This window comes from Malus domestica, chromosome 07 (genome assembly GCF_042453785.1).
Source record: "Malus domestica chromosome 07, GDT2T_hap1".
NCBI classification, from domain to species: domain Eukaryota; kingdom Viridiplantae; phylum Streptophyta; class Magnoliopsida; order Rosales; family Rosaceae; genus Malus; species Malus domestica.
The window spans coordinates 17,416,562-17,488,650 of record NC_091667.1 but is presented as its reverse complement, the minus strand read 5'-3'; the positions used below and the strand labels follow the sequence as shown (position 1 = coordinate 17,488,650).

General features: G+C 38.2%; 3 protein-coding genes and 1 pseudogene across 5 annotated transcripts; 3 read left to right on the top strand and 1 right to left on the bottom strand.

Annotated features, from left to right (window-relative positions):
* The first annotated feature begins 15,859 nt into the window (after nt 1-15,859).
* Nucleotides 15,860-17,079, top strand: LOC139197733 (uncharacterized). The gene is made up of 3 exons (XM_070825685.1): nt 15,860-16,028; nt 16,508-16,562; nt 16,857-17,079. The coding sequence occupies exons 1-3, from the start codon at nt 15,860-15,862 to the stop codon at nt 17,077-17,079; spliced, it is 447 nt and encodes a 148-aa protein (XP_070681786.1).
* Nucleotides 17,080-17,497: 418 nt separating this feature from the next.
* LOC139197390 (ribosomal lysine N-methyltransferase set10) lies at nt 17,498-24,585 on the bottom strand. 2 transcript variants are annotated; one of them, XM_070824711.1, is made up of 16 exons: nt 24,424-24,585; nt 24,247-24,337; nt 23,262-23,436; nt 23,064-23,169; nt 22,472-22,554; nt 21,859-21,885; nt 21,584-21,741; nt 21,328-21,441; nt 21,174-21,254; nt 20,749-20,810; nt 20,287-20,343; nt 20,081-20,152; nt 19,681-19,929; nt 19,357-19,472; nt 19,120-19,227; nt 17,498-17,892 (listed from the first exon to the last, which is right to left on the bottom strand). In XM_070824711.1, the coding sequence occupies exons 1-16, from the start codon at nt 24,478-24,480 to the stop codon at nt 17,742-17,744; spliced, it is 1,707 nt and encodes a 568-aa protein (XP_070680812.1). In that variant the 5' UTR covers nt 24,481-24,585; the 3' UTR covers nt 17,498-17,741. The 2 variants fall into 2 exon arrangements, with proteins under 2 accessions (XP_070680812.1, XP_070680813.1); XM_070824712.1 differs by having other exon boundaries at nt 23,064-23,179; nt 24,424-24,495.
* A 1,230-nt stretch (nt 24,586-25,815) lies between these two features.
* LOC139197732 (zinc finger CCCH domain-containing protein 63-like) lies at nt 25,816-39,724 on the top strand (annotated as a pseudogene).
* A 25,073-nt stretch (nt 39,725-64,797) lies between these two features.
* LOC103439119 (ATPase GET3A) lies at nt 64,798-68,898 on the top strand. 2 transcript variants are annotated; one of them, XM_008377671.4, is made up of 7 exons: nt 64,798-65,262; nt 65,633-65,757; nt 65,911-66,061; nt 66,244-66,354; nt 67,383-67,521; nt 67,610-67,725; nt 68,362-68,898. In XM_008377671.4, exons 1-7 carry the CDS (start codon nt 65,002-65,004, stop codon nt 68,536-68,538), a joined length of 1,080 nt encoding a protein of 359 aa, XP_008375893.1. In that variant the 5' UTR covers nt 64,798-65,001; the 3' UTR covers nt 68,539-68,898. The 2 variants fall into 2 exon arrangements, with proteins under 2 accessions (XP_008375893.1, XP_017188952.1); XM_017333463.3 differs by having other exon boundaries at nt 64,909-65,262; nt 65,587-65,757.
* Nucleotides 68,899-72,089: the final 3,191 nt, after the last annotated feature.

Sequence of the window (72,089 nt, the reverse complement as noted above, 5' to 3'; positions counted from 1 at the left end):
TACTTGTTACTGATGCGAAATAGATAAGCACACAAATTAAACCCTCTTTTTGTCAAATTGTAGCAAAGATGTAAGTAGGGATCGTTCTAAACCGGGGATTAGGAGGGATTGCTAAACACTTGGAAACTGACTTAAAACTCAAAAACAAAGTTTAAAACACTAAACTAGACTCAAAGAATGCAAAAGTAAAGGTTAAAACACTTAAACAAACCTAAAACTCAAAACAGCAACTAGAAGGCTCAAAACTGCCTAAAAACCACTTTCTGGGCAGTTTTGAGCACCTACACTAATTTGGACGAAAATTGATGAAAACTTGAATCAAAATACTTAGAAACACAAATCAAAACACTTTCTAACTAATCTAAGACTTCAAATTAAAGGGGGATTTGTTTTGGACGAAAATTTAACACAAAACAGAAACTTTAACTAACACAGATTGTAAAAACGATTTTGGTGAACTAGATGGATAAAAGGCTAGTTAGGAGGTTCTTCTCCACACATGTCACACTTGCAAACAAAACGATTTTTAGTTGTTCTTCCAATCAATTATAAAGACTCAATGCCCCGAATTAACCGTGAATTGCACTAATTAACCCTCAGCTTTTCCAGAATTTATCAAGTTGGATGATTGCATACGACAACCCAAAACATTCCCTACAAGTTCCCTACATGAATTGCATAATAGAGATACAAGCACGAATCATTAAGTTCTATGAAAAACATAAGCATTGACGAAGCATTCGTTACTATGAATTGCATGAAACTTATGCTAAGAATTCATTCAACGCAATCGTTTTCAAGCGATCTTCACTACTTGTGATTATAAGATTGTAACTATTAGGTGAAACTCCCTCATAATCTAGCATCATATTCATGCATGAAAACTAAGCGTGCACTCTCAATCAACATACACAAATAAGTTATCAATCAAATAGATGAACGAATTGAATCCACAACTTATGAAATAACAACTGAATGTAATCGAATCAAATTGCAAGCATGTACATGGTTTCGAATTACCCCCCAACCATGGGGGTTTAGTTCCTCATACTCACAACATAAAGTTTATTGAATTGAAACATCGAAGACATAAGAAAGATTACACCTAAAACGCCCAAGAATTCCACTTTGAATTTCTGCACGTCAAGCTCCTCTTCTCTTCTCCTTGCTGCGGCAGAGATGGTTTTGGGGGTTATTGGATGTGGTTTTGGTTTAAGAATGGAGTTAGGATGATATGGTGGTGCGGCAAGGTGTGTGGGTGGTGTAGGGAAGTGTAGAATGGTGTATGGAGGTGGATGGTGGCTGCGGCAAGGTTGGGAAGTGGCTGGAGTGGATGAAGGCTGCGGCAAGGAGGTGTATGGGTGATGGTGGCTGCGGCAAGGTGGGGGAATAGGGTTTAGATGATTTCTGATTTGTGGAGAGGGATGTGCTTTTCGGCAAAGGGGGTAAAACACCTATATATAGGCACCTAAAACCCTAATTAAATCAGATTGAAACAATGGGCTAGGGTTTAGGTGGGGCACTTAAGTGGACTAGGGTTAAGGTTTGTGAAATAGGGCTTCTAGGATGGACATGTGCGGCATGGGCTTAGGAGAAATGGATTAGGGTTTAACATGGCAGAAATTGAATGATTAGGCCCTAGGATGCGGCATGGACTTAGGGTTCACAAGGAATTAGGGTTTAAGTCATCTAAAAGCCCAAAGCCGAGAATAGAAACTCACGAAAATGGAAACCTCCAAGAATAGAAACTTCCAACTTTAGAAACTTTGGTTGCCAATTCCGATTTAGGAAAGATCAACCCAAAATGGAAACTTTTAGGCTTAGCTTTCCTACTTCAAGTAGGAAACCTCAAATCTCGAACTCTTCAATTTCATCCCAACCTTGTGTTCCAAGCATGTCCTTTTCATTCCAAGCTCACTTTTTGCTCCAAAAGCTCCAACTTGCATCAATTCATGTAATATGTCCTTTAAACCTGAAAACACATGAAAGTAGCTTAAAAGACTACTTTAACGAAGAAAACATAACAAAGATGCATAAGAACTAGCTAACTAAGGCGCATAAATATGCTCCTATCAAATTCCCCCACACTTAGCTTTTGCTAGTCCTCGAGCAAAACAAACAAAAGAAAGAAAACGAAACGAAACAAACTAACCAAAACAAACCTAAACCTTCCAACGTTTGCCTCAGGGATTTCCAATACACATGACGTATTAAAGATTGTTATCCCTACAGATTTGAGTCATCTTTACACAAGCACATACTTAATTAAAGCCACTACTTCCTAATTCACAAGTAATCAATTAAAACAATGCTTTGAATGTAGTAACATGCCTTAGAGAATTCCCTCAATTCCTTACAAGATATACACTCTATTTTCACTCAGATTTTCTAACTCCACACCCTACACTAGTCATATGTGAGAAGATTGATGTAGATATGAAAACGAATGCTCACATATATGTATCACAAAGAACGCAATTTCTAGAGTTAAGAAGCATGTTTAGATATGATCTCATGAATGGAATGCTACTACTTAGATGCGAGAACCAGTGACACCATATGCTCATACCAAATTCAAACTCCACAAATTGAAACACATAACACTCAAGATAGAAGTTAAGGGTTGTAACGGGGCTTGGGGTATTGGTTAACAAAGAAAGGATAGGGAAAACAAACGTTCTTCAAGCATTAGTAAGCAAAGTAGTGAAATTGAGGCTTAGAATTCACTTAGATTGCAGAAATTAACTTTAAAACACAAGGGAAAGATTTAGACAACTCTTTAGGGCCGAATTCATTGTTTTGGACCCTTACTTCAACAAACAATACTTTGAAACTCTTTTTCACATCTTTTCAACTCTTTTTTTCATACTTTTCACACTTTTTTCTTCATTTTTTCTTTTTCCACGAATTTTTTTTTCTTTTCTTTTCTTTCCACACGTGCCTATGGCACACAAAATCACCAAAAGAAATACTTCCCCCACACTTGTTTTCTGCCAACATAAATCAAAAGGAATTCAATTCGAATCATGCATTACTAGGCTTTAAGAACAAGGGTATGGATGGTCCTAAACTAGGCTAGGTGAGGTTAATGTGGGTTAACAAAGAAAAGGCTAAACAAGGCTCAATGGGGTTGAAACCTACAAAACATAATGACATAGGGGATTCATGGCTTTTTGGCTAAGGTGGTGGTCACTACACAACTTCATCTTGAATATGTGTTATGCAAATCAATAACATGCTTTGAATGAAATGGGCATGAGTTCTAGCATTTGGAACTAAATGATGAAACGCCTTCTAAATAGTAACCAAGCAAGGAATAATGAGATCATGCAACGACTTAGAAAACAAAGAATGCACAGATTTTAACTCTCCAAATAAACGTTTAGGCTCAAGTCTCACAAGGTTGTAGCGTTAGTTTGAGTTCCTTCCTTCAAGCATGTTACAAAAACTGATTTTTTTTCTTTTATGATTGCATGTGAATTCATAAGTTATAACCACAACCAAGCATAAACAAAGAGTAAATCAAACTTTCATCCATGTTAATCACTCTCTTTAACAGTCATGCAATTAAAAACCAAATCCTCATCATTGTGTTGGAAGGTACCCTAAGACACAACAAACACACAAAAACAACTCTTTTTGGGTTTTTAAAACAAATTTTTCAAATTTTTATGTGATTTTCGGATTTTTACTTCAAAACACACTAAAACACACCAAAACTGCTCAAAAACACTTAAAAACAGCAAGGAACAAGTCTCCAAGTTAAGGGTGATAAAATCCCACGAATTTGCATTTAAAACACTTAGTTACCCCCCCACACTTAAATCAAACATTGTCCTCAATGTTTCAAGCATAAAATCACACTAAACAAAAAGAAACACACAAACAGCAACTAAAACAACTAAATAGGCAGATTCGAAAGAAATAACAAAGTGAAGAGTTTAGGAACGCAAATCTGGAATTGAAGTAATTCCTTGGTCTTCCTTTGTTGAATTGCATGGGTTGCCTCCCAAGTAGCGCTTTCTTTTACGTCGTACAGCTGGACGAAAAGCCCATTCATTCTCCATTTGTGCCCACGGCACCCAAAGAAATATCATCCACGGTTTGTTCAACAAAGTTCTCATAATATGGCTTCAAACGGTGTCCGTTCACTTGGAATTCATGACCTGTTTTGAGACTTTGAATCTGGATGGCACCATAAGAAGATATGTTAGTAATAACAAACGGTCCAATCCACTTAGAACGTAACTTACCGGGAAACAAACGTAAACGGGAATTGAACAATAGCACTTTCTGCCCAATTGAGAATGATTTCCCACGGATCATGTTGTCATGGAAAGCTTTGGTCTTTTGCTTGTAAATGCTTGCATTATCGTACGCCTCGTGCCGTATCTCAAAAGCTCATTCAATTGCAATCTCCTTTGACTTTCTGCTTCCTCGAGGTTCATGTTAAACTTCTTGATGGCCCAAAGTGCTTTGTGCTCCAATTCAACAGGAAGATGGCACGCCTTGCCATAGACAAGTCGGAAGGGGGACATCCCAATGGGTGTTTTGTACGCCGTACGATACGCCCAAAGTGCGTCATCAAGTCGTAGACTCCAATCCTTCCTCGTTGGCCCAACGGTCTTCTCTAGGACTTGCTTGATCTCTCAGTTGGAAACCTCGGCTTGCCCATTAGTTTGAGGATGGTAAGGTGTAGAAACCTTATGGGTGACACTGTATTTCCTCAATAGCGCTTCAATGGTCCGATTGCAAAAGTGTGACCCTCCGTCACTAATGATCACTCGTGGCATTCCGAACCTTGCAAAAATGTTAGTTCTAATAAAATCTGCAACCACTTTAGAATCATTAGTTCGGGTGGCCTTTGTTTCCACCCACTTCGACACATAATCAACCGCAAGCAAAATATAAGTAAAACCATACGAAGAAGGAAAAGGACCCATAAAATCAATACCCCAAACATCAAAAATTTCAACATTTAGGATAGAAACCTGCGGCATTTGGTCCCTAGCACTAATACCACCCATTCGTTGGCATTTATCACATGTTAAGCAAAAAGTTTTAGCATCTTTGAAAATACTAGGCCAATAAAATCCACATTGTAACACCTTAAGGGCTGTGCGTTGTGTGCCAAAGTGCCCTCCACATGCATATGTGTGACAAAAACTCAAAATTGAATGACATTCAGAATCGTGCACACAACGACGTACAATCTGATCGGGGCAAAATTTCCATAAGTACGGATCATCCCACACATAAAACCGTGCATCATGCCTAAGTTTATCACGTTGGTGCCTAGTGAACTCACTTGGAATACGTTTTGACACCAAAAAATTAACAATATCGGCATACCAAGGTGCACTAACCTTAATGGACAGCAATTGTTCATCGGGGAATGTCTCCAAAATCGGCAAAGACTCCTCATTATGCACCATTCGGCTTAGGTGGTCAGCCACCACGTTCTCACTTCCCTTCTTGTCCCGAATCTCTATGTCGAACTCTTGAAGTAGCAATATCCATCGAATTAGCCGTGGCTTGGCCTCCTTTTTGGTGAGCAAGTACTTCAGAGCTGCATGATCAGTGAAAATAATTACTTTAGTTCCAATTAGATATGATCGAAATTTATCTAAAGCAAAGACAACGGCAAGAAGTTCTTTTTCCGTAGTGGAGTAGTTCAATTGTGCATCGTTCAACGTCCGTGAGGCGTAGTAAATGACATGCGGCCTCTTGTCCTTTCTTTGTCCTAAAATAGCTCCTAAAGCATAGTCGGACGCATCACACATGAGCTCGAACGGTAGACTCCAATCCGGTGGAACAATGATGGGTGCCGTGGTTAACAACTCCTTGAGTTGGTTGAATGATGCCGTGCACTCCTTGGTGAATTCAAACGCCACTTCTTTCTGTAGGAGTCGGCAAAGAGGTTGTGCTATCTTCGAGAAATCTTTGATAAACCTACGATAAAATCCTGCATGGCCAAGAAACGAACGAACCTTTCTAACCGAAGTCGGAGAGGGTAAGTGACGTACAAGATCTATTTTCGACTTATCAACCTCAATACCCTTTTCAGAGATTATATGACCTAAAACGATACCTTGTTTAACCATAAAATGACACTTTTCCCAATTAAGTACAAGGTTAGTTTCAACACAACGTTTTAGGATCAAACTTAGATTATGCAAGCAACTATCAAACGAATCACCAAATACGCTAAAATCATCCATAAACACTTCAATTATCTTTTCTACGTGATCAGAAAATATGCTCATCATACATCTTTGAAATGTAGCAGGTGCATTACATAAACCAAAAGGCATGCGACGATATGCAAAGGTACCAAACGGGCATGTAAAAGTGGTTTTTTCTTGGTCCTCGGGTGAAATGACAATTTGATTATAACCAGAATAACCATCAAGAAAACAATAAAAAGCATAACCCGCTAACCTCTCAAGCATTTGGTCAATGAACGGCAATGGGAAGTGGTCCTTCCTCGTGGTGGTGTTTAGCTTCCTATAGTCAATGCACACCCTTCAACCGGTTTGAATACGTTGAGGGACAAGCTCATTCTCGGCATTAGCTACCACCGTCACTCCGGATTTCTTTGGCACGCATTGAACGGGCGAAACCCACTTACTATCCGAGATTGGATAGATAACCCCACAATCTAGAAGCTTTATGATCTCCTTTTTCACTACTTCCATCATCGGAGGGTTAAGACGGCGTTGAGCCTCTCTAGTTGGTTTGGCCCCCTCCTCAAGAAATATGTGATGCATACAAGTTGTAGGGCTTATACCTTTAATATCGGCCAATGTCCAACCTAGGGCAGATTTGAACTCCTTCAAAACTCGAAGCAATTTCTCCTCCTCTTGTGCCGTGAGGGAGGAGGAAATAATGGCAGGTAGTGTTTCATTTTCTCCCAAGAAAATGTACTTCAAATGGCTTGGCAAAGGCTTGAGTTCAAGGATAGGTGCCTGAATTATGGATGGAAGCAATTTGTTAGTCGAAATGGGAATGGACTCACGGGTAGTATACTTACCATCAAGCTTAGGTGAGGACTCAAGGGCAGCCACAACTTCAAGTAATTCCTCACTAGGGGGCACGGCATGGGATGACTCATGTATGCCGTGGGCATGCATGCAATCAGCCCCTTTTGTTTTGAGTTCCATGCCTTGTGTAATGACTTTTTCAAGCGCATCTTCATTTAAATCGTCGAGATATCCCTGCGCCAAAGAGTCAATTATATCAATAGAAAAGCATGAATGGTCCTCACTAGGGTATTTAATGGAATCAGAAAGATTAAAATTAACAACTTCCCCATCGAATTCCATGGACAAAGTTCCACTATACACGTCAATCTTCGTCCGGGCCGTCTTCATGAGTGGCCTTCCAAGTAGAATGGGCAGCGAAGGAGCATGGTCCGATTCATCCATTTCGAGGACATAGAAATCCGCTGGGAAGACTAAATGATTAACCTGCACAAGAACATCTTCCAAAACTCCCTTTGGATAGGCGTTAGATCTATCGGCCAATTGTATTATTACCCCATCATTTTTCAATGCTCCTAAGTTCATAGATGCATAAATGGAATATGGCATAACATTTATAGAAGCACCTAAATCAAGCATGGCAGATTCAAATCTAGTGTTCCCAATGACACACGGAATGGTAAAGCTACCTGGATCTTTGCATTTGGGAGGTAGTTTGCGTTGCAAGATGGCGGACACATTCTCACCTACCTTTACCACTTCCTTGGTCGACATCCTCTTCCTAGTGGTACACAACTCCTTCAAGAACTTAGCATACCTCGGAACTTGCTTGATTGCATCTAACAAAGGTATGTTAACTTGAACTTTCCTAAAGGTTTCAAGGATATCCTTTTCTGCCTCTTCTTTCTTCGTTTGCATGAACCTACTAGGAAAAGGCACATTTGAAGGGAAAACATTAGTATGAACCGAATTTGACACATTCTTACCTTTGTGGGACAAATTGGGCAGATTTGGGATACTAGGAGCTTGCGGCAAAGGTGGAACCACCTTTGCCGTGGGCAACCTTGATTCCTCCTCTTCCATTTGCAGAATTTCATCCTCGTTATGACCTGTTTTTGATGTAGGATCTGCCCCAACTTCCTTACCACTTCTTAGGGTGATTGCTTTGGCACTTTCGAACCCTCCCTTCGGATTTGGAATAGTGGAACTAGGGAGTTGTCCGGGATCGCGAAACTTACCTACAAACTCGGCAATCTGCCCAATTTGTTTCTCAAGTTGATCCACCCTCTTATCTTGGTTTTGCATAGCCTTAGCTTGATCTTCCTGCCCATTAGACAACTTAGTTAGTATCTTAAGAAGTGCATCATTGTCAAGAGACGTACCTGAGGCACTTGGGCCGGATTGGGCTTGATTTTGGGGTGGGCCGTAGGTTTTGGGAAAGAACCCCGGGGGTTGTTGCCTAAAGCCTCCTTGGTTTTGAGGTTGTTGGGGATCCCTCCACTTGAAATTTGGGTGGTCTCGCCACCCCGGATTATACGTGTTGGAGTATGGATCGTGCCTTGACTGATTTTGGCCTTGAAACCCAATGGCATTCGCACTCTCCCATCCGCCATTCTCGATGAGTTGAGGACATTTTTCGGAGACATGTCCTTGGATAGAACATACGCCACATACCACAGGTCCTTGCATCTTCATTCCCTCGGCCATCTGTGAAACAATAGAAGTAAGATTAGCCAATTGTGAATGAAGATCGGAAGTCGCACTTACCTCATGTACTTGGTGCCGTGAGGGTCCTCTTTGGCCTACACCCTCGTACTGTTGAGCGTTCAACGCTCTATTAGCAATCAAGACCTTGGCAGCCATGGGTGTTTTGTCCACCAATGCTCCCCCCGCCGAAGCATCAAGCATTTGACGTTCTAGAGGTAGGAGGCCCTCGTAGAAATATTGCAAGAGCAATTCCTCCTTCATCTGATGCTGTGGACAAGAAGCAACAAGTGATTTAAATCGTTCATAATATGTAGGAAAAGACTCACCTTCTTCTTGCTGAATTCCGCTTATCTTTTTGCGTAGGAGGATGATGCGAGAAGTTGGAAAGAACTTCTCCAAGTACGCTCTCTTCATACTCTCCCAAGAAGTGACAGTGCCGGGAGCTAACTCGTATAACCAATCCTTGGCTTTATCCATCAAAGAGAATGGAAAAGCCTTCATCTTCAAGATATTTCCGTCAACATTGACGGGAGTCATACTAGAGCAAACTACTTCAAATTCTTTCAAATGTTTGTTAGGATCTTCCATGGACAAGCCATGGTATTTAGGAATATGATGAAGCAAACTTGACTTTAATTCAAACTCATCCGTCTTACCTTGGGCAGCCATGGGGTATTGAATGCATAAGGGTGCGGCATTATCCAAACCTGAGGCGGAAAGCTCCTTGAGTGTACGATTGTCCATGGCCATGCCTTGGACTTCTTCAAATATCCCTGCCGTGGCTTCCTCCTCCTCTTCTTGTACGTTTTCTTCAAGGTCAGATTCGGAATTGGGTGGATGGTGTTCTTGCTGGTTTCTAGCTCTTCTTAACTTCCTCTCAAAATCGTCGTCAAAATCCAAGATGTTTGTACGAATCGGTTGAGAGCTTCTAGTCATACATTAGTACCTAAGAAACAAGAAACAAAATTAGGTCAGAAACTTAAACAAAGTCAGAAACAAAGTGAAATAAAAGAAACAAAAACAATCCAAGGGATTAGCAATTTTGCTAATCCCCGGCAACGGCGCCAAAAATTTGATGCGAAATAGATAAGCACACAAATTAAACCCTCTTTTTGTCAAATTGTAGCAAAGATGTAAGTAGGGATCGTTCTAAACCGGGGATTAGGAGGGATTGCTAAACACTTGGAAACTGACTTAAAACTCAAAAACAAAGTTTAAAACACTAAACTAGACTCAAAGAATGCAAAAGTAAAGGTTAAAACATTTAAACAAACCTAAAACTCAAAACAGCAACTAGAAGGCTCAAAACTGCCTAAAAACCACTTTCTGGGCAGTTTTGAGCACCTACACTAATTTGGACGAAAATTGATGAAAACTTGAATCAAAATACTTAGAAACACAAATCAAAACACTTTCTAACTAATCTAAGACTTCAAATTAAAGGGGGATTTGTTTTGGACGAAAATTTAACACAAAACAGAAACTTTAACTAACACAGATTGTAAAAACGATTTTGGTGAACTAGATGGATAAAAGGCTAGTTAGGAGGTTCTTCTCCACACATGTCACACTTGCAAACAAAACGATTTTCAGTTGTTCTTCCAATCAATTATAAAGACTCAATGCCCCGAATTAACCGTGAATTGCACTAATTAACCCTCAGTTTTTCCAGAATTTATCAAGTTGGATGATTGCATACGACAACCCAAAACATTCCCTACAAGTTCCCTACATGAATTGCATAATAGAGATACAAGCACGAATCATTAAGTTCTATGAAAAACATAAGCATTGACGAAGCATTCGTTACTATGAATTGCATGAAACTTATGCTAAGAATTCATTCAACGCGATCGTTTTCAAGCGATCACTACTTGTGATTATAAGATTGTAACTATTAGGTGAAACTCCCTCATAATCTAGCATCATATTCATGCATGAAAACTAAGCGTGCACTCTCAATCAACATACACAAATAAGTTATCAATCAAATAGATGAACGAATTGAATCCACAACTTATGAAATAACAACTGAATGTAATCGAATCAAATTGCAAGCATGTACATGGTTTCGAATTACCCCCCAACCAAGGGGGTTTAGTTCCTCATACTCACAACATAAAGTTTATTGAATTGAAACATCGAAGACATAAGAAAGATTACACCTAAAACGCCCAAGAATTCCACTTTGAATTTCTGCACGTCAAGCTCCTCTTCTCTTCTCCTTGCTGCGGCAGAGATGGTTTTGGGGGTTATTGGATGTGGTTTTGGTTTAAGAATGGAGTTAGGATGATATGGTGGTGCGGCAAGGTGTGTGGGTGGTGTAGGGAAGTGTAGAATGGTGTATGGAGGTGGATGGTGGCTGCGGCAAGGTTGGGAAGTGGCTGGAGTGGATGAAGGCTACGACAAGGAGGTGTATGGGTGATGGTGGCTGCGGCAAGGTGGGGGAATAGGGTTTAGATGATTTCTGATTTGTGGAGAGGGATGTGCTTTTCGGCAAAGGGGGTAAAACACCTATATATAGGCACCTAAAACCCTAATTAAATCAAATTGAAACAATGGGCTAGGGTTTAGGTGCGGCACTTAAGTGGACTAGGGTTAAGGTTTGTGAAATAGGGCTTCTAGGATGGACATGTGCGGCATGGGCTTAGGAGAAATGGATTAGGGTTTAACATGGCAGAAATTGAATGATTAGGCCCTAGGATGCGGCATGGACTTAGGGTTCACAAGGAATTAGGGTTTAAGTCATCTAAAAGCCCAAAGCCGAGAATAGAAACTCACGAAAATGGAAACCTCCAAGAATAGAAACTTCCAACTTTAGAAACTTTGGTTGCCAATTCCGATTTAGGAAAGATCAACCCAAAATGGAAACTTTTAGGCTTAGCTTTCCTACTTCAAGTAGGAAACCTCAAATCTCGAACTCTTCAATTTCATCCCAACCTTGTGTTCCAAGCATGTCCTTTTCATTCCAAGCTCACTTTTTGCTCCAAAAGCTCCAACTTGCATCAATTCATGTAATATGTCTTTTAAACCTGAAAACACATGAAAGTAGCTTAAAAGACTACTTTAACGAAGAAAACATAACAAAGATGCATAAGAACTAGCTAACTAAGGCGCATAAATATGCTCCTATAAGTTACAATCCTATGATACGTCTTGTAACGCTAGTTTTTCATGTTCGCTTTAACCAACCATTGAGGAGTTCGAATGTAGAAGCACTTCAACAATTAAAATCCCACCTTCATGGCCTTGGCCGTGCTGATATGTTTCTTTACCTGCAATGACAGAGTAATTGTTTAGCAGCAACCAAAATCCATGTAATTCATTGGAACCGAATGACTGATGCGAAAATTATCTTAACACACAAATTTAAGCCTCTTTTGACAATTGTAGTACAAATATAAGTAGGGATCGTTCTGGACCAGGGATTAGGAGGGCTTGCTAATAACCTCTGAACTGACTCAAAAACATAAAACTAAACTTAAAAACACTTAACAAGACTCACAAGACTCAAAGCAAACTTAAAATACTCAAAACAGCTTAAAATAACTAAATAAACTTAAACTAGACACTAGGAATGACTCTGGACGAAAATTGACTTTTACTTGAATCAAAACACTTAAAAACACAAACTAAAAAAGATTTGAAACACTTTGAAACAAGAAACTAAATGGGGAGTTTTGATTTGGATGAAGTTGAAACAAACAAACAAGTACGAAAAACTAGACAGATTGTAAAACAAATTTGAGAAATAAGATGATGGATGGGATAGCTAGAGGCTTTTTTCCACACATGACATGTATGCAAATAATTCGATTTCCAGTTACTACTTCATTGAATTCTGAACGACAATGCTCCAAATTAACCATGACATCACTAGTTAAATCTCAGATTTTCCTTGTTTTATTGGGGATGACATCATTCAACAACCCAAAACATTCATCAAAAGTTCCCTACATGACATCATAATAGAGATACAATCAAAGATCATTACGTTTAATGAAAATCATAAGCATTGACAAAGCACTTGCAACTATGACATCACATCGCTTATGCTAGGAATTGAACTTAACGCGATTTTTTATAAGCGACCTCCACTACTTATGAATATAAGTTTGTAACGATTATGTGAAACTTCCTTATATTCTAGCATCGGATTTATGCATGCCAATTAAGTGTCGACCCTTAATCAACAAATACAAATAAGTTATCAATCAAATAGTTAAGCCAATTGCATTCACGATTCAATAGTTCATAACTGGAATTTATCAAATTATATTGCACACATAATCATGGCTTTGAAATCACCCCTAGCTAAGAGGGGTTTAGCCACTCATATTTACAACAAAACGAAAGGAAATGAATTTAAACATTAGAAACAAAAGAAAGAAAACATCTAAACGCTCCAACGATCCAAGTTGGAAAGCAAGCACGTCCAAGCACTTTCCTTCCCTTCCTTTGCTATGGCACAAGGTGTTGGTGAGTGTTTGAAGGTTTGTTTGTATAGAGGAATGGATGTGAAGATGAATGGATGTGTTTGGATGAAGTGGTATTGAAATGGGGATGAACGATCAAGCCAAAAACTTAGCTATATGGCTGCCACACACACTTCCTTTTATAGAGGAAGTGCATGGCAATGGAGGGAAATTGGTGATGTGTGCAATGATTCAAGGGTGAAAATGAAGTAATGATGCAAAGCATGGGGGGGTAAAATGGAGTGGTGTTGCAGCAATGAGTGCATTTAAGTGGTGTTTGAAATGATTCAAAGGTGAAAGTGAAGTGATGATGCAAAGCATGGGGGGTAAAATGGAGAGGTGTTGCAGCTAGGGAACATGAATGATTGTGCACATGGTAGAGAAAGGAAAAGGAGGTGGAATGGTGCAGAAATGAGTCAAAGGTGGAGCAAGACTCATGATGCACGGCATGGGATTCCAAATGTGGTGGATGGTGCATCAATGAGTGCATGTAGTGGAGGTAAAAGTTGTATGAAATCTGATGGGTGAAAGGGACAAGAATTGTGCAGCAATTGAGTGCAATGATTTAACGTTTTGATGCATGAAATCAAAAATAATGAAGGAGACAAGGGTGGTGCACGTCATGGGTGGATAATGAGTGTAATGGTGCATGAAATGAGTGCAAGAAATCTGGTGCATGAAGGGGACAAGGGTGATTATGCATGGCATGGTGGAAAGGTGAGTAAGTGGTAAATCAATGAGTGTAAGAAGGTGAAAGGATATTGTGCACATGGTAGACAAAGGAAAGGAAGTGGAATGATGCAACAAATGAGTCAATGGAGGGAACATGGATGATGATGCACGGCATAGGAATCCAAAGGGAGTGCAATGGTGGTGCACGGCAATGATGGAAAGGTGAATGGTGGAGTGACACCCCTTTGTGGCTGAGCTCTTTTTCCTTTTTACATTAATTCTTCTTTCTCTTCAACACATTCCTAGCCTCTTTAGTCTTCAATTTCGTCCATCGACCTTGCTCCATGCATGTGCTATCCATTCCAAGCCCAAAACTGCTCCAAAATGCATCTTATTGCTTTATAAGGCCTATGGACCTACAAACACACGAAAATAGCTTAAAATACATAATTAACTAAGAAATAACAACGTAAATGCATGAGAACAAGCTAACTCAGTCGCATAAATATGCTCCTATCAATGACCAAAAGCCTTGAGCATTGAAAGAAATTAGATTGAGACTATTAAGGATCGAATAGCAAAAAGCCTTGAACATCATATACTACATTCACGTCTGAATGTTATCCTTCAAACGCAATTATTTTTTTCAACACAATAGAACTCATCCAATATGCATTACACAAGACAGGGAACTTGAATACTAATATGACCATTAGAAGAGCGTCCAACCATTAAAGATACTTTTAATAAATAAGCATACTGTCTACAAACTATCAACCACATTACATTGGCCAATTCCAATTGCTCAATGGTAGTCGTGAGAAAAAAGCATAATCCCAATAACATGACCGAACATTTTTGTTGAAATAATCATAGAGATGATCTACAATCTTAATCGGATTGGAGTGACCACAATAGAATGAATTTGTAACAAGTTCTCTCATGAAGAACGATGCTATAATATTGAATGAAACCAATATAAAGTTGCTTAAAGAATTACAAGACAAAATTAGTTAAAAGAGAACAATATACCAAATTACAAATAATAGGGCTGGACTAATACCAGATTTTTTGCCTTCCACGATGGCATGCTTCTGAGAGGGAATGACTCGCTTGATGACACCTACCCTCGTCTTTGCCTCTAGTGGATACCACAAAATCTTATGTTATACTTAATAGAAGTATAAAATAAACTCCTAGTGTTTGTTTAATCTATCGTTTTGGCAGGATACACATTATATAAAACTAGTTTCAACAATCCAACCGGCAAACTTGTTTGTATATACTCTCATATAGCATATATCAAAATCGCAAACAACAAACATTTAGAGATTAGGTAACAGAACGAAATTTTCGACGGTGATTAATGAAAAATCACGATTTAACGGTTATTTTAGCTTCGATTTTGATATTTTTTACAACTACACTCCTCGGCCCTATAAGCATACAATGAACTAATTTGATCTTCAATTTAAAATATTTACATTAGTGGATACCACACAATCTAATATTTTTTCTAGTCAATGATCTTTTTCAACGACAACTATATGCCCTCATAAATAAATATCTATTTTCGAGAGCCATTGGTTGCCCTCGAAAATAGATGGTTATTTTTTACGGCCTCTACTTCCTCTTGCAAATACAAAATCACTTCCGAGAACAAATAATCATCATTGAAAATAGGGAAATTACTACCGACGACCACTTGTTGCCCTCGGAAATAAGCAATTACTTCTGACAACTAAAACATGCCCTTGGAAAAAATAATACTATTACCGACAAAAATAAGTTTCGTCGTAAATAAATGTGGCGCCAAATTTTTCCTCCAAAAAATAGCTATTTCCAACGGCGAAGGAACCCTTTTCCAAGGGCATTTTGGGTGTTGACAGTAGTAAACCTCTTATCGACATATTTCTGACGGAGCATAATTTTTGGTCGGAAATAGCTGTTTTTACGAGAGTATTTGTAGGTCCTCAGAAAATGTTAGTAGCAAATGACCATTTTTTTTGTAGCGATAATGTTATGAATGGAACTATTGGAAGTGATGATGGTAAGAAGAAGAGTAGAAGTGAGAGGCCAAAAGAGCCATGGAAAGGAGAGTATGCCAAGAGCATTTTGTATGCAGGTCTTGATGCCATCATCACCTCCTTCTCTCTCATTTCTTCCATCTGTGCTAGTCGTATCTCCTCCGGTAATTAACTATCTCGTTATCCTTCTTTCTTCTTTCATTTTAATTTCATAAACGTATGTATCCAAAGAAAATGTGTAAAACGCATGCTTGGTTTTTTTTCCTATGACCTTTAGAATTGCTTGTATAATCGACATTGTTGATTTGATGAATTGTCATTTGATTCTCTAAGCACTTGTTCATTTGTCATAGATAATCACGCGACACGACAAATAATGACATGGTTGAATACAACTGGTTGTAGCCAAGAATTATACTTAAAGAGTTAGAGGTACTGACAAATCCATTAGTACTCCTGAAGTTTTCTCAAATTTTATTTAGTGTTTTACAACTCAAGAAAGGATTACGAAATCAGAAGCCAGGTGAAATAACATCTTTCTAGTGTGGAACTGGAACATACACACACACACACACCCCCCAAGGTGACTACAGTAATTAATTAATTAGCATCTTTATTCATCTCTAACTACTGTGTTTTGTAGTGGATGTGTTGGTGCTTGGATTTGCAAACCTTGTGGCAGATGGAATATCGATGGGGTTTGGAGATTTTACATCTAGCAGCAGTGAAAAGGAAGTGGCCTCTAAAGAAAGAGCGGTAACTGAATGAGATGTCAGTAATCGGAATGGCCCCGAGCTAATGGAGTTGCTCCAAAAGTATCAAGAACTCGGGATGGACGTTGATGATGCCGCCACAGTATGCCTGCCCTTCCTGCATAATCTAAAGCAAATGCTTAATTTGTGCTAAGGACTAAATATATGAAGTTGCTCATTACTTTGTACTAGGTTGTGAGCATTTTTTCAAAATACAATAATATCTTGGTGCGCGAGAAGATGGTCGCTCATTCCGTTTACAAACAACGATTCCGTTACGTTTGTTGGTGCTTGTGTCCTGTCTGCAATTGCCCTCCCGCTTCTTGGGATTGCCAAGGCCAAGATTGCAGGCCAGAACTATGCATTCTCTGTGGCGGTTAATCTCTTCAATGGCGCCATTGCTGCGGCCGCTGAGTATGCAGTAGGGTGGACACTTACGAATGTAGCTGGCCTAGAAGCCTGAAGACAGCACACAAGAAAAGAAAGGCTGCTTCGTTTGAACAAATTTGGAGGCCCTTTGTGGGGGCTATGAATATATATATGTACGGCCTCCCTGAATATTTAGGGTGTGTGGAAACTTTTCGGCAACCTCACTTACTGCCGGCCTTATTTTGAATGACGATGTGCCAGCCTACTTGTACCGTGAGCTAGATTTTTGACTTGTCGTATAACTATGAACTACAAAGTTGCCATGAAAGTCTAGAGCTACAGTAGCGACGGTCCATGGTGGCTGTGTTGCTGCATTGTGGGTACCAAGTGCATCAACAACCAACAGCCACCCATGCGCATGGTTGGTGGCAGTCGGCTCGCACCACATTGTGGGCGGTACGCGCATCAAAACAGCCACCCACGTGCATGGACGATTGTCAGGCACCAAAACCGCCATAATTTGTTATTTTCATTTCACTGGAATAACGTGTCTCTAAGTTTTACATAGATTAGTAACCAAAAGAAGTTGGGAAGCAAAACTTTGGCAACTAATTGGATGCGGGAAACAAATAATGACTAGCATGCACCAAAAAGAATAATTACAAGCACTAGCCGGTTCAGAAAGCACTTGTAGGCTTCTAGCTGTGTACGAACATCCCAAATCGGAAACTAAGGCTTGCATGATTTAACACACAGTCAGTTCCCTTCGCTGAGGGCTAATTGCAGGGCGTGTTCTGCTTCCTTGAGGAACAGTCGAGTGAGTTGCTTCTGCTCACGTCTATAAATTATACTAGACCACACGTTTCGAGTCATCGACTTGTGTTGTGCAACGCCGTCGGTCACTCCGCTGCAGCCACCAACAGAAGAAGGAAATCCAAGATTAACACAAACATATTGAGTTTTTCAATAGGCAAAACGCACGAGAAGATGAATATGTTGCAGAAATGCGGAAGCTTGCCAGATAGGCTCCATGACACGGTAACAAGATTTCGTAGTTTGTAAGAGTAAGCATATAACTTGTTAAGAGCTCCTACTTCTAAACAACGCATGAAAAACTTCGAATTTGAAAGGCTCCTCGTGTTACAACAGGAAATCAGTTCAATGATATTAGTAGGATTTTTGCTCTATCATATCCTAGAATTTGAATGACATCAGAAGAATTTTTTCAGGAGAAATTAGGTTCCCATCCCTCTTTTTTTTATTGAAACCTTGTTCCTTTTCAAATTTTAATCAAGGTCCTTGGTTTTAATAAACATCATTAATTATTTCAATAATTAAATATTTTACATATCAAGTTAATTAAATTTTATTTCTAAATTATTCATTTAGTGTTAGAAACGTTACATTTGATATAATGGCTAAATTTTGTATCATATATTTTTATTTTTAGTTTGTACCCATTTTAATTTGCAACCCTTTTTTTAAATTGTGCCAATTTTCTATTTAGTTTTAGTTTGTACCCATATATTAATTTCTTTTTGTGTCCATATTTTTCAAACTTTTATTTGTACTCATATTTTTTGACCTTTTATTTGTACCCATTTGTCTTTAAAAATGTACCATTTTGTTATTTGTAAAATGCACCCCATTTTTTTTTTTTTTTGTAAGTACCATCTCTTTTGTGTAAAATGTACCCATTGTATAAAACGTATCACCTTTTTTTGTATAAAATGTACCAACTTTTTGTATGTAAAATGCATCATATAAAAATTACCAATGTTTTGTACGTAAAATGTCATTAATATAAGTAATGACAAATCATGGGTTTTATTTAAGTATAATTTCTTTTAATATTTTCAACAAATTATGGATTTTATTTAAAATCTCATTAATATAAATAACTACAAATATCAAATTTTAATTTAAAAATTATAATAACCTACATAGAAATGCATTATTGCATTAATTTCAGAGACTTCAATAAAAAATCGAAAACCAATAAGGTTTCAATCAAAGAACATTGATAAATAGGGTCCGCATCTAAAGTCACCCAATTTTTACCATCCTCAATCGATAAACATGGTGCAGCTTAAGTTTTCATGAACACCGAAATAAATTTTGGCGAAGATGGTACCTTAAATTGTTTTCGTTCTGCTGGTTCGCACTTTCAGTAATACTTGTCTTTTCAAGCAAAATGGTGTCGCTGTCCTCTGTACCAGAAGACTCTTGAAGATCCGTCATCCTTGCGTGTTGGAAATCCGGTTAGGCAACTAATAATACAACTCTTCTGAAAGTAGCTTGTATATAGGCATGCGGATTGAGAAGTTGATCTTAATACATTGCTAAATAACACATGGTTCCTACTAGTTACCTCATGTTAAGAAGATCAACGAGTATTTGCAAAGCTCCGGAATCACCACAAGCTTCCCATACTGCTGCTTGAACTTCTGAATCAGATGGTTGCCTCCCCTCTCTTGATTGTACAAGCTTCAAGATAAAATAAATTTAATTAGGATATTAATCAGGGAAGTAAATGATTCGAAACAGATGTGCATTGCAACTTCAGGCCGATTGAAACGATATTAAGTATATAATTAGACACTTGACAGGTAGTATACACCATGACTAAAAAGTTAAAAACTCAAAATGGCAAAGGTATTTGATGGAAGGAAATACATAGCTGCAGAACTGTTACCTCTTCCAGCAGCGATGAAACCTGAAATAGCTCATCCTCCATCATGGCTATCGTCCTCAAGGCTGTCAAAAAGCTTTCAGGAAAAACCAACCTGCGTGAGTACGATGGCATCTTTCGCTGACCACTCCAACTATAGCTGCATACATCGTCAAGTTTGCACTTCTCGCTTCCTTCAGTATTTGAGTTGCCTACTGGGAAAAAGCCATGATCCAGTAAACTTCTAGGTAACAGACACCTCATTTCAGCTTTCTGTGAACAAACAGGTTTATGAATAATGAAGCAAAATTTGCATTGGAAACAAACAAAAAGAATAAGAAATATTTCCGTGTATGCCATTAAATTTGCAATCACGTTACTTATTTTCTTTCTTAATGAAATTCAGAAACAGACAATAGCTGACCTGTGCTTCGAGAAGCTGTGCTTTCGAGTCAGCAAAGGGAACGTTTTGAATGGCTTCTACTGGATAATGAACCTGAATAAATCAAATAGAGTCGAATTTAAGTTTCTCTGGATATTTAAGACATTATTACTATTGTGAATGAGTAATTTAAGAAACCAATGAGCATTCAATACAAGTCACAAGACATTCCAACATAGAGGTATTACCATGAGATAGTCATCTGGATTACCATCAAGGACAAAACCATACAGATAAAGTAGTTCCTGCATCAAACACAAACAAGGGCTTGGACTCAGAAAGTTGATCGAGCTTTTTAAATGATAAAATGGATCAGGAAAATAAGATATGGGATAGCAAAGAAAAAGTAGTTTCTTCAATTTAAACTAGAAAAAAGAGATTTCTGAACAAATAAACAATGATGACATGCCAAAACTAAGTGAAATCAGTTGGACTCATAGGCCTAAGTAAGAATGTATGCTCAATGCATGAAAATGTTGACATTCAATGCAATACAGGCAACCATTTTGACAAGATTATGTTAAGTTACTAGGATGAAGGCTGAGTCTGGTGGCACCTGTTAGGAGGTATGCAGAGTACGAGAACTACAATGTTAAAAGTAACTTTGGTATCAGAAACAAAGGAAAAAAATTAGAGAGACCAGAGTGTACCTCGTTCCCTTTGCTACCATAACTTATGGAAATTTCTGCGTCAACCTGCAAGGGTTGTCCAGCTTTCCAATTGAAGAGAGAGAATATCATGGTAAGTAAAACAGCCTAGCTAATTAGACCAAAGAACAGAAATGAAAACAAGTATAATTATCCCTGAAACCCAAGAAATCAAGTATAGTAACAAGTCATAGAAACTGTCACATTTACATACTTTTATGTGATGAGATTAAAACTCTGCTAAATATAAAAAGATAAAAGAAGTGACAACAAGTACTGCAAAAATTCAAAAGCAACAGTCACGATGAGATAAACTTGTGTTATGAAACCAATACAAGATATTATGAGTGTGTAATTAAATACGCTGTTGCTTTTCAGCTAGAAAAGGAAAAGGGAAAAAGGAGAAACTGATGTTAAGAGAATGCTACCAGAGAGAAGATACATAGAATTAGGAACTCCAGTTATCGATCCAGTTTCATCAACTTCCCATGTTGCTGCTGCCTTTATATCTGAAGAGCCACATATTTCAGCAAGGTTTACAGAATAAAGACTCTCCAAACGCTTGATAAGCAACTGGCATACCATGGTTGCAAAAGTCAATGCCAGGAACAAGACCCTCAACCCAGACAGTCTCTTTTTGTTTAGGCGTGGATGTTGCTTTACTAACTGGAATATCAACCCCTTCAACATGACATCCTAAATAGAGAAATCACTAATGTTGGAATAAAAAGAAATATTTTGTATCAACAAATACCAAATCAAGCACCTAGTACACACTAATAAAGTATATCTGAAGGTTTGGCATGAGAAATTAGTGGCGGGAAAAAATTGACTTAACCTTTTTCATCTTTGCCATTAACCAACTCTTCTTTGCAAATATTAGTAGAAACCTCAATATTTTTGCCATCTGAAGCACTGTCTTCTTGAATTTTGGGAAATACATAAGAATATGGAAGGGGAATGTTTAAAGCACGGGTCCAAAACAGAGAATTTGCCCTAGCATGACAGCAATTGTAAAACATAAGGAACAAAGTCTAAAGCACCATGAAGACATTATTAAGGAGAGGATTCAATTTTAAAAATCATTAGATTATTTGCAAAGATGGCACCTACCAGAGGAAATCTTCAAAGCACACATCTCTGAAAAAGAAAGAACAGGTATTGTATAGGATCAGTAATTAATCATGGTAAATTCTTAGGATGCATATAACTTATTCAAATGTCTATCCTTCTGAATGTTGTTCTACATGCAATTTTACATAGCATCTTACAAGAGTATACGCCTCATTCACTTGTAACATAATGACAATGGAATGCTTAATAGCAAGAAAAAAATTGGACGGTCTGCCATAAGATACCATATTTCAAGAGTCTGACCATTAAAGAGATGATCAATTCATATGACCGTAGCATAAGCATGCAGACACCGGAATACTAAATGATGAAAAAACTATGAAACTTCATAGGTCCACCAACTGGATAGATTTCATGATAAATTGCGGTCTACATTCTAATAGTCTTATATAACCAAATAATGTTTTCCAGTTGACCAAACTTTCACAACATTTCAACAGCTGCTATATATTTGTTGATCCAATACTAGTTAGGAAATAGTCACAAGACTGGGCATGACAAGCACCACAAAAAAAGAATGGAACTAATTATTTCTAAACCAATCATTCGTATCATACGCTACATCTGTGATTTCTAAAATATATTTACACACCTTTCCAAATCCCTGTCCAGAGTTAACAGTTTCTTCACCAGAGCCTTCAGTTTATTATCATATAAAGACACCAAGCTTTTCTTCTGTAAGATAAACCCATCCTTGGTCAGATATGTTACTACTTAAACCCTATTTGACAGAACTATATATCAAAATTGACATCTAGATAATTTGTAAAACCATATAAATCAAACAAAACTTTGGCATGCTTGCTGGGAAGCCAAATGAGCTTAGAGTGAAAAAGTTGTGAAACCATATATATATAAATATATATATAATTTCCAGCATGAACATCAATACAAATTTAACCTAAAATCCCAACAAATGATATCACCAATATCACAAAATTTAAACTCCAACTTAAAAGTCCGCTGCACACCTGAATACTAGTTAAAAATTAAAAGCATTTGCTGGCATGTCATAAGCAAATTTTTCTAAAACATATTGTACATATTATCTATACCTTTCACCATCTTAGAAGAACCATAACAAGCCATCATTGAATGGAGTTTCCCACGTCAGATGGCATGTGTATATACAACCTACATTTGACTATTTAAATATGTTGGCCAGATGCCCAAAAATCTTTTACCTGCAGTTCCGTTGCTCGATACAATGTTGTCCCTTTTAGCTCCAAGAGCTCATCATCAGTAAACCAAAGTGGATTGCCAAAAGTGGTCGGAAGCATATCAAGGTACCTGATGTTATCTTCCACCCAAGAGAAGCTTAACTACCAAAGAAGTGAGAAATTTTGGTATTGATAATTCAACAAAATGAAATCTATACATACGGTTTCCAAGAAGAATTCTTGCGGAGGCGCTCCACTGTGAGATATAAGATCATCAAGAACCTATCATCTACATCTCCTTCTTCAAACATTGCTCTACATTCTGGTCCAAGAAGAGGGTCTTGCAAAACTCTCATCGGAGTTATTGCTAGATCTAGAGGAACAACTAATAGAACCCCTGATATTTATTTCCCAAAATAAATCAAAATTATGCTCCAAATATAAGATTGTTACAACTCAGAATCTCCCACATTAAAAAAGAAAAACAGAATATCCCAAACTGGTGTATGAATTTTCAGGACCAACCCCTTAAAAGGTGGTTTTATTAGGACACATGACAAATCTATTTGTACCCAAGGATTCTTATTTAGGGGTGGACTTGAACGGTTTGGCTGAATAAGGAAGTTAAAGAAATGAAGTAGCCCATGGGGGGTACGCATATGCCCAAGAGACTTTCTCAGGTTTCCAAATTATAGTACTTAAGCTGCTGAGAAGATTGCAAAAAAAAATTACAAAAAAATCTTGTATAACTAAAATGCACAAAATGTGAGTGGCTGTTTACCTCGGTACTAAATGTGAATGGCTGTTTACCTAAGTAGTTATGGTAATCAATACATTTCAATCATATTCAATCCTTTCGTTATATCTATAATTAAACTAGACAAAGAACAAGATAAATCAGGAACAATTACTGTTTGACACAAAATATAGTATGTAAATAACGCATATATTTATATCCAGTTGCTTGAGTTACCTGCCTTTTGTTCGGGTTAAGAAATCAAGTCCATGTTTGCTCAACTTATCAAATTGCCCAAAATTCGAGCATAAGTTCGAGTTGATAAGGTTTGTCCAACCCAAGAAACCCATAAAATCGAGTTGTTCGGTTTATTTTGCCCTTATGGTTTTCAAAGAATGCAGCTTCTGACACTCAAAACATAGATAAACAAAAACCCAATTAACTTATCCCTAAAAGGAAGAAGTGGGTTACCATCAGAAACATCATTAGCCGAAAAAATGCCAAACCCTTTGTTGGAATCGGAGTAGTTGATCTTGCACCCGCGTAGCTCCGCTCCATTAACCTGAATTCGAAAACCCAAATAATAAAAAACAAAACCAAGTTGCACTATTGATTAGTGAATGATTTCACATAGGAAAATGTAAGAACCTGTAACCAGTGGAGGAATCGTTCGAGCTTGGCCTCTTCCTGTGAGCTTGTCGCCATTGCTGTGTGTGTGTTAATGCGAGAGGGAGAGTGAGGTTTAGCGAAATAGCAGCTTCAAGTGTTTCTGTATCTTTTGTCTAAAGAAATGCTTATAGGTCACGTGCCGATGAATTGTTGCTAAAGACTAAATTTTTAAACAAAATTTATAAATTAAAGGATGTGTTACATAAGAAATAAGTACGTTAATCAATATTTAAATAATAATTTAAGAGTAATGCTAAGGTTTAGTGACACATCCTTTAATCTTTCTAGCATTACTCATAATCTAATTATCAACAAATAGGTCATTTAGTTTGTAAATTTTGGTTTAAAATTTTTGTCTCTCTAAGATTACGTTCCTAAAATATGAACCCAAATTTGTAATAACTCACACTATAAAAGCAGTGGCGGGTTAACCTCACATTTGAAGCCGAGAAGTTGTCTAAATTAGGACATCATGTGACAGTAAATTTGTTTTATTTAGGTTTTTTTTTTTTTCAAATGCCATAAAAGCGACAGGTTACTTAAGTGATTAAATGGAGGTCAAGCGTGTTAATCAAAATATTGAATTTTTCTATATAGTCGATAATAGTCAATAACTAAATGACAATATGATTTCTGTTGTGGTCTATTTTATCTCGTAGCAACGAGCAGGTACACTTGTTGCTAGTTTAGTCTACTTATCATTAGACTTGGCATTCATGTCGTGTTTCTCGTGTTCGTGTCATACTCAATCGCTTAACAAGCCGTGTCGTGTAATACCATAAACGGGTAATATGACCCGACCTGAAATCAACCCGTTAATATTATCAGATAATATGACCCGATCCGTTACCTGTTAAGAAAAATATATTTTAAATCAATAAAAATGAAAATGAAAAACATAATTTGACCCAAAAAAATGTAAAATATAATACTAAATTAATATATACATACTAAATTTCAGAGTTGACCCTTCATGAAAGTTGTAACCTGTTTCTCGATTTCTACAGCTTGATCGTACTGCATTGGTTCAGATTTGAAGGCTTATTGGATTACATTTATTTTTAAGGTTATTTGAAGAAAGGAGGATGCATTGGAACATAAGAATTTGGGTTCTGTTGATCTTTGATATTTAGGGTTTCTGTTAGGGTGAGTGATCTTGGAAGCTGTGCGTCGGCAATTTCTCGTTGGTTCTAAATTTTTGTTTATTGTATGGCCACTAAGGCAGTGAGGAGGCCCGCGAATAGACCAGAAAGATCAGTATATAGTCTACCAGTATGAGGACTTTCAAAAGTTGTTTGCATCTATTGGGCAGTTGGAAGATGCACTAAGGAATCCTGTAGGTTTTTGCACCCAGATTCACCACCGTCATCCATGAACCCTCAAATTTCAAAGCAGAAGGCTTTTGGCAATGCATACAATGCTCCTCAAAAAAGCAATGCTGCTCACAAAGGCAATGCATACAATGCTCCTCAGAAAAGCAATCATGCTCACAAAGGCAATGCTACTTAGAAGATGAATGCTAGTCCGACAAGTAATGCTACTCAGACAAGCAATGGTATTTAAAAATCCCAAATCTGCAAGTACTGGGTAGATGGGAATTGTGTGAAAGGTGATCGATGCCTATATATGCACAAGTGGTTTAGTGGAGAGGGGTTCTCAATGTTGGCAAAACTCTAAGGGCACAGGTACTTACATTGAACAAATGTTTTTCTTTTTAATTTTGTTCTGTTATATGTCTTCTTAGAACTAGAATCTAGGAGAATCTAGGAGAAACTGATGATTTGAGAAGACAAAATTATTTTGGGTATTACTTGTTTTACAGTTTTACTGAAGCTCGTGTATTTGTATTAATTATTTATTGGCGACTTCCAAAATTATAATATATATATTTCCAAACACAATTGTTTATGAATAATTAAACTTATATAGAGTAATTTTACATCCTAAAAATCAAATTATGCTTACATATTGTTTCCACTTCTATAGAACATAAATAGGTATATGTCCTTTATTTGTGTGTTTGGACAATCATTCTAATGGTGTAATATATGTCAACAGGTTGTCACTAGTATTGCACTTCTTGAAAGATTTAACAAGCTTTCTTCTGCCGACAGGGACGGAGCAACTTGAGTTTGGGATTGCCATACTAGTCAGTGTGACTGTATTAGTTAACCTCCGTGGTGAAGCAGGTTATTTAGTTAGTGATGGACCATGGATTTTCATTGGCGTGTTAAACCTTGTTAAGGTATTTTAGCCTGTTAATTTCCTTATTATAACAATTTTGTATTCTTTTTATAGCTTGGTTTGTTCAATATGTTTATGCTGATTATGCTTAATGTTGCAGGCATGGAACATTGAATCAAATGCAGAATGCAATCTAGATGGGCCTCATGGCTAGGTGCATGCTATTGTGGTTGGCAATGAAATGGTTTTTGCCAGGGCACCGATAAATAACTTGACAATTAGATATGTCTTCATCCACTTATTCATAGTTTATAAGTTTCAAAGGATTTATCTGTTTCCTTTTATACTTGATAGGAGCATATTTATGCGACTTAGTTAGCTTATTCTTGTGCATTTATGTTGTTATTTCTTAGTTGATTTAGTATTTCAAGCCATTTTCGTGTGGTTGTAGGTACAAAGGGTTAAAGAGGCAAAGAAGTGCATTTTGGTGCCTTTTGGAGCAGTTTTTGTTGGAAATGTGCCCTAAAACCAATCATATGATGATACTTTACGGACATTTCACATGTTAAACTAATCTAGTTTAATATCAAGGGCAAAGATTATTGTTTGAGCCGTCTCATATAAATGTTATATGCTTAAACGATAAGTCCAAGGAATATGTGATTGGGAGAATGCGATCTAAAGAAGTTAGATTCATGAGACCATTCTTTCATAGACACATCCTAAACGTTCCTGATCATAGGATTGCCAATTGGGCATTGACAGTCTGTTAAGATCAGTACGTGCTGTGTATTCTCTCAGGGAGAGTGACTAGTCTCGAGTCATTGGTGTGTGTGACATCAAGACAAGTACGTAGGTGCTCAATAGAGAATGAGTTCACTGAACACGATCAACGAAGAGTTCTCATATTCATGTCACATGAGAACTCATGGTTGGGATAAAGCAAAATAGTCATTTGACCTGAGGCATCACATTTGTCTTGTGGTTAAGTCCTTGATCTTTGATTATGTCAAAGTCACCCCATCCGCAGGTGTCCACGGCATTGTTGGGGTTAAGCCACTTAGCTATGGAGGCAAGTGAATGCGTAACAAGGGATCTCTAACCTTCAAACCGTTTGGGGGAGAATACTCTATGATATGATTTAGAATCTCTGGCCAGAGTATGAATGAGATTTAGGAAAGTCGTTCCAACTCACATTCAAGGTAATCATATAAGCACACGAATCACATTGGATAGTAGACATGAATAAACTATCAAACCAAACAATGTGGTCAAGAGTATTGTATTAGAGAAAGACCGTATTGCATTTGTAATCCTAAACTGAATAGGTTCTCTACCTCTTCTGATTAGCTTGGGTAACCATAATATGCTGCTAGGTGTCACTCATGGTTTGTGGAAGCCTTAAACGTGTGTAATCACTAAAGGGAGAATTGAAAGTAAGTTTCAATTCACAATCGATTTGAAAAAGTTCTAATCGCCCACTGCCTCGCTAAAAGGAACCTAATGGATCGTACACCGTGTAAGGTGGAGATTGAAGAAACAATGGAGATGAGTAAGAATAATTAAATGGTTTAATTGTTTATGGCAAGGATTAATTAATATGTTAATTAATCAAACAAATAAGTTCGTTAAAGACCTCGGGATAGTTTTGGACCTTAAGGCCCAATGGGCTTCGAACGTCAAGCCCATTGACTTAAGTTGTATGACAATTTAATGAATAAAGATTCACAAAGGCCCAAAAGCCCAAATCCCTTATGTGGCCGGCCATGTGTGTTGAATTAGGGTTTTTGGTTCTTTAGGTCATTTAAAGAAGTGACTATATAAAGAACTTTATAGCCTAAAATTCATTAAGGGTTCTTTTGGAGAAAATTGGAGAGAACATGTCTCTTCCTTTTCTCTCTAGGAGGCCGGCCCCCTTGGAGGGTGTATCTAGCAATCCCACTCCTCCAAGGTCACTCATTTCTACTTAAATCTAACCTTGGTGTGGAGACTTAGAGGTTCTCAATTTTGGGAACTTGGAGAACCATATTCTTCCATCCAAATCCATGGATCTAAGATGCAAGGAATGAAGGCCCTCTCTTTGGGTGATTAGCCTTTGCTTATGCAAAGAGGAATCTACAAAGGTATAAATTTCTCAACTCACTTTGATTTGAGTTGAGTCTTGGTTCACCAATCTACTAGGCTTTGAATTTCATGGGTAATGTTTTGTTTTTGAATGCATGCAAGCATGATTCCGCCTTTTAATTGTTAAATGCATGCTATAGATGTTATTCAAATGAACATGTTTTCACAAAATAATCCTTCAAGTGGTATCAGAGCCTAGGTCTAGTAGTTGGTGAATCCTTTTGGGTTTTGTGGTTCATAGTTTGTGATTTAAAAGTTGTAATATGTTACAAGCTTTATTCTTGTTTCTTTGAATGTAAATTTTGTTAGAAAATTTGCCATCTCAAATGTTGTAGGTGTAGTTCTTATGAGCATGAATATTGGAGCTAAAATTTTGTGCCATGTTTTTTGGGAATTTTCGGCCAAATCCAAATGGTGGATTTTTGGGTTCTTGTTTGACTTGTTAAAAGTGTTTTCAAGTAACTTTTGGAACCCCTATGTACCCTAGTTTGGTTATATGTTATTTCCCTAAAGTTTGAATGGTTTTGGGATGTTTTTGGAGTAAAAATGTTCATGGAAATTTTTGGGTTTTTCATGAATGTTCTTCATTGTTCTTGACATTTTTGCCAAGAACAAAAAGTTTTGTGTTTTGATTCAAAGTTTTGATTTATTTCATAAAGTTTATGTTTTATGTTTTTCAAATGATTTAATGTGTTAGATATTTGTTTAAATGGTGGTAGAAATAATGGTGGGTGTGAAAGGATTAATTCCCTTTCACACACACCACTTGCACCACTTGTTGCTTTATGTCAAAACTCACAAATCAACACACACATCACTCATTTCCTTCTCCAAAACCGGCCACCCTACATGTAGGGTACTTTTGGGGCTTTTATGCAATTACATAAAGTTTTGATACTTTTGTGTATTTGCACTTTGGCCCAAAAGTTTACGTTTTTACGTTTAGGTCCAAAAATGCTAAAGGACAAATTGTTTTGTTCCTTTGATGAAGTTTTTGCATTGTTTAAATTTTGGGTTCTACTTATATTTACATGAAGTAGTGGACTTTTGTGTTTTTACAAAGTGACCCCAAAAGTTTATGTTTTTACAATATAGCCCAAAAGTTGAGGTTAATTGCTTTATGGCCCAAATTAGGTAGAGAACAAAATTGTTTTGTCTCTTTAAATGAGAAGTGGATTTTCATTTTGTTTAGCTCCATTTAAATCAATTTTATGGATACAAAAACCAAATGAAAATGTTGCATTCAAATTAATTAGTTAAAGTGTTAATTAATTAAAGGGTGATTATGAACCTAAGCCTACGATAATTGAGCTATGTGATAGGCCGTTTCAAATTTGTTTGAACCATGGGAATGTGTAGATTAGATTTTGGTTGTAATTTGATTTGATCAAATGTTGTAAAAGAGCTTAAGCTCTTCTTTACTTTAAAGTAATTTGTATTATGCAAATGTTGTAATGAGCATAAGTTCACCTTTACTTTGAAGTACTTCTTTCTTGCTTTATTTGATATGCATGAAAATGAAGTAGTTGGGTCCAACGCCCCTAAGACAACACGCCTTAATGTGATTAAACGCGTAACTAAAATCAATCACCATCCCTAGACCGAGATTCAACACAAGGCTCGTGTTGAATCTAAACAAAGGTTCATAATCATCCTAAGGCCCTAAGGCAACTATATAGTCCATCAAATGAATGCAAAGGTTATGTTAGTAGTATCATATACTCTTGCTTTAAAAACCGTTTTATAAGCATAGTGGGAGTATTATATACAACTAAAAACAATCATATGGACCAATAGTTGTAATAGGACCAAAATTGTTTTAATAGAGATTAAAATGTATGTTTATATGTGATGAGACCTAAAACCCTCAGCCAAACCATTATTAAGTTGATAAGCGTGAGAGTGCTTTGAACACTCTTTCGTGGCCTTCCACCGTGGTAGGCTCCAATCGTTTATGACTTGTACACCGCCTTCACCCTATCATGGGGGAGTGCAAAGTGCATGCTTATACTCAGGAGGAGTCTATATACATACTTGATGAGGTGAGTGTAGGCAACGAGGATGGCCGACATCGTATCATCGTGAGGCTATTCTTGAACCCCTTCACGAACTAAGCATGGTGGGAATGACTTAACTAAGTGCAATGGAGCCAACATCATATCATTGTGAGGTGACATTCTCTAGAGGCCAAATAAGATGGGTACTTGCAAGAGATGCAAATGAGTAAGCGTACTCTCTCATTATTATTAATGCTAGCCAACATCATATCATTGTGAGGTGGGCTTGGTAGTAGTGAGTCTCCCATACCCTACTAAGAGTTTCATCCAAAACTCTCGAATTCCAATGAGGGATATGGAATTTGCAAAAAATAGTGGGTGGTGCTATTTGATTTAAAGACCCGGATCAAATGGCTTAAAATCAATCAATTTATATTCGTTATGTATTTGTTTACCAATATATTTGCAAACGCTATCCAACACTTGACAAATAAAAGCCGAAAGCTTTAGTTTCCGGACTTGGTACTACAAAACCATAGATTGTCTTTAATGGCTTGTAAATGTACCTAAGTAGTCTCTTCCTCACAATCTTCCTATTGATAATATATCATTAGAAGAATATGTTAGAAAAAGGTCTATCATAAAGAGGACAACACTTTTAAAGTCATAATTCTTCAATTACAAATCGTTGTATGAAGAAATAAGAGTTGCTTTGAACAACCCTTAGTCAATGCAAACACTGGTGCTTGTTTCTTTGTTAAATGAACAAAGAACTTGAGAAGAAAGCACAATGGCATGGACACTTTATGTGCCATGATTCTTCACTTACAAATTGTTGTATGAAGAAATGAGAGTTGCCTTGAACAACTCTTGAAAGTTTGTAATTATGTTTAGAACATAATGGTTGGTTGACAAAAATAGTCCATTAACATGGACTTATGATGATTTTGAATCATTGAGTGTTGAAGTGATAAACCACTTAACAAGACGGAAACTAGGCAAGGACTTCACCTTTATGTCCCTATCCTAATGGTTCACTAAGTTTATTGTAAACTATGTAGTGAACAACATGCTCTCCAAAATGTTTAATGTGTATAACACAATTGGAAAAGGTTTCAAGAGAGATAGTGGGAGTTTAGGGACCATGACTATTGTAGTCAAAGGAGAAGTCAAATGAAGAAGATAAAATTAACTCCAATGGAACAAACTTTCTTTATGAAAGGATGGACATTGGAAGGGGTATTTGCAAGAAATGTCTTGCAAGTGTCAAGAACACACCTTTCGAAGGTGTTGTAAATTGTTCTTGAATAGTTCAAAACAGTTGGTTCTTCTACTTGAATGCTTGATTCCGTATTAGTAACTATGTTTTACAATCGTTGTAAAAGTGTGACTAATAAGAAGTAGAAGATATATGAGAGAAGAAAAAGGTGCTTCACATTCGGAACGTGAATAAAATATAGATCTCTACGAAGGCAAATAGTATATGACATTCACCGAAGATCACTCTCGGTTGGACTATAGTTTATTTTGAATAAACACAAATCCGAATACTTTGCAAAATGTTTCAAAGAATTCAAGTAATGTAAGTTGATGAGTAAGACGTCTAAAGTATTTACCTCCTTAGATTTGATCCAAGATAAGGTAACACTTTAGAACAGTTTCCTTGAAAGATATCAAGGAAATAAGCATCATAAGATAATAAATTTCTCCATTAAGGAGAAGAAAGAACTCGAATAAGATTTGGTTCGTTAGATGTTATCTATTACCCATATATAGGATATATACTTCTAAAACAATATGATTGTCAATTAGAAGATCTTCCAAATTTTTCATGACTCCATAAGATGTAGTTGGAAAGAAAGACAAATCTTAAGCATGTTAAGATTTGGGGTTGTGTGCTAATAAGCAATATTTGTTTGATAACAATCTTGTGGGATATCCTTAAATTAACTTTTGGATATCGCTTCTATAAACCAACTAACAAATGTTGTTTTGTTGGGTAGTTCATTGTAATCCTACAATGTGATTTGCCTAAGAGCAAATGAACGAGAGATAGAACTCAAAGAATGGGTTCTTTGAGAGACAAGAAAGTGATCAACAAGTATAACAACCTAGTTCCTATACCACAAGCTCCAAGGTAGTCGAGAAGGATTTATAAACCGTCTCAGTTGAATGGTTTGAACTTTATGACTATGTCATAGAGTTACACCTCTTAATTCGAAAGAAATAAGAATGAAAATCCTTATGACTACATTGAGTGTATATATATAATATATACTCAAGGAAATGGTAAAGTACCATTTGACCCGAAATAATGAAACCCCCATAGCTAATTGGTAGCTTAAGGTAACTACAATCAAAAGGATGGTTGACTTTGAAGAAACCATATTTGACGTAGTCTTGGTTTCAATTAATTCGAAGATAGCTAGCTACAACTAAATGGTGATTCAATGTTTGGACAATATATGGGTTTCCGAAACCATTATTAAGATAGTCTTGATAATATATATGTCTAAAACTATGAATCACAAGACATGTAAGTTGTAGAGATCCATCCATCATGAATCTTAGCAAGCTAGTGGGAGCTATAAGCATCTTATGAGAAAAGGATCAAATCATTTGATTTCTCATAAAGATGTAAATGAATCTTTTGTTTACTAGGTTTACAAAAGGTTAGTGGGAGTTAATCATGTTCCTAAAATTTAAAATATATATGATATATTAATTTTGGAAATGAAAAGAATACTTCTTCATTAAAGTTACAACTTTAAAACATTATATGAAAATAGAATGTATATGGGAGTTAATCATGTTCCTAAAATTTAAATATATATGATATATTAATTTTGGAAATGAAAAGAATACTTCTTCTTTAAAGTTATGACTTTGAAACATTATATGAAGATAGAATGTATATGGGAGATATAGTCTATATACATGGGATGGAAATCTATAATGATATATTTTATGATATAATTGGATTTTATCAATCCCTAATAATAGACAATAGATGCTAGGAAGTTTCTCATATGATGATAAACTTCAATTAGAAGGACAACTCTAGTGAGACTAAGAAGTTGCTCTTCTCAAAGAGAACGTACTCTTTGACTCCCAAAGAAATAATGCGTAAATAGAATCCTTTATGCATACGCATAAAGGGGATTTATGTATTTCATATTGTATGAAAAACATTGATATGAGTTGTACCTAGAACGGTACAAGATGATATCAGTGCAAGCCCAGGATCAGAACCATGGCAACTGTCAAGTGAGTCCTTAAGTATTTAAGAAATACTAAAGGATAGATTCCTCAAAGAATGAGGAAGAATTAGAGTAACGTAATGAAAGCGTAAATGTATTAGATTATGAATCTAATCCATCATTGGATGTTTCTTCATTATGAATGAAGAGATAAACGGATATCTCTTTATTATGACTAAAGAGATATTTGGATGGAAACATTAAAGTAATGACTTTAGTGTGTTCCATTATGAATGCAAAATATATTGCCATATAGAAGCTTACAACAATGTTGTTTGGATGGGAAAGTTCATTTATGAACTCTCTATTCGGTTCCAACCAGAAAGTGTATCTAGTGTACTGACACTATGACACTAATGGGGCGATAGCTCAAGCCAGGGAATCAAGGTCTCATCAAGGTCCGAACTCAAATGAGAGACTGAACCACATGATTGAGAATCATGTATAATGGTGACGTCGTTATTCTCAAGGTTGTTTCTATGGATAACATATAGATATCCATTGTCTAGGCCTACTATTCAGCCATTTATGAAATGACTACAGAAGAGGTATCATCACTGATGACTAAGCTGATTGGCTCTAGTGCAAGTGGGAGCTTGTTGGAAATGTGCCCTAAAACCAATCATATGATGATACTTTACGGACATTTCACATGTTAAACTAATCTAGTTTAATATCAAGGGCAAAGATTATTGTTTGAGCCATTTCATATAAATGTTATATGCTTAAACGATAAGTCCAAGGAATATGTGATTGGGAGAATGCGATTTAAAGAAGTTAGATTCATGAGACCATTCTTTCGTAGACACATCCTAAACGTTCCTGATCATAGGATTGCCAATTGGGCATTGACAGTCCGTTAAGATCAGTACGTGCTCTGTATTCTCTCAGGGAGAGTGACTAGTCTCGAGTCATTGGTGTGTGTGACATCAAGACAAGTACGTAGGTGCTCAATAGAGAATGAGTTCACTGAACACGATCAATGAAGAGTTCTCATATTCATGTCACATGAGAACTCATGGTTGGGATAATGCAAAGTAGTCCTTTGACCTAAGGCATCACGTTTGTCTTGTGGTTAAGTCCTTGATCTTTGATTATGTCAAAGTCACCCCATCCGCGGGTGTCCACGGCATCGTTGGGGTTAAGCCACTTAGCTATGGAGGCAAGTGAATGCGCAACAAGGGATCTCTAACCTTCAAACCGTTTTGGGGAGAATACTCTATGATATGATTTAGAATCTCTGGCCAGAGTATGAATGAGATTTAGGAAAGTCGTTCCAAATCACATTTAAGGTAATCATATAAGCACACGAATCACATTGGATAGTAGACATGAATAAACTATCAAACCAAACAATGTGGTCAAGAGTATTGTATTAGAGAAAGACTGTATTGCATTTGTAATCCTAAACTGAATAGGTTATCTACCTTTTCTGATTAGCTTGGGTAACCATGATATGCTGCTAGGTGTCACTCATGGTTTGTGGAAGCCCTAAACGTGTATAATCACTAAAGGGAGAATTGAAAGTAAGTTTCAATTCACAATCGATTTGAAAGAGTTCTAATCGCCCATTGCCTCGCTAAAAGGAACCTAATAGATCGTACACCGTGTAAGGTGGAGATTGAAGAAACAATGGAGATGAGTAAGAATAATTAAATGGTTTAATTGTTTATGGCAAGGATTAATTAATATGTTAATTAATCAAACGAATAAGTTCGTTAAAGACCTCAAGATAGTTTTGGACCTTAAGGCCCAATGGGCTTCGAACGTCAAGCCCATTGACTTAAGTTGTATGACAATTTAATGAATAAAGATTCACAAAGGCCCAAAAGCCCAAATCCCTTATGTGGCCGGCCATGTGTGTTGAATGAGGGTTTTTGGTTCTTTAGGTCATTTAAAGAAGTGACTATATAAAGAACTTTATAGCCTAAAATTCATTAAGGGTTCTTTTGGAGAAAATTGGAGAGAACATGTCTCTTCCTTCTCTCTAGGAGGCCGGCCCCCTTGGAGGGTGTATCTAGCAATCCCACTCCTCCAAGGTCACTCATTTCTACTTAAATCTAACCTTGGTGTGGAGACTTAGAGGTTCTCAATTTTGGGAACTTGGAGAACCATATTCTTCCATCCAAATCCATGGATCTAAGATGAAAGGAATGAAGGCCCTCTCTTTGGGTGATTAGCCTTTGCTTATGCAAAGAGGAATCTACAAAGGTATAAATTTCTCAACTCACTTTGATTTGAGTTGAGTCTTGGTTCACCAATCTACTAGGCTTTGAATTTCATGGGTAATGTTTTGTTTTTGAATGCATGCAAGCATGATTCCGCCTTTTAATTGTTAAATGCATGCTATAGATGTTATTCAAATGAACATGTTTTCACAAAATAATCCTTCAGTTTTGGGCATGGAATGGATATCACATGCATGGAGAAAAGTGGTTGGACAAAATTAAAGATCTAAAGAAGCTGGGAATGTGCCAAGGAGAGGAAGAAAATAAATTGAGGACCAAGGAAGACAAGGAAACCATTAAGAATGAGGAAAGACTAGTCAAACTTGCCTTATCTTGTCATTACCTTTCCTAATCCTAAATTACCAAAGATTCAGTCACATGAAGGGTTCCTAAATACTTTGGGACATTTCATTACATGTTCTACAAGTCCTAAACCTGCCCTAAAAGTCTAAGCCATACCATCCTTCACCATTTATCTTCCTTGTCGTGCAAGGGAGCCACCCATTTCCTATTTTCTGCCATAAATCACTCCAATTTCCACCCGTGCTGTGCACATTCATCCATGTTCCCTCCTTGCACTCATTTGCTGCACCATTCCACTTCCTTTCCTTTGTCTACCATGTGCACAATATCCTTTCACCTCCTTGCACTCATTGATTCACCATTTACTCACCTTTCCACCCATGCCATGCATAATCACCATTGTCCCCTTCATGCACCAGATTTCTTGCACTCATTTCATGCACCATTACACTCATTATCCCTCATTGTCGTGCATCACCCTTGTCTCCTTCATTATTTCTGATTTCATGCACCAATACATTGAATCATTACACTCAATTGCTGCACATTCCTTGTCCCCTTCACCCATCAGATTTCATGCACTTTTACCTCAACTACATGCACTCATTGATGCACCATCCATCACCTTTGGAATCTCATGCCGTGCATTATGACTCAACCTGCACCTTTGACTCATTTCTGCACCATTCCACCTCTCTTTCCTTTCTTTACCATGTGCACAATCATTCATGTTCCCTACTTGCATTCATAGCTGCAACACCACTCCATTTTACCCCTCATGTTTTGCATCATTACTTCATTTTCACCCTTGAATCATTGCACACACCACCATTTTCCCCTCCATTGCCGTGCACTTCTTCTATAAAAGGAAGTGTGTATGGCAGCCATAGAGTTCAGTTTTTGCTTGATCATTCATCCCCATTTCAATACAACCTTCATCCATAAATATCCATTCATTCTCTCAAACACTTCCATACAAATCACCATCCAAACCTTACACCTAACCTTGTGCCATGAGTGAAGAAAGAAAGAATGACTCTTGGATATTCAAGCTTGATTGTTGAAGCATTCTAGGTGTAACTCGTTCTTTATTTACTATGTTTAAATTCATTATCTTTCGTTTTGTTGTGAACATGAGTGGCTAAACCCCTCTTAGCTAGGGGTGATTTTAAAGCCATGATTATGTGTGCAATATGATTTGATAAATTCCAGTTATAAACTCTTGAATCATGAATGCAATTAGCTTAACTATTTGATTGATAACTTATTTGTATTTGTTGATTAAGGGTCGACATTTAATTGGCATGCATAAATCCGATGCTAGAATATAAGAAAGTTTCACATAATTGTTACAAACTTATATTCATAAGTATTGGAGGTCGCTTATAAACGATCGCGTTAAGTTTAATTCTAGCATGAGTGACATGATGTCATAGTTGCAAGTGCTTTGTCAATGCTTGTGATTTTCATTAAACGTAATGATCTTTGATTGTATCTCTATTATGATGTCATGTAGGGAACTTTTGAAGAATATTTTGGGTTGTCGAATGATGTCATCCAATCCAATAAAACAAGGAAAATCTGAGGGTTAACTAGTGATGTCACAGTTAATTTGGGGCATTGTTGTTCATAATTCAATGAAGTAGTAACTGGAAATTGAGTTGTTTGCATACATGTCATGTGTGGAGAAAAAGCCTCTAGCTATCACATCCATCATCTTATTTCTCAAATTCGTTTTACAATCTGTCTAGTTTTTCATACTTGTTTGTTTGTTTCAACTTCATCCAAATCAAAACCCCCCTTTTAGTTTCTTGTTTCAAAGTGTTTCAAATCTGTTTTGTTTGTGTTTTTTATTGTTTTAGGTGAAGCCAAAACCCAATTTTCGTTCAAAGTTGTGTTTAGAGTCAGAAACTGCCCAACAAGTGTTTTTAGGCAGTTTTGAGTGTTTTTAAGTTGTTTTAAGTCTTTTGAACCTGTTTTGAGTCCCTTGAATCTTTTCAAACGTTTTTAACTTTGTTTTTATGTTTTGAGTTAGTTTAGAGGTTATTAGCAAGCCCTCCTAATCCCCGGTCCAGAACGATCCCTACTTATACATATACTACAATTGTCAAAAGAAGGTTTAATTTATGTGTTAAGTTAATTTTCGCATCAATACTTCAGGATGGTGTTATATATGCATGGAAAGGTTGTCCCAAATGAATTCGTTTCTCCCTGGTGCAACTCTGAAAGGCCACACTGGTCCAGTTGTATGTGTAATTGTTGGGGCAAACAGACTGTACTCGGGCTCTGTGGACCATACAATCAGAATAAGTTTGTGGAATTTAAGAACAAGCTTGTTGACTTCTAATATATGTTGTTGGGATATTACTTAATTCAGTGTTGCGAAAACCCTTAGTGCTTATGTTTTCAATGTTAGATAGGGTAATTTATTGTGATTTTTATTTTGTTTCAGGTTTGGGACCTTGATACTTTACAGTGTGTTATGACGCTAAAGGGGCATTCTGGTGCGGTGATGTCTCTTATTTGCTGGGATAATTTTTTGATCTCTTGTTCATTGGACTGCACAATAAAGGTGTGGGCAGCCACCGAATGAGGCAGCTTGGAAGTGACCTACACTCACAATGAGGAGCATGTATGTTATCTCTATCCTTTTCCTTTACGTTTCAGTTAGTGGTGTTCTAGAGTGTTAGTTTTCATGGTTCAGACTAATATTTTTGCATTAAGTCGTGCAGTTTGTATTACTGTTTGATAAAGTCTTGTTCTATACTGGTACTAGGTAGTGGTGGGCTCAATTTCCATATTTAGCACGGACCAAATCTTATGATGCTATTCTTCATGCAACAGGGTGTCCGTGATCTTGCTGGAATGATAAACCTAGAAATGAAGCCAATCTTGCTTTGTTCTTGCAATGATAATACTGTTCGCATACCGGAGCTTCCATAGTAAGTCCACAGTAGCTGATACTAAATGCTATGATTCTTTTCCTTCTTTTTTTTCTTTTTTTTTTTTAAATTTGAAGTTCTAAAGTTCTCACTTTATGACTTGCTTTTACAAATTATTTGAAAAACGAGAAGTAGGGAGGATTGAGGTAGGACCTGGAGGACTATTCTTCAGTGGGGATGCAACCGGTCTCGTTTTTGTTTGGAAGTGGATGGATCCTTACAACAAAGTCGAGTCTTCATGAGTTACACCCTGACTAACAATTCCATAAATATTTGGACTCAGATGCGATTCTTTTGGTTTGCAAGAGCCATTGTTGTGATGGCCGTGAAGCATATCAAATTGTAGCAATTTTTAAACTCAAGTTGAAGATCCATTCATTCAGCCATTCATTCAGATTAGTTTTGTTCATTGTTTTAGGGATCAATTTTTTATATACGAGATCCGTCTATTATGTTTGTGTTCAATCGTACACTCTGCTGAACAGTGAATTTCTTCAATATGAATAATGATTCATTTTTATATATAGAATTTACATTCTTCAGAAATACAATCATCGTTTAGAGTGGCCTCTGTTAGTAAACTAAATTTCTGTCAATTTTTTTGGAATGAAAGTGCATGGATTGGCACCTTTTTTTCTCTTATTTTCTTTTTCCTATTTGGAAGAGGGGAATTCAAACTCGAGACTCCATCCAGCAAAGTGAAGAAATTAAGGCACTTACCAAACACTGTTATGTGCACTGTTCTAAAAATTCCCGCATAGGCACTAGGCGATTGGCCACCACCCTAATTAGTTTCTAGGCGTTTGAAAATTAAGAAAACGCCTAGACCCGCTTAAGCGTTCGCCTAGTTTGCCTAGGCATATGCCGAGATCGCGACTCCCACTTGAGCATAAAATCGATCATTTGTATTTTGCATTTTATTTTTTCATTAAAATATAAGGGACTTGTTGAATTCTTGCATAAACACTCATTATATGTTTGTTCTCTATATTTTCAATATGTTCTAATACTTTATGTCATGCTCCGATCCCGACATACGTCCAGGATTGACACGTGACGTCACCAAGTATCCATATCTCCAACAGATCCCGCATCCAGGATATATACAAAGCATAATTCAATATTCGAATTGCTATGTTTTCATCATAATTCAAGCAGAAAAGCATAGCATTCCTCAATCATTTATTATAACTTGACAAACATGAAATTTCTAGGACCATAGCTACATAAGAAACCCACATGACATTCAAGATTTCCATTCCATCCACCATATAAATCATTATGTTTTCATCATGATACATCAATCCACAATATGTAACATATTACAGAACCAACGAAGCACAATATTATTCTCAAGCCACATTTATCTAACTAATCTATTCATAATAATAACAATCATATCCAACAATCACATCAATTAATCAAATCTATGAATCAAAGATGCCCGATATTAACGTCTAACTACGTTAATCAATCAATGAAATAACATATAATTTCACAAATTTAATTAAAGAACTCTACATAAATTCCCACTTGGATTATAGGTAATAACATGGTGAATTTCATTTATACTCACCATGTCTACTTTGGTTACACCTCATTCACTCGAATCTAGGATCGGACTAACCTTATGAAAATGAGCAAGTGCAAGGATTCCGAACCACTCAACGGAATCCAACTAAAATATGGCACCTACCAAAATGTTCCAAGTACAACCAATCTTCATCACCCCTAGTATGCGTATGGTCCCTCATCGCAGGTATACCAAGCATGATCACCCCTAACATTCCCCCAACGCAGATATACCAAGCATGATTGTATCCTATAGCTCTAGGTAGTGATCACCCAACGAGAATATACCAAGCATGATCACTCTTAGAATGCGTATGGTCCCCTAACGCGGATATACCAAGCATGACTGTATCCTACAACTCAAATAATATCACTCAACTAGTAGTAAAGAAGATTAGAAAGGAATCTGGAAAAGAAAATAGGTATGGTAAAAACAGTACTTTGCTTCTCTACAAAATCTGCATAAAAACAACACTATTGGATCAAGTTTAGGCTCCCTTTGGAACATTCAAAACTAAACCAAATCGTGTAATATTATATGGGTTTTGAAGCTTGTGTTCTGTACTTAAAAAGCATATAAAGTTTGTAGACAATGGAGCTCTAAATTAGAAGTTATGCCAAAAATAAAAATAGATCTTGAAACTGGAAACCCAGTTTTCTGTTGCTGTTTGGCAACTCGCTACCCAAGTTTAAATAAGGTTTTGATCAACCAAAACTCAATGGAACTGAGTGAAAACAATTGGGTTACAATCACGAACATATGTACTTTCAACACACTAAACTTTTTCTCCAAATGAGCACATAAAGACCTAGAAATTAAGAGCCAAAGAAGGCTACTCGAAACTTGAGTTTTCTTTGCAAAGAAATCAATTTTTTGCAACTTACGTAACATCCCACTTCCAATTCATATAACAAATCCCAAAATACTTCCAGGTAGTCCAAAAGTCATGTATACAACATCCAAAAACTAACATGACTCAAAATTTACAAGAAATTGACCTTTTGAACCAAACCCTTGATCAAGAAATTTGATCTACACACCGAATCCAAATTACCCAACTCTAATTCATGTTCAAATTGGTTCAATGAATGATAGAAAACCCTAAATAAAACTAAGAACTCCAAATATATCATGGCAATTTCAATTCAACTTAAGGAAATTAAATTCAAAAATCAAGATAATCAAGGAACAAGGAATGTACCCTTCAAATCTCTGAATCTTTCATTCACAATCATGCTCTCTAACTCTCAATTTCTCTGCCCCCTTTTCTATTTTTGATGTTTTGCCCCTTCTCTACAGCCCATTCAACCCCTTTTATAGTTACTCTAATCCTACTTGTTTGTACCATACTTGACCAATCCCGAAACTACTGAGCACCAATCAACGTTATACCGTCAAGGACCCAGAAGAGTTTCCCTCCAACCAGGAGGCCAATCACAGCGCGACATGTGTCGACATCAGAAGCCAATCATAGCGCGACACGTGTCAACATCAGAAGCCAATCATAACACGACACGTGTCAATGTCAGAATGAAACTAGAAACTCTCTTCTATAAATAGAGATCATTCTCTCACAATATTTCCTAATGTCATTTGTACTAAATCATTCACTAGTACTCACTAAAGGAGAGCTTGGACCTATGTACTTATGTAAACCCTTCACAATTAATGAGAACTCCTCTACTCCGTGGACATAGCCAATCTAGGTGAACCACGTACATCTTGTGTTTGCTTCCCTGACCCTATCCATTTACATACTTATCCACACTAGTGACCGGAGCAATCTAGTGAAGGTCACAAACTTAACACTTTTTGTTGTACCAAAATCCTCACTGATTTTGTGCATCAACATTTGGCGCTGTCTATGGGAACGACACTTATTCCCACTCTCTTCAGCTTTGTCAAGTTGGTTTCCACCATTCGTACACTCTCTTTTGACCAGGCATCTCTCTCCAACATGGGGAGCGAAGAAAGCCACAGAACACAGAATGACACCCCTCTTGCACCTAGTGCGAAGCAACGAAAGAATGAAGGAAAGAGGGTTGCTCTTCAAGCTAAAGTCGATGAGCTAGAATCTCAAAATAACAAGATAGCAATAAAGAATGAGGTCCTCCAGGAACAGTATGAGAAGCTCTTTGAGATGCTCCACGAAACTAGACATACTCAAACACGCGAACTCGTTACCCCTGTGGACATCAACCATCATCTGGATGCCTCCCAACAAGAAGGGTCACCTTCCTTCGACATGGGTATCCCTGATGAAGAGCGAGCTAATCATCAAAACATTGATCAATATGAGACCTCTCTCAACCCAGCTGCTTCGACTCGAAGCAGGAGAAGTGGAGGAAAACACCTCCTTGCAGAACGGTTGGAAGGATCGAAAGCCATTTATCGTGACTGCCGAGACTTCATAAAGCAACGTTGAGAGAATCCCCTCCACATATGCTCGAAGATCAATGACCCAAGGGTTTCTGAAAGACTCGGTCCCCTCCCACGACCCAGGCCAGCTGCTAATCTAGGGAAGGAACGACATGTCCTAGAGGAACATGAAGGTATAGGGGACTTTGAAGTATTCCGACAGACTCGCCCTAGAAGTCAGTACGGCGAGTCCAAGGAAAAATCACACACCCTTGCTCAAACTTTCCTACTTCCAAGAGGCGATGGAAACTTACGAAAGAAAATCCTAGTGGTACATGACTCCATTCAAGACCCCATTGTCCTACAGCTCCTTGAGGAAGTAAACAAGTTGAAGGCCGAACGTCAGGCCGAGATACTTGACTGGAACCAACCCAGGCCTGGCCCTCTCATAAGGAGGATCCTCGACACCCCCCTTCAAGCGAAGACAAAACAAAAGCTTGGTTTACAACTCTATACTGGAAAGGAGGACCCAATTAAACACTTTAACCTCTTTGAGTCCACCATGGCATATCGGATGCACACCGACGAAGAGCGATGTCTTCTCATCCCCTCCACCCTCTCTGGCGGAGCTCTAAACTGGTATTGCCGTCTTCCACCTGAGACAGTAGACTCATTTGAGGAACTAAGGAAACTGTTTGTCTCTCAACACATCTGCCAGACCGATCGCTTGAATTATGCAGATGACTTGTACACTATTCGCCAGAAGCTGGACGAGTCACTACGAGAGTATGCTAGTCGTTTCAGCCATGAGTATTCTCACTGTGCTAAGGCAGATGACAAGACCGCCTTCAAGGCCTTCACGGCAGGCCTACGTGATTGTTTCTTCAAGTACATGATCAATGCCAACACTTGGAAGACTTACTCTGAGGTGATGGCACAGGCTTACAACCATGCCTCCGCCGAGGCAAGGACATATCAAGGAAAACCCCCCACAACCACCCCTTATCAGCAAGTAGCGAGTGGAAGCCAGATCCAACCAAATGAGAAGACCTCGACCTTCCAAACGGCAGCGGTGCCTCACTCTGCCTTACTTAATACTTTGCCAAGTCAACAGACATATCAATCTCAGGGCAAAAGGAAAGATTTTTATCCTCACCAATCTCATTTTAGTAAAAGGAGTAAGGGACACTACCGCGATAACCAAGGGTATCGCCATGATAATCCCCGACCCTAGGCAGTCAACACAGTGGGTCAAGCACGTGTCAGGACAGCCCCTACCCCGAGGTATGAGGCATACACACCTTTGAACGCCATATGCGTGGCCATTTACCCCAACATAGCACACTTGATACCGAAGCCAAAGCCGAGGCAATTGGATTACAAGCCCACGAAGAACACGGGCACGTTTTGCTGCTACCACGAGCATAACGGCCATGACGGCGAGAAGTGTATCACCCTTCGTGATCATATTGAAGCTTTGACACGTGAAGGAAAAATTAATCAATTCCTCATTCACCCTTCAAGGGGTAACCGTAACCAACGCCAGGTAAATGTGATATATTACATAAGTGGTGGCACACCCATATCCAAATCTTCCAACAGGGCCATGAAAAATAGTGAACGAGCTTTAAGGTCTGGCCACCAAGTGTTTCACGTGGAAGACAACAGGGGAGGTAAGTATCAAAAGCCTAACTGGGATCCAATATGTTTCAACCCTGAGGAAGAAAGAGGTATCATCTACCCTCACAACGACCCACTGATCGTGGAAGCTCACATAGCCAACTTTAAAGTACGACGAATCCTGGTAGACACGGGGGCTTCGGTTAATATCATGTTTGCTGAAGCTTTCAGGGCACTTAATGTAGCTGAACACTTGCTCGACCGCTCGATTTCCCTTCTGATAAGCTTCTCCGGTGATATCGTGCAACCTTTAGGGAGCATACACTTACCTTTCACCATTGGTACAGGCCCTTACACAGCTACCATTACCACTAACTTCCTGGTGGTTGATTGCCCAATGGCATACAATATCATCTTGGGATGCACAGGCATCAATGATCTCAAGGCCATGGTATCCACACATATGTTGTTGATGAAATTTTCAACCCCCTATGGCAATGGTTACATCAGATGAGATCAACTTAGTGCACGATCATGTTACAACACTTCGGTCAAGCAACATCACCTGTCTGTGCCCAAGGAAACCCTTTCTATACATGACCAAGTCATAAAAACCAGCCCAGACGAAGCCAACTTGGATCTTCACGGTGGTAACAGTCAACCAGACGATCCTCAAGATGACTCTTTCACCCAACAAGCACAACCCGCTGAAGAGTTGGAGAAGGTCTCTATCTCAAAAAATTGTCTGGATCGCATGGTGAAGATTGGTACCACTTTGTCACCACCTATTCGGTTGGCATTGATCTCTTTTTTGCAAGAGAACACTGAGGTCTTCGCCTGGTCATACGAGGACATGCCAGGCATCTCTCCCAATATAATCTGTCATCGCTTAAGTATTGACCCCAAGACCAAGCCAGTAAGACAGAAGCGAAGATCTTATGACGCTGAATGGTACAAGGCAATGAAGGCAGAAGTTGAAAGACTCAAAGGCATAGGCTTTGTTCGCGAAGTCAATTATCCAACGTGGGTAGCAAATGTTGTCATTGTTAAGAAGAATTTGACCAAGGAAAGTCTTTTGCTTCAAAAGGTCTTGTGGAGAATGTGTGTCGATTACACCGACCTAAACAAAGGATGCCCGAAAGATAGCTTTCCTCTTCCTCTCATAGACAGACTTATAGACTTTACGGTAGGGTGTGAACTCCTGAGCTTCATGGATGCTTACTCAGGATACAACCAAATCTTCATGAACCCTCTGGACCAAGAACACACAGCCTTCACTACTGACAGGGGACTATATTGCTATAAAGTCATGCCATTCGGCCTAAAGGATGCATGAGCGACTTATCAGAGACTGGTCAATTCAATGTTCGTCGAACAAATTGGGAAGAGCATGGAAGTTTACGTTGATGATATGCTAGTCAAGAGCAAACATGCTGACCAACACATCACCAACCTATCTGAAACTTTCACCATTCTAAAGAGGTATCGAATGAGGTTGAACCCCAACAAATGTGCCTTCGGCGTAGGCTCTGGCAAATTCTTAAGCTTCATGATAAGCTAACGAGGCATTGAGGCTAATCCCGAGAAGATCAAAGCAATCCTCGACATGAAGGAACCAGTAACTTCAAAAGACATCCAGAGCCTTATTGGCAAGGTGGCAGCCTTAACTAGGTTCATCTCTAAGGCCACCGACAGATGTGCTCCTTTCTTCAAAGCACTTAAGGGAAGTAAGAAGTACATTACATGGATTGATGAATGTGCTGAGGCATTTAAGAACCTCAAAGACTACATGAGTAAAGCCCATTTGCTCTCCAAACCTAAGGTTGGTAACACTCTCATTATCTATCTGTTGGTATCGGCTTCAGCAGTAAGTTCTGTTCTCATTCGAAATGATGGTAATGTTGAACGGCCTGTCTACTACGCTAGCAAGGCCTTACAAGATGCGAAGACACGATACTCTAACATTGAGAAATTGGCTCTAGCATTGGTCACGTCTGCTCGAAAACTTCGCCCTTACTTCCAAGCACACTCTATCATCTTGCTTACTCCAAAGTCCTGACACTTCTGGGCGAATGATTAAATGGATGATAGCATTGGGTGAGTTTGACATCTCCTACCAACTAAAGCCAGCTGAGAAGGGCCAAGCAGTGGCAGACTTCATCGCCGACTTCACATATCCTGTTGACATTGTTTCTACGCCTAAATAAGTGGTTTCATTACCCTCAGAAGCTCAGAAAATATAACCAACAACCCCAGCATGGAGTCTATATGTTGATGGCTCGTCCAACCAACAGGGTTGTGGAGCAGGATTAGTCCTTACGACCCCTGACAAAGTGGCGATGGAGTATGCTCTTCGTTTCAAATTCAAGACGTCGAACAATAAGGTCGAATATGAAGCCCTCCTAGCAGGCTTACGTTTGGCCAAACACCTTGGGGTTAAACGAATTGATATCTTCAGTGACTCCCAATTGGTGGTTAACCAGGTCACCAACAACTTTGACGCTAAGGATAGCTCTATGGCTGCATATCTGGTACAAACACAACTATTGCTTAAGCACTTCCACTACCAGATCACCCAAATTCCCCGAGCGGCAAACAGTCATGCAGATGCTTTGGCTCGCCTCGCCTGAGCGGTGGAAGAAAAGATTGGGAGAAAAATTCAGGTCGAATTATTGGCAGCACCAAGCACCATGGCTGCGGAAGTGTGCAACTTACAACAGGGGGATAATTGGATTACCCTGATTTATAGATTCCTTGCTCATGGCACCTTTCCAAATGACAAAGTCCAAGCTAAGCAGATTCGATACAAGGCTACTCATTACTTGATCATTAATGACCAACTCTACAAGCGGGGTTTTAACCTACCATACCTAAGATGCCTTACGCCCGCAGAGGCTGAAACTGTCATTCGAGAAATACATGAAGGAGTCTGCGGAGATCATGCTGGATCTCGATCCCTAACACACAAGGCTTTTCACCAAGGATATTACTGGCCAACACTCCACCAAGATGCCATCAGAATATCCTGCTCATATGATAAGTGTCAACGTTACGTAACTATTCCTCACTCCCCTCCCGAGCCGCTCACTCCTATGATCAGCCCTTGGCCCTTCGCCCAATGGGGACTTGATTTGATCGGCCCAATGCCTGCAGGGAAGGGCAAGGTTCGCTATGCAATCATTGCAATTGACTACTTCACAAAGTGGGCCGAAGTAGAACCCTTGGCAACCATTACTGAGGGAAAAATAGAAGACTTCGTATGGAAGAACATCCTTTGCAGATTCGGCATTCCCAATGCGATAGTCACTGACAACGGGCGACAGTTCGACAACAATAAGTTCAGGATGTTCTGCTCTAAGTTTAACATCAACTTATGTTTTGCCTCCCCAGCTTATCCCCAGTCTAATGGACAAGTTGAAGCCATCAACAAAATAATCAAGCGAACTTTGAAAACCAGCTTGGACAAGGCTAAAGGTTGTTGGCCAGAATTTGTACCCCAAGTTCTTTGGTCATACCGCACTTCGTATCGGACATCAACAGGAGAAACCCCATTCTTATTTGCCTTTGGTACAGAGGCAGTTGTCCCAGTTAAGCTTGAGCAAGCAACGTTCCAAATCCAGAACTACGTGCAAAGCGAAAATGACAAACAACTTACCCTCAACTTAGATCTAGTCAAGGAACACAGAAACCAGGCTCACTTGAGGAATGTTGCCTACAAGCAGCGCATCTCCAACTACTATAACTCCAGGGTCAAACCTCGTTCTTTCAAAGTGGGAGACTGGGTATTGAAGAAAAGATTACTCTGCGACAGAGTCCCGAGTGAAGGAACACTTAGTCCAAACTGGGATGGACATTTTAAAGTTGTTGGCATCAGTCGCCCTGGCTCCTACAAGCTTAGAAGCTCCGATGTCAAAACCTTTGGCCATCCATGGAACGTTGATCACTTGAAGTACTATTACAAGTAAACTCACATTGTACAAGTGTTAAGCTTTAGCCGTTCGGCATCCTATGAACGAAGACTATTTGGCATGAATTCAATAAAGAGGTGATTTAGACAACTTGATCATAATCTTCTTACATTTCTAGCAATGAAACACTCGGGTTCAAAGCTTCAACATGAATGCCTCCAACATGAAACAAAGCCTAAGTATATGTCAACAAGATTATACAAATAAATGAACAGCTTCACAGTATATTCGTTCAATCATACATTCCAACACATTCATACATAAGCCAACTGTGCTTTGAAAGGGTTCAATATATTTTGTGTCATTCGATACTTGCTACAATGTGCCTAGACACCTTGCCCTTATTCTCACCAACCAGTGATGAAATGTACAACCCGTACTCTCCTTCATGCCACCAAACAGGTGATGAAATGTACAACCCGTACTCTAATATCATTTGGCAACTTGCCACTCATGCCACCAACCAGGTGAAGAAAGAACTCATCTTCATGCCACCAACCAGGTGATGAAATGTACAACCCGTACTCTAATATCATTTGGCAACTTACCATTCATGCCACCAACCAAGTGATGAAATGTACAACCCTTACTCTCCTTCATGCCATCAACCAGGTGATGAAATGTATAACCCGTACTCTAATATCATTTGGCAACTTGCCACTCATGCCATCAACCAGTGAAGAAGGAACTCATCTTCATGCCACCAACCAGGTGATGAAATGTACAACATGTACTCTCCTTCATGCCACCAACCAGGTGATGAAATGTACAACCCGTACTCTAATATCATTTGGCAACTTACTATTCATGCCACTAACCAGGGGAAGAAGGAACTCATCTTCGTACCACCAACCAAGTGATTAAAGCAACTCACCATTCATTCCAGCTACCAGAAGACGAGTGGTACAACTTGTACATGTGAACTCCTAGCATTCACAAATAATCAAAAACCCTTAAGCTTGACAACTCAACTAGGGGAGCACTTATGCCCAACAAGAGTATAGTCACCAACAAAGCCTTATTGCAAGCCAACAACAACTTTAGTGCACGGCATATGAAGATCAAGCTATTTAGCCCTCTTGCATCTGCTTCAAACATTTCCCCACTGTAACAATGCAAACACTACAACTCGTAGAAAGCTTCACACATTCTTGATCAAGACAGTGTGAAGCAAAATCAATTTATGGTGCCAACAAAAGCTTCATCAATGGAGGGCAACCACAATTCTCAAAAGCTTCACACACTCTTGATCAAGACAGTGTGAAGCAAAACCAATTTATGGTGCCAACAAGAGCTTCATCAAAGGAGGGCAACCACAATTCTCAAAAGCTTCACACACTTTTGATCAATCTTCATCAAAGGAGGGCAACCACAATTCTCAAAAGCTTCACAAACTCTTGATCAAGACAGTGTGAAGCAAAATCAATTTATGGTGCCAACAAGAGCTTCATCAATAGAGGGCAACCATAATTCTCAAAAGCTTTACACACTCTTGATCAAGACAGTGTGAAACAAAATCAAGTTATGGTGCCAACAAAAGCTTTATCAATGGAGGGCAACCACAATTCTCAAAAGCTTCACACACTCTTGATCAAGACAGTGTGCAGCAAAACTAATTTATGGTGCCAACAAAAGCTTCATCAAAGGAGTTCAACCACAATTCTCAAAAGCTTCACACACTTTTGATCAAGACAGTGTGAAGCAAAACCAATTTATGGTGCCAACAAAAGCTTCATCAATGGAGGGCAATGATGCGATGAAAGTTAAGCACTCAAATTAAACCCTCTTTTGACAATTGTAATATATGTATAAGTAGGGATCGTTCTGGACCAGGGATTATGAGGGATTGCTAATCTAAACTAAACTGACAACTTAAAAACACTTAACTAGACTCTATAGACTCAAAACACTTAAAAACACAAACTAAAACATATTTTAACTAATTAGACACACTAAAGTAATGGGGGATTGGGTTTTGGACGAAAATAAAGTAAAACAAAACAGAAACTAGAACTAAACAGATTTGCACGAAATTGGTTGTTTTGGATAGATGATGGGCTAGCTAGAAGATCTTTCTCCACACATGACACACTTGCATACAAATCAATCTCCAATTGCTTTTCAATAAACTATGATGCTCAACACCCCAGATTAACAGTGATGCACAAATTAACCCTCAGATTTTCCTTTACTCATTGAATTGGATGAATGCATGCGACAACCCAAATCATTCTCTAAAAGTCCCCTATATGAATGCATAATAAAGATACAATTAAAGATCATTAAGTTCCATGAAAATCATAAGCGTTGACGAGGCAATTGTAACTATGAATGCATGATACGTTTGCCAATAATTCAATTAACGCGATTGTGACAAGCAACCTTCACTACTCATGAATATAAACTTGTAACGATTAGGTGAAACTTATTTATATCCTAGCATCAAATTCATGCATGAAAACTAAGTATGCAACCTTAATAAACATACACTAATCCGTTATGAATAAAATAGATAATTGAATTGCAATCACAACTTATCAAATCACAATTGGAAGAAATCAGTTCATATTGCAAATATATTCATGGTTTCGAATTCTCCTCTAGCCAAAAGAGGTTTAGTTCCTTATACTTGCAATTAAACAGAAACAATTGAAATTAAACATTGAAAACCAAAGTAGAATACACCTAGAATGTTCTAGCAATCCAAATTGAATGACTAGCACAACTCCAAGCAATCCTCCTTCCTTGCAAATATGGGGCACCAAGGTGTGAGTGGTGAATGGATGGTCTCTTGTGGTGGTGGATGGATATAGGTGAGTTATGGTGAAGGGTGGAGAGTTGTGTAGATGATGTGGTGTCTTTGGATGATGGCCCCCAAATTATGGTGAAGGGTGGATGTATTTATAGGCTAGGGAGAAGAGTGTATGGAGTTGTAATGAGTGGATGTAATGGGTATAGTGGGTGAGTGTTGTGGTAATGAGTGGATATAATGGGTGTAGTGGATGAATGTTTAGTAATGAGTGGATGTAATGGGTGTAGTTGATGAGTGTTTGGTAATGAGTGGATGTAATGGGTGTAGTGGGTGAGTGTTTGGTAATGAGTGGATGTAATGGGTGTAGTGGGTGGATATTTGGTAATGAGTGGATGTAATGGGTGTAGTGGATAAGTGTTTGGTAATGAGAGGATGTAATGGTGTAGTGGGTGGATGTAATGGATGTAATGGGTGGATGTTTGGTAATGAGTGGATGTAATGGGTGTAGTGGGTGGATGTTTGGTAATGAGTGGATGTAATGGGTGTAGTGGATAAGTGTTTGGTAATGAGTGGATGTAATGGTGTAGTGGGTGGATGTAATGGGTGTAGTGGATGAATGTTTGGAGAATGGATGTGTTGGGTGAAATGAGTGGATGTAGTGGTAGGTGAATGGATATGTTGCTAAAATGGTTATTTATAGGGAGAGGATGATGCACAAACTTCAAATTTCGTCCATTCCTTTTGCTCCAAGCATATGCTATCCATTCCATGCCCAAAAATGCTCCAAAATGCTCCAAAATGCACTTATTTGCCACATTAACCCTTTGGACCTACAAACATACGAAAATAGCTTAAAATACTAAAATAACTACGAACTAACAACATAAATGCCAAGAAACAAGCTAACTAAGTCGCATAAATATGCTCCTATCAGGCAACTACAATTCTCAAACCTTCGAAGCAAATTCAAGACTGTTCGAAGCAAATTCAATTTATATGGTTCATCCAAACCTTTGAATACTACAAGGTGTGGCTTGCATCACAATCTCTTGCTCAACAATGTGGAAGCAAAATTTGTATATGTTGTCTCTCCCACATTTTCAAATTTCTAGTTTCCCAAAAAAAAAAATGGGAAATTCAACAAAAGCTTCAACTCCAAAGCTTCACCAACAAAAGCTTCATCAATGGAGGACAACAACAAATTCTCAAAAGCTTCACACTATCTTGATCAAGATAGTGTGAAGCAAAATCAATTCATGGTACCCAACAAAAGCTTCAACTCCAAAGTTTCACCTACAAAGCTTCAACTCAAAAGCTTCATCAATGGAGGACAACTACAAATTCTCAAAAGCTTCACACTATCTTAATCAAGATAGTGTGAAGCAAAATCAATTCATGGTACCCAACAAAAGCTTCAACACAAAAGCTTCACCCACAAAAGTTTGACCCACAAAAGCTTGACCTATAAAAGCTTCACCCACAAAAGCTTCACCCATAAAAGCTTCACCCATAAAAGCTTCACCTACAAAAGCTTCACACTATCTTGATCAAGATAGTGTGAAGCAAAATCAATTCATGGTACCCAACAAAGCTTGACCTACAAAAGCTTCACCCACAAAAGCTTCACCTACAAAAGCTTGACCCACAAAAGCTTCACCCACAAAAGCTTCACCTACAAAAGTTTGACCCACAAAAGCTTCACCTACAAAAGCTTGACCCACAAAAGCTTCACCCACAAAAGCTTCACCCACAAAAGTTTGGCCCACAAAAGCTTGACCTACAAAAGCTTCACCCACAAAAGCTTGACCTACAAAAGCTTCACCCACAAAAGCTTCACCCACAAAAGCTTGACCCACAAAAGCTTCACCCACAAAACTTCAACACAAAAGCTTCACCTACAAAAGCTTCAAACTATCTTGATCAAGATAGTGTGAAGCAAAATCAATTCATGGTGCCCAACAAAGCTTCAACCTCAAAGCTTCACCTACAAAGCTTCAACACCAAAGCTTCACCTACAAAGCTTTAAAATATATATATATATATATATATATATATATATATATATATTATTTTTAATTTTTTTTTTCGGAAATTCGAAAATTCAAAAATTGGAAAATTCGAAAATTCGGAAAAAAAAAAATTGCCTAGGCCTCCTCTTCTTTGGGCCTAACAACTTTCATAACAAATATATATGAAGGAGTTTTAGGCTACCACTTAGAAAGGAAATGCCTCATTCGTCAACTCCATCGACCGGAGACTTGGGGGACTCATACCATATGCTACTGCACCTTGATACTCGGAAGTCTCCCGACCACTCAGTGACTTGGATTTTTCAAGTCTCCAAACGAGAAGTTTTCCTCACTCGGGGAATTAAGGGAGCACTACCTTAACCTACATGCTTCACTCACAAAGTTTCAACATACAAGCTTCAACAAAAGGAAAAATTCAAAGAACTTAGTGAAGAAGACCTTGGTGTATTTAACACAATACGTTAAAATGAAGCAAAAACTGTTTATTGATATCTCCAATAAGTTACAAATATGTACATATACATGAATCAAAATAAACAAACAAGAGGGAGCCTTCACAAAAGTTGCTCAGGAGAAGTCTCAGCAGTCGGCAGAGCCCCAGAAAAATGAGGCACCAAAGGGTGATTATTCGGAGCCTCAGTGCTAGGCAGAACCCCAGAAGGAGGAGGCACCGAAGGTTGATCATTTGGAGCTTCATTACGCGGTATAGCCCTATAAGAGGAAGGCAATGAATGCCTTTGAAACAAACTCACAAACCTCTGATGATCAAGTAAAATTTGACCATCAAATTCCTGCAGCTGGTCGAGCTTCCTCTTCTTGTTTGTAGCATAGTCATGTGCGAGCCTATGCAACTGTTTATTCTCATGCTTGAGCCCTATGATCTCCTGTTTGAGACTTATCACTTCAGCCGCCAATGATTCAACTTGGCAGGTTCGAGCAAATAGGCGTTGGGCCATATTAGACACAGAACCTGCACACTGAACATTGAGAGCCAAATAATCCTTAATAGCCAACTCATCAGACCATTTGAAAAGTAGTCTGTTATCTTTGGGAGTGAGAAGGTTCCTGGCCACCACCGCAGCGGTCATATCATTCTTCATCACAGAGTCTCCAACGGTAAGAGGACCAGTAGAGGATAAGAATGATGGGCGTCATATGTTGTCTTAAGAAGGCATGGCTGCCTCTTCACCAAAGTTCAAGTCAAAACGACGGTCGGATGGGCCAGACATTCTCAGAAATGATGAAGGAGAAATGAGGTGCAATAAATCTCTAAAGTAAGGGGAAAATTCCTGCAAGCAATAACTTTCTGAATGTACTCCTTGCACATAATTGGTGCCCTTATAAAAGAAAGGGCAACAGAGCCGTTGGTTCAAAAATCGAAAAGGCACCACTCTCCGGATTCCGAAGAGGCACCACTTTCCACACGCAACATCAGCTCCTCGAGTACCACAGATAACTTTGCCAAAGATCTCTGACAAAGTTTAGACACATAAATTTTGAAGGTCTAGCTACCCTACTATTACCCACAAGGGTAAAGGAACAGCACCACTACTTGATAACTAGAAAGTCTCAATGTGTGTCAACCTCCGTGCTCCGTGGCAAGGAAAACTGGCAAAAATGCCCAACCTTTACTCACATTCGAGAAAACACTCCCAACAAGATTACTTTCTCAAAAATTGAAGAGACACTACTCTTCGAATCACAAGAGTCAGACTCCCAACAGGATTGCTTTCTCAAAAATAAAAGAGGCATCGTTCTCTGAATCTCGAGAGCCATATCCCCGACAGGATTGCTTGTTCAAAAACCGAAGAGGCACCGCTCTCCGAACTTCGAAAGCCAGATTTCCTTGGATAAAGCTTGTCTGCAATCTTCACACGCAACATCAACTTTCCAGATACCATATACCACTTTTTCAAAGCGCTCTGACAAAGTTAAAACATGTGAAGCTTGCAGCCCCCACTACATTGCTATGACCAAGAAGGGTAAAGGAATAGCATTATTACTTGCTCAAAAATCGAAGAGGCACCGCCCTCCAAATCTCGAAAGCCAGACTCCCAACAGCATTATTACTTTCTCAAAAGTCAAAGAGGCACCGCTTTCCGAATCTCAAGAGCCAGACTCCCAACAGGATTGCTTTCTCAAAAATCAAAGATGCACCGCTCTCCGAATCTCGAGAGCCAGATCCCCGACAGGATTGCTTGTTCGAAAACCGAAGAGGCATCGCTCTCTGAACTTTGAGAGTCAGATTTCCTTAGATAAAGCTTGTCTGCAATCTTCACATGCAACATCAGCTTTCCAGATACCACATACCACTTTTTCAAAGTGCTCTGACAAAGTTAAAACACGTGAAGCTTGCAGCTCCCACTACATTGCTACGACCAAAAATAAAGGAATAACACTACTACTTGTTGTTAGGGAGACTCCTATATATGTCGACCTCCATCCTCCACAACCAGGAAAACCTACAAATAAAAAAAATGCTCAACTTTTCTTCACATCCGAGAGGGCACTCTCAGCAGAGTCTCTCAAAATACTCAGCTTCTTTTCCTCCCGATAATACCTCTACAAACAAGCCACACCAGAGTAAGAGTATCTCATATCATCAAGGTTAAAAGCAAGAGTATCCCATATCATGCTTTTTCCCTGTCTTTTCATTTGGCCTTGTTCTTACCTGCACGACAAAGAGAAAGAGAGCAATCAGTCAGCACTTGGAATCAAGCTTCTAGTCAGGAACTGACTGCCTAGAACCCCTTGCCTGATTACTTACCTGGCATTGCTCTCGAGTACTCATTTTCAACATCTTATGCTTCCAGAGAAGATACCACACCTGCCTGAGGAACAGATAAGGCAAGTGAGAAGGATACAAGGAAGCATGTGGAGACAAGCGTAACAGAACACGTGCCGATACATCCACTACTTTGTCAATAGCAAAAGTATCCCATATCATCAAGGTCAAACGTACTTTAGATTTGATGGACTTGTTTTGACCCTCAAATTCTTGAGTCGGCCTTATACTCTGGAGGGAACCAGAAAACCCTCCAGCCCAGTTCAAGAATAAGCCTGTGGAAAGTTACTTCTTCAAAAGCAAAAGTATCTCATATCATCTCTTCTCCATTTACTTCTCCTTATCTTTGGTGCTATTTACGACACAAGGAGAAGAAGAACAATCAACCGGAAGCCGAAGTCGAACCTCCGATCCAGGTTTCTTGCTTGGAAGTCTGATTGCTTACCTTGTCTGTTACCTCATTCGGCAAATCTCCTAGCTCGGCGACTTGGGGGACTCCTACTATAGGGTTTGTATCGCACTTGACCAAGCCCAAAACTACAAGTAAGCTTCAAGTGAAATTGATACATTACCTTGTACATCTTAATCGGTTAAAGATACCACCCCTGGATGGAGGAAAAGTACTTCCAGAGAAGATGCTACATCTACATATGAGACAGATAAGGCAAGTGAAAATGATACCACACTTCGGTACTTAGAAGTTTCGTGATTACTCAATGGCTTGGATCTTGCAAGTCCCTAACAGATGAGCTTCCCTTACTCGGGAACTTAGGGGAGCACTGTTTGTACCATACTTGACCAATCTCGAAACTACTGAGCACCAGTCAACGTTATACCGTCAAGGACCCAGAAGAGTTTCCCTCCAACCAGGAGGCCAATCACAGCGCGACACGTGTCGACATCAGAAACCAATCATAGCGCGACACGTGTCAACATCAGAAGTCAATCACAACACGACACGTGTCAATGTCAGAATGAAACTATAAACTCTCTTCTATAAATAAAGATCATTCTCTCACAATATTTCCTAATGTCATTTGTACTAAATCATTCACTAGTACTCACTAAATGAGAGCTTGAACCTATGTACTTGTGTAAACCCTTCACGATTAATGAGAACTCCTCTACTCCGTGGACGTAGCTAATTTGGGTGAACCACGTACATCTTGTGTTTGCTTCCCTGACCCTATCCATTTACATACTTATCCACACTAGTGACCGAAGCAATCTAGCAAAGGTCACAAACTTAACACTTTCTGTTGTACCAAAATCCTCAATGATTTTGTGCATCAACACTACTCAATCCTATCAAAGCCATGATGAAAACCTAGCTTCCTAGGCCATCCACCTCCTGCTTATAGACCTTTGTGGGTCTTCTCAGTTCATCCTCTGCCAAACACTCTGTGGTGCAAAAGGAGATGAACAACTCTCTATATCACACTACTTTGATCAATCAAAGCTTGACCTATCACACGATTTCCTCACCTCTCTCCAATTTTTGTATGAAGAAAGAAGAATTTTCTTCCAAAAGCTATGGAAAAGCCACCTCCTCCCCATTTTTTTTCTTCCCTCACAGAGAAAGGAAAAGCGTGAAAGAACGTTCTTCTCCTTTTTTTTCTCTTCCTTCCATCATAGCCACACATGTGGCTTCATCCCAGCCGTTCCTGCTCCAATAAATCTAGAGCTAGATTAATAATTAAAGGACTTTTTTTTTTTGCCCTCAACTTCAATCGTTTATAACTCCTTCGTTATAACTCCAAATTGCAATTCATTTGCGCTCACGCATTCGTATCGACACGTACTATCCAAATATGTAAAAAAATCTGGAAACTCATGAAATTATCAAATACATCCACGAAAAATTCCGTTTAGTTCATTAAGGGCGCTTTCGTCATTTCACTTATCAAAAAGATTATACGCCGTAAATATAAAAACGCGTCGAACTACGAATAAGAATACGAAATACGTAATTTTAAATAGTGAAATCCAGGGACAGGATTTCACACTTCATAATTTATGTCATTTTATTATGCAATTTATATATCCCAATACAATGGCCACAAATAATCCACTCTTAATCACCACTTAAAATTTTCTGGTTATTATAGCTCCATTGATGTGCCTAAAAAAGCATATGCCAACAAAAATGGATGCCCAAAACAACACTCTATGCATGGTAGGCACGGCTACGGTCCAACCTAAAGCTGAAGGCCCAACGTCGATAGAGTTATGGTCCATCCAAAAGAGGAAGCAAAACCCCAAAGTGTAACAACCCCACTCCCAAAGCCTCAAACTTCAAGAATAAAGGCAAAACACCTACAACCATGGAAGCGGATATGTGTTACTACTATGGTTCCAAGGACCATTAGTCCCGAGTTTGCCGAGTTTTTGCCATGTAGCTGAGTATCATTCATGTCGTCAAAAGTTTAAGACTAATTTAGCTTAAATGGAGAATCTTGAAGATACTAAGATAGAGGTTTCTAACCTTCAAGAGACATCTACTCTAATAAAATATTAGATTCTTAGACATTTGGCCTATATGTTGGCCGAATTCACCTGTTGGCCGAATCTCCTTCTTATTCTTAGACATGACACTTTTCATCTGCGTCACTTCCATTGTTGCAACTTGCTTCACCTATAACTCTCTCCACTAATTTCCATCCCTCTTCTCTTTGTTCCATGGTTCTAAAAAACGCTAGGCACTAGTTAGGTGGCGGGTTATGGCCTAGAGCCTAGGCGGGGCTAGGTGGGCGCCTAGGCGGACTAGCCGGATTTAAGTAAATTTATTATATTTCTTGTAAATAAGTATACGTTATACTTAAAAATATATAATTTTATCATAGACTACAAAATAGAATGATATATATATATATTATAAAGTATTGGAACATAATGAAAACATGAGAAACAAGCATATAATGTGTGTTCAGTTAAGTACTCAACAAGTCTCTTACAATTTATTTGAAAAAAATAAAATGCAAAATGAAAGTTATCTATTTTTTGTTTAAATGAGTCGCAACTTAGGCGGGCTAGGCGAGCGCCTCAGTAGGTCTAGGAACCCTTTTTTAATTTTAAAATGCCTAGGGATTAATCGGGACGGTGACTAGCCGCCTAGCACCTAGGCAACGCTAGGCAGGGATTTTTAGAGCAGTGCTTTGTACAATGAAACTCAACTTTCCGAGTATAAATCAATGCCTAGAATGCTTTTTTATTGGTGGCGTTCAAATGAAAAATGAAGACTTGAATCTTTTGCAATATGTTTTCCAAGTTCCCAAAATGTTATAGCAGCTTAATATAAACTTAATATAAGTTCAATTTTACGAGCCATTATTAGTTATAGTCCAATTTTGTTTAATTTTTGAGTTAGGTCCAACAATTTATTGTCCACATAAGCTTATTTGTATTCTCTTGCCACATTTACCCTTAAAAATTGACTAATTAAGTAATTATTGTTTTTTTAATTTGTGATTAATGTTAATCTTATCCTTAATTATAGGATTATTTTTAGGGATTTAAATCTCATTTTTTCTTCTCCTTCCACAAACCGTTCATTTTTCTTTTCTTGTTTCTCCCTCACAATATCTTTCTCTTCCTGCGTTATTCTGCCCAGTAATCTTCTTCCATAATATTCATCTTCTGCTCCTCCTCCTTCCATAAGGATGATCAATATACATTTTATTGGATTAAAAAAAGAGATTGCACTAGTCAATCTTATGTTTTGGGGTTCCACAAATCACTTCTTCTTTCTTCCACGAATTGTAGACTCTTATGATTCTCATTTATGCATATATAATTGCAGGCTCTCACGATTAATTTCTTCTTCAGTTTTTTGGTATGTATTAAGTAGAATAAATCTACTTTATAGGTATAAAGTATTTGTCTTCCTAAAGAGTAGGTATACATAAAATTGAATGTATCTAGGAAATAAAATCCTAAATGCCCCACCAAAGGAATAAACCCTCCATCCTTAGCACTCATAGTCACCAAACTGCTGCTCCACTTTGATCTGCACTTTCCACCAATTCAAGTAAACAAAATTTTGTTTCGTTTTTTTGGGACAAAAGGGAGAATATTAAACAAATTAAGATGGCATCATAATTAAAGATCCCCAAACACCAAGATACAAGCACGGAAACTAAAACAAGCTTTGAATCAAATGGATATATACAAACTCTGGCCATACAAGGAGGATGGATTGGGTGTGCCATGAATTACACACATGGAGGATTGAAGATGCATAAATCATTCCACCAAAACAGGTAGATAAAAATAAATTAATTAATTCCACCCACAGAGGTAGAATGAAAGCCTTTTTTCCACCCATAGAGATGGACAAAAACACATAACTTCCTGTATTACAGGTTTTAATTTTTTTATCTACCTCTCACAATTGTTTTACTTTTATTTTTGATAAACTTATCATATTTGTTGTATATGGATTTTTAAATTTTTTTATTTTTATGAGAAAGTAGATAAAGGCATTTGAAATTCAAACTTAACAAATTAAAATATTTTTTTATTTTTACTTTAAGGGGCCAAAATGGACATACCAACAATCAAATGAAACTGGACTTGACTGAAAGTAGGTGATTTTTTTGGACTTGGATCAAAATGCCCCATATAATTATACAGCAGATTTAACATGCCTAAATTAATATAAACCTTTCTTTGATTGGGCATTTGCCAATTAATTAACAGCTTGCTTTTTCTTAGAAATGTGACACACCCCGACCCGGAATGTCCACTTGGACTCCAAATCGAGTTGTGATGGCCGACACCTGAAGGGTGACGAAGCCATAAAGTGTAGTGATGTGGAAGGTATGGGTAAATTTAAACCTAAAGTGCCTAATCAAGAGAGTGTGCAGGTGAGCGGGTTTGAACCCTATTCACACGTGATGTCAGAGCAGAAGACAGTATAGTAATAAGTTGAGGGTTACACCACTGAAGGTAACCATCTCCTGAGATTTGCCAGAATCCTCGTATACACGTAAACACCGCTACTAAACCTAGAGGGGCAAAAAACAATTTGAGTGGGTCAGTAAAACAATACTTATACGAAAACCTTTATTTTTGAATATACTAACCCATCACCGTAAAACAAGTATAGTTTCCTCAAAACATACTACGTAAGTATGTAATCAAATATAACAGCAATATAACCAGAAATATGCCAAGTCATGATATATCAAATGCCAAAGTAATATAATCATGTGATAATCAATTATAAGCAGTTTGCTCATCATCTAAGCTAACACACAAGTTCGAACAGATGGTTTCTGACACGAATAGGACTGGGTGTAATCAATATGCTCTAGTACTACGATCACGTGAAGACTGGTGCAAAAGCACATCACATACAAGTTGGATCGCCTAATGCAATCTACCCGACAAGACTGGCACCTAAACTTGGATCCAAGGTGAGCGAACGGTGCGGATGTGAACATACACGTGAAGGACTGGCCCTGGCCCTGGCCCTGGGGCGAGTACTAACACCGGGTGCAGCAAGATGAGCATGTACACAAGTATGTATGAATGTCATGACAGTAATATCACAACCATATAGCAGCATTTATAACAATTATATCACAATAATTATACTAGGCAATATAGGCGTAAAAGTGAAGTAAATACGCATTTATGGAAACTATAAATATATATAGGTATAAAAAAACTGCCCACTCACAGATACTTCGCCGCTGATGAGCCACACAACCTAGCGAAGATGGAAACGCCACTAATAATTGCCCCTAAGCACATAAAGGTACAATTAATAAAACTATACTATAACAATTGAATTTGGGAAAACGGACGTCAAAAACGGATTCAGAACGTCGAATTACCCTAAGAAGGGTCCTACTTAAATTTCTGAAAAGTCAACAAAAGTCAACAGGATGAATATTCCCTGAAAGACGAAATATTCTCTGACGGATGGAAAATTCCCTAACGGAATATTTCATCTGGGTTAAGGGTTATTAGGTTGGGTTAGATTAATAGGTTGGACTTAAGGATTCTAGGCCTAAAGGCCTAAACTAAAAGGGTTTAGGATTTAAAATGCATGAGCTTAAAGCCCCAAAAGGAAATGGCCAAAGGCCTTTAATTAACCAAATAATAATAAAAATAATAATAAAGGGTTAGGTTGGGCTGCCCAGGGTTTTGGGCTTGGTAGGAACGGCCCGAAGGGCCTGGGTTTGGGTTGCTGCTCGCCGGAGTTAAACAGAAGGGAATGATGGATTCGGCCAGAAAACTGAACAACCTTTAAACGTTAATAACTTCCTCGTTACGCAACAAAATCGAGTGAAACAAAAACAAAAGTTGTAGTTCTCGAAGAGACGAAGAGAATGGTACCTCGCACGACATCTAACTCTCTGTGGTTTAGCCGGAAAAAGCTCGAAAGGCACGGGTCAGACTTGAACTTCTCGAAACCGAGTTGTTTCACGTCAAAGCTTCCTCAAACCTTGACTAGAGACCCTAGGGAGTTGCGTAGAGGCTTTCCCGAGTCCTAAAACATCGTGACTCGGTTGAAAACACGTCGAACTCAACTCGTTCGAGTTCGGACCTTCCGAGTTGGCGAGTCAAAACTCGTCCATTCTTGGTTTGGTTGGTATGGTTATGTTCGTGAAGATGAGAGGAGTAAAATGAGGTTGGTTTCAAGCTCGATTTATGAGCTTTGATGTTCGTTCATGGCGTTGCAGAGGAAGAGAGAATACGGGAGAGAAAGACAGAGAAGAGAGAGAGAACCTTTTCTGATAGAGGGGGACAGAAAATAAAGAAGAGATGGGATAGGTGAGAGTGAAATAATGAAGAGAGGTGCACAGGATGGGATAAAAAGGAATCCAATGGATAGGTTTTTAGATTTCCTACAGTAAAAGGAAATCGAAATCTTTTCGAAGTAAATATTTTTACACTTTAAAATCTACGTCTACTCGTACTAGCGTGTACAATTTAAATGCAATAGGGAGAAATAAAAAGGAAAGCGATAAGAATAAGTCCACGTCTCTTGCCAATAAGGGTATAATCGTCAATTCACATACTCGGGGAGAAATTACATAGGAAAATTAGGGACGGGTCATCACAAAATGACTTTAAGTCATAAGAAAGAAAGAATCCTCAAAAAGTTTAATCGTGCAAGTTTGAATAGCGAAATTGTGACTCTCAAAGTTTTTCACTCTCAATTTATTTTTTACTCTTTGCATTTCGAATTATGCTTACCGTAATTTAGATGAATTTTAATATATTTATCCTATTGTTTGTATTTTGAGAGGGACTTCCTCCAAAATCTTGAGTAACTGTTCTAAATTCTACAAGGAGTTCTAAAAATTATCATGAAAAAAAAAAAAAGAATAAAAAGACGATTCAGCGCATAGGACCGGATCATTCTGTTATGCATGTTTTTTGGCTGACATCTCACTCTCAACCACTGTTCTAAAATTCCTGCCTAGCAACGCCTGGGCATCTAGGTGCTAAGCGGTTAGCCACCGCTTCGATTATTCACCAGGCGTTTGAAATTTAGAAAATGACACATATACCTGCTTAGGCGCCAGCCTAACCCGCCTAAACTCGCCTTGCAACTTTTACTTAGACAAAAAGTATATAACTTTTATTTTTCATTTTATTTCTTTTAATAAATTGTAAGAGACTTGTTAAATACTTAGATGAGCACACATTATATACTTGTTCTCATGTTTTATTATGTTTTACTACTTTATAATATATATGTTGTTGATGCACAAAACCGGAAGTCTTTGAACAACGTAAATCCGACAGTGAATCTGCAAGTAATGTAAATAACACAAGATGTATCGTGGTTCACCCCAAGATTTGGGCTACGTCCACACTGATTATGTATTTATCTGAGAAGTGATGGAGAGAGATTCAGAGCATCTGAGGGAGAGAGTGAGGTATCTGATGGCCTAGGAATTGGTCTCCCCTAATTGTGAGGATGAGGAGTCCTTTTATAGAAAAAGGGATCCTCACTTATTACATATTTGTCCCTTCTTTTATTACATAATTACATTTGAGTCCCCCGAGTATTTATACGAGATCTAAATACGGAAGCTCTAAATATGGTATAAACATATGTCATTCTATTTTACAAATTATGTTTTTCAATGTAATTATGTATATATTTTTTAAATATAAACAAATACTTATTTATACGATATATAATAAATTTATTTAAATCTAGCTAATCTACCTAACGACCTAATCATTAGGTCTCAATCTGCAATCTGACTAGTGTGTTTTTGAACCTTGCTCTCACCACCACAACAACAATCACCTTTGGAAGAGCGTGGGCTCGACCCCACCCCAAATAATAACGTTCCCGGGTGGGTTCGATTTACTCAGTCTCCTTCCAACTGTATCTTTCTCTCTCTAGATTTCTGGGTTCAAGTGCTTACTCTTGAGAGAGAGTAAACGGTGGTCTGTGAGTAAATGGCGGCAGCGTCAGATTTACCAGAGGGGACTATACAGAACGTACTGGAGCAAGAGAGCCTCAAGTGGGTCTTTGTTGGCGGCAAAGGTGGTGTGGGCAAAACGACATGTAGCTCAATCCTCTCGATCCTTCTCTCCCGAGTCAGATCCTCCGTTTTGATCATCTCCACCGACCCCGCTCACAATCTAAGCGATGCTTTTCAGCAGAAGTTCACCAAGACTCCAACTTTGGTTAATGGGTTCACCAATCTCTATGCCATGGTACGCTCTTCGATTCACAATTTATTTATACTGGTTAATTATTTCTTCTTTCAGTAAATTTTGAATTTTGGGAATTATTTTTGGGTGGAATTTTGGGTTTTTGATGAATTTGAGAGATACCCAGTTGCTGGATTCTTAGAATTTGCTGTTATTTGAGCAAATTCGGGATTCCCAGTTCATAGATTTTGAGTTCAGTTTCAGTTCTCTGAACAATTTGTTGAGAATTTGATCTTTTTTTCTGAAATTAGAGCCAATTATTCATTGCCTGGACTAATGAATGTTTCTGAATTTGACCTCTTTATGCATGCAATTGTCTGTGTGTAGTTTGCAGTTTATACCAGTCTCATTGTTTGGTTTTGATCCTACATAGGAAGTGGATCCTACCGTTGAGCACGAAGACATGAGCGGTAGCGATGGAATGGATAATTTGTTTTCTGATCTAGCAAATGCCATTCCTGGAATTGATGAGGCCATGAGCTTTGCAGAGATGCTAAAGTGAGATTCGTGATCCCTTATGTTTGTTTCTTTTAAACCCAATACTTGCTTGCTGTTTACTATCTTGGTAGATTTCCTTGCATGTGCTACTTATTTTAATTTTGTGTTAGTAATCAATCTGCTAAATCATTTGTGGAAATTATGTCCCTGCAGATTGGTCCAAACAATGGATTATTCGGTTATAGTATTTGATACTGCACCAACTGGCCATACGCTTCGACTGTTGCAGTTTCCATCAACCTTGGAGAAAGGTCTGGCGAAAGTGATGTCTTTGAAAAATAAATTTGGCGGTTTAATGACTCAGGTATATACCGTTGAACCCTCTTGTCAGTCATACCTTGCATTCAAATATATATGGTTTAAAACACGAGTGGACTTTTCACTTTTTCACAATTCCTATTGTCCGAGTTTTGTAGGCTTGTAATTGGTCAGTTACAACTGTTTCTACATTGATGGTATTAAGTGTTTCAAAATTGATTGAGGCAGATGACAAGCCTCTTTGGTGTTGGTGACGAATTTGGAGAGGATGCAATTTTGGGAAAGCTGGAGGGCATGAAAGATGTGATTGAACAAGTTAATCAGCAATTCAAAGATCCAGTAAGTATGCTCGATCATTTTCCTTTTTTTTGTTGACTGTATCATTGATTTTGGATAAGATAACAAATGAATGGTAACATATATGTTTGAGATCTGTAATACATTAAAGTAAAGGTAAAGGGGGTAAATAATTATTGAAAGAAAAATAAACTTTTTTCCTTGGTTAGGTTTTGGTTCCCTACAACAACAACAACAATGCCTTTTCCCACTAAGTAGGGTTGGCTGAATGAATCCTAGAATGCCATTACGCTCGATTCTGTGTCACGTTTTCCGTTAGATCCAAGTACTCAAAGTCTTTTCTTAGATTCTCTTCCAAAGTCTTCCTAGGTCTTCCTCTACCCCTTCGGCTCTGAACGTCTGTCTCGTAATCGCATCTTCTAACTAGAGCGTCAATTGGCTTTCGTTTCACATGTCCAAACCACCGTAACCGATTTTCTCTCATCTTTCCATCAATTTCGGCTACTCCTACTTTACCTCGAATATCCTTATTCCTAATCTTATCCTTTCTCGTAAGCCCACAGATCGAACGAAGCATTCTCATCTCCGCTACACTCATTTTATGTACGTGTTGAAGCTTCACCTCCCAACATTTCGTACCATAAAGCATTGCTGGCCTTATGGTTGAGGTTTAGTGGCATACGACGGTCGCATAACGCACTCGATGCACTCGTCCACTTCATCCATCCAGCTTGCATTCTATGGTTGAGGTCTTCATCCAACTCTCTATTCTTTTGCAAGATAGATCCAGGTAGCGAAGGCAGTCACTCTTTGGTACTTCTTGATCTCCAATCCTCACCCCTAAAGAAGAAAAAGTACTTTTTCATGTGGTTGGATAGAAGCTGAAACCTTTTGTTTCCTTCAATATCGTGAGTAGAGATGCTTTGATGAGTCAGTTTTGAAAGGAGAAGGAATTTTAAGTTCTTTTCAAAATCTAACGTTGCTTTCCAAACTTAATCACACTTTTGCCTCCAAATTAAATTTCCAAATATATAGGCATTTATGGATGCATTCAATCTCACTTTTGGCAGGACTTGACAACCTTTGTCTGCGTTTGCATCCCAGAGTTCCTCTCTCTCTATGAAACAGAGAGACTGGTGCAGGAACTCACCAAATTCGAGATAGATACACACAATATCATCATTAACCAAGTACTTTACGATGAAGAAGGTATGCCTACTGTGTCCGTGTACATTAATTTCTTTTACGTGCTCTGAGCTTATGTTTAATCATCTTTTGGGTAATTTTGTTTTTGTAGGCACAGAATCTAAACTACTCAAAGCAAGAATGCGAATGCAACAAAAGTACCTAGATCAGTTCTACATGTTGTATGATGACTTTAACATCACCAAGCTGCCATTGCTGCCGGAAGAGGTAAGACCATAGAGTGCCATAATTTATGAAACTTTGACTTGTTCTGGAAAGAAAAGAGGTTGGTGATCTGTAAACTTCTGCAACATGCTTCCCCATACTTTCCATTTGATTGATTGTTATTTTTGTAAATGTGGAAACCAATGTTATTTTTTCCTTTCACAAATAATGTCTGTGCTTAATATTTTTGTTTAGTTATATTTATTCAAATATTCTTATAATTTTTTTGGTAGAATATTCGGTTATCTGAGAAAAGTAAGGAATGTGATTTCACACCGAATATCCTAGTGCTTTGATATTTCTTCGGTCGGTTGATTAATTTACTAAGACTCCTTTTTTTCATTCCACAATGTATAGTGTGGGAGATATTCTTGATGGGTTTTGTGAGACCACCATCTGATGATTTCTATCCATAAAATATCTGAGGCCTCTTTATTCTTCGATTTGATTCCAATTTGGTACTGTATGTGGTAACTAAATTCACCTCTTTTCAAGGAGGCTTCTTCTCTAAGGCTTATTAGCTTTAGAATTTGCATTAACATTTGCACCATGAGTATTCGTAATCTGACATTTGTCATTGTATAAGCACAATTACAATCATTGGCTTATTATTCAACATCCCTTTGATTACTTTTGTAGGTTACAGGAGTTGATGCTCTAAAAGCGTTTTCGTGTCATTTTCTGACACCATACCAACCTTCCACCAGCAAAGGCACAGTGGAAGAGTTGGAGCAAAGGGTGCTCACTCTAAGGCAGCAGTTGAAAGACGCCGAAACAGAACAAGAAAGACTGAGGAAAGGAAAACAAAAGGTCTAATACTCCCATGTTTACCACCTTCCTAGTTTAGCAACAGAGGGCATACTCACTTCCCAGTTTAGGCTATATGCCGATAGATGTTTCCGGGTTGCTTGGTTTATTTGATGAGTTCTTTTACGTCGTCCTAGAATCTAGATCAAAAGAACTGTCATGTATTGGACATTAATGTAATTTACTTCATTGAAGATTCTGACGTCGAAGAATTTATAGGCGAAATTATTTTGTTCTATCACCTGCCCTTAGCTCTATGTCAGATTGTGTTGCAATTTTGTTGCGGAAAGAATAGTAAATGGATTATAAGCTTTGTATACATTGGATTCTGGCACCATTGTGGGAGTATGAATGGGCATTTTACAGGGATTTATTTTTTTATTTTCTTTTATTAGTAATTATTTCGAACCAATTAGTCTGCAACTCTGCCATGACTCATGAGTCACGACAAATAAGATTATCGATTAGGCAAAAATCGTGTAAGTTTTGATCCACAATTCTTCACATTTTAATCATTCCAGATTGTGATGGAGAAAAAAAAAATCCCATGTTAGGAGTTGTGTGTTCATATCAAATTAATATGAGACCCTAATAAATAGTACCATTTTCCAAAATGATATCGCTAATCTATGCTAATGAGAGTGGGAGGGTTTGACCCAATATGTAATGAGTTGAAGAGGAAAGGCGTAACTGCTAAAGCAATCCACCACTTGTGACTTTTCTTGTAATTAAAATGTCTACTAATTGCCGTTTAGTACTATAATTTAATGATATTCCTCTTCATTTGTAAGTGAGATGTATTAGATTTGATTCTCACTAAAGACGAATTTGAACTAAATACTTGTGAGGTGTAACGACCTGTTTCGATAATTATGTTTTAATTAGTTAAAATTACGGAAATACCCCTAATAACATAAAGGTTGACTTTTGTCTGTTGACATGTTAGACTTTTTTGTTTAATTTATCTCTGTAGCTCTCGTTGATACGAATGTGTAGGTGCAATCGGAATCGAATTTGGAGCTAAAACGAAGCTTCTACGATTTTTGAACGACAAGGGTAATTTGGTAATTTCACAAGTAAAGATTTTTCCCCACTTTGGGCCTCTACACGGCTGACACCTGGCATGTCTTCCCCCATTTTTGGTGCCCTTTTCTCCCCACTCCTGTGACATCTTTCTCTCTAGAACTCTCCCTCTTTCTCTCTCTCGTCTTTACTTTCTTCTCCTCTCCGGCGAGCGCGCACACACACACACACATACATATAGACAACAACCACCACGACCACACCATCACCACCACCTAGATTGTTCCTTCTCTCCCTCACCCCCTCCGATCTCACACTCTCTCTTCTTCTCGGCATTGTGCACAATCACTGTGCACGTAATTTCTGACGAGGTAAGTTCGAATTCACCTCTAAATCTTCCTAGATCGTGTTTAGTACTGTGTTTAGGTAGTTTTTGAGGTGTTTTGGTAGTGTTTGAACTCAAGGATACCTCGAGAACTCTTCTCCATATTTTTCTGTGAGACCCGATGGCTTTCGAGCTAATTTATGACCATGACACAACTCCAAAACGGTGCATCGGTTGGAAGTGATCCAGTCCTCCCTAGTTCGAGTGGTTTTCCGATAGCGGAATATTTGTGGGTGGACCCCTTCTTAAATTGCATATTTTATAAATTGTCAGGGTTGCATGCATGGCATATTTCATGAGTTGAATATGTTTTTCTATTATGTTTTATGGATTTATATACTTATGATTTATTTAAATTGGTTTTATGAAATATTTTTTGAATTATCGAATTTACATTGTTTTTAAAGGTGACAAAATAAGGGATTTTCGTATATGAAATACTTGGGTTTTATGAATATGCGTTTTCATGATTGATGAGATGAGGTTTTAAGCCCTTGAACTTCAGTGTTTTAATATACGAGTTTGACTTATATTTTTCGATGCTTATCTAGAGGGTTATCATACGACACATACGCACAACACGGGTATGATGTCTATGGCCATAGTACACCATTGAAGAATAGTGAGATATTATACCCCCAGCTTCACCGGTGAAACTAGTGTCGGACAGCTTCACTAGCCACGGCTAGTGTCGGTGTGTATGCTATGCTATTTTATGTTTCCTTCTCTGGCGTAACCCAGAGTCATACAGCTTCATCTTCGAGTGATGGGGCCTACCATGTTTTTCACTGGCATAACCCAGTGTTGTACAGCTTCACCTTCGGGTGATGGACAGGTACTGCCTTCGGGCGACTATGATACCACTATAGAGTACAGTATTGATGAGATTATTTACCTTCGTGCGACTTTAGCACCATTATTGAACATTGTTTTACGCATACTTGTTTTACGAATGAATTTATGGCATGCTAGAGTTTCTAGAAAACTTACTATATGTAGTATTATATGGATTTTCAAAACAGGGGGTTGATGTGCTCTAAAAGAAATCGGTTTTTCATAGTATTAGTATTATTATAAATTATGGTCCACTAACCTTTTCTGTTTTGTGCCCTCCCTTAGGACATAGTGACGAGGAGTACGACCTGAGCATCGAGGCTTTTCCCTATCAGTGACCTTGCATCCTTCCGCTTGAGTATGGCTTCCTTTTATGATTATTTGCTTCTTGTTGTCTTACTTCTCTCTAGCACTTTTGTTTAGTGGTATGCTCTAGACATAATCGTACATCTTTTATTTAGATTCGTGATCGTTGGATACTCTGTTTTCTTTCATGCTTAAATTGAATTTACTGTTATTATTGCTTCTAAATGTTGCATATTCGTTGTGAATGTTGTTTTGGCATAATTTTTAGTTTGCTTGTTTCCGCATTTCCTCGTAGCTTCATTCATGGCTTTTGTCACCCTTGGTATCGGCTAACACGTGCCATCCAGGTGTCTTTTGGATATCTAGGTTGTGACGTGTCACGAGACTTACCAGACTCCCCCCACCTAGACTTGGCGATTGTGTCGTGTTTGTCATGTTCATGTCATTTTCGTGACATTCTCGATATCTAAACTAATCTTGTCGTGTCAAACTTGTTAAAATGAACAGGTAATATGACCCAATCCAAACTTGATCCGTTAAAATTAAAGGGTAATATGACTCAACCCATTACCCGTTAAAAAAATATTTTACTTCAATAAAAAATACCACACTAAATTAATATATACACAATGCTACCACTGAATTAGTATCTTCGTACCCTAAACCATAAAAATCCAAACGACGATGTAACCATCATCAAAGCGTCGAAGATGCGATCACGAGCATTTTCATAGTTTTGTTTTAACATTTTTAACACTTGGGAATTAATTATTATATATTATTACACGTTTTCAACTCCACCTAAAAACATTGTTCACGAGGGTTTGAAGGGTTTTAAAAATTCAAACAACGATGTACCCAAAAGTATAGATGATAGTGTTTGCATATTTGTTTCACATTTTCACACTTGTAAATTAATTGTTATGAATTTTTTTTAATGTAATTTGATTTTCCCTACAAAATACCAAAGCACATTAAAAATTCATATTATTAATTTACAAGTGTGAAAAAC

Excerpts from the sequence above, each read along its gene's own strand:
- LOC139197733 (XM_070825685.1), top strand. The coding sequence starts at position 15,860 with ATGAATGGAACTATTGGAAGTGATGATGGTAAGAAGAAGAGTAGAAGT. Across the intron at positions 16,029-16,507 it reads TGCTAGTCGTATCTCCTCCG|TGGATGTGTTGGTGCTTGGA; the intron begins GTAATTAACTAT and ends TGTGTTTTGTAG. Across the intron at positions 16,563-16,856 it reads GCAGATGGAATATCGATGGG|ATGGTCGCTCATTCCGTTTA; the intron begins GTTTGGAGATTT and ends GTGCGCGAGAAG.
- LOC139197390 (XM_070824711.1), bottom strand. The coding sequence starts at position 24,480 with ATGGCGACAAGCTCACAGGAAGAGGCCAAGCTCGAACGATTCCTCCAC. Across the intron at positions 21,255-21,327 it reads CATTGACTTTTGCAACCATG|ATATAAAGGCAGCAGCAACA; the intron begins GTATGCCAGTTG and ends GTGGCTCTTCAG. Across the intron at positions 17,893-19,119 it reads CAGAACGAAAACAATTTAAG|CGGAGTGACCGACGGCGTTG; the intron begins GTACCATCTTCG and ends TGGTGGCTGCAG.
- LOC103439119 (XM_008377671.4), top strand. The coding sequence starts at position 65,002 with ATGGCGGCAGCGTCAGATTTACCAGAGGGGACTATACAGAACGTACTG. Across the intron at positions 66,062-66,243 it reads TTGGCGGTTTAATGACTCAG|ATGACAAGCCTCTTTGGTGT; the intron begins GTATATACCGTT and ends TGATTGAGGCAG. Across the intron at positions 67,726-68,361 it reads TGCCATTGCTGCCGGAAGAG|GTTACAGGAGTTGATGCTCT; the intron begins GTAAGACCATAG and ends TTACTTTTGTAG.